General features: G+C 47.7%; 2 protein-coding genes and 1 pseudogene across 4 annotated transcripts in view; 1 reads left to right on the forward strand and 2 right to left on the reverse strand.

The window, feature by feature from the left end:
- Positions 1–8,268: 8,268 nt before the first annotated feature.
- ARID5A (AT-rich interaction domain 5A) lies at positions 8,269–33,847 on the reverse strand. Its single transcript, XM_083753246.1, has 7 exons — positions 33,700–33,847; positions 23,581–23,735; positions 15,723–15,912; positions 15,007–15,059; positions 13,177–13,274; positions 11,721–11,883; positions 8,269–10,171 (listed from the first exon to the last, which is right to left on the reverse strand). Exons 1-7 carry the CDS (start codon positions 33,701–33,703, stop codon positions 8,645–8,647), a joined length of 2,190 nt encoding a protein of 729 aa, XP_083609372.1. The 5' UTR covers positions 33,704–33,847; the 3' UTR covers positions 8,269–8,644.
- A 9,861-nt stretch (positions 33,848–43,708) lies between these two features.
- LOC310850477 (peptidyl-prolyl cis-trans isomerase B pseudogene) lies at positions 43,709–44,670 on the reverse strand (annotated as a pseudogene). Its single transcript has one exon. The product of its transcript is annotated as a peptidyl-prolyl cis-trans isomerase B pseudogene (transcript).
- A 22,677-nt stretch (positions 44,671–67,347) lies between these two features.
- NEURL3 (neuralized E3 ubiquitin protein ligase 3) overlaps positions 67,348–71,413 on the forward strand; it is an 8,192-nt gene continuing 4,126 nt past the window's right edge. The window contains exon 1 of one of the 2 annotated variants that reach the window (XM_083753417.1): positions 67,348–67,795. In XM_083753417.1, the coding sequence (XP_083609543.1) occupies positions 67,768–67,795 (28 nt within the window). In that variant the 5' untranslated portion in view covers positions 67,348–67,767. The remainder of the gene's footprint in view (positions 67,796–71,413) is intronic. The other variant, XM_083753416.1, reaches the window with a different exon arrangement.

The following is a 71,413-nucleotide window of genomic DNA, read 5'->3' on the forward strand; positions in this document are numbered from 1 at the left end:
CATTCCCACCACCCTTCTGAGTAATACCCCTCCCCACCTTCTCACTATATAGAAGGGTCTGGAAACTTCTGTTTCAGTGTATCTGAAGAAGTGTGCATGCACACGAAAGCTCATACCAAGAACTGACTTAGTTGGTCTTTAAGGTGCTACTGGAAGGAATTTTTTTTGTTTTGACACTGCACTGAGTTGGTGTGGGCTGGCATATTAGTGTGTATGGGGCATTGCCCCCCCACAACCTCAGCCTGTCTTCAGCCAACTCATCTTCCTCCTCCTTAGTCTCAGCACTGCCCTGGTAGAAGTCAGCAAACAGGAGGACAACACTCAAAGTTGGCTCTGCCTGTCATAGGCTCTGGTGCCACCTACTGTTGGGCTCCCTGCCTTACACCCAATGGGAATTAGCCATGCCTACTTTTGAATTCTGGTGCTGGAGGAGACTCTTGAGTGTCCCATGGACTGCAAGAAGATCAAACCTCTCCATTCTTATGGAAATCAGCCCTGAGTGCTCACTGGAAGGACAGATCCTGAAGCTGAGGCTCCAAGACTTTGGCCACCTCATGAGAAGAGAAGACTCCCTGGAAAAGACCCTGATGTTGGGAAAGATGGAGGGCACAAGGAGAAGGGGACGACAGAGGACGAGATGGCTGGACAGTGTTCTCGAAGCTACAAACATGAATCTGACAAAACTGCGGGAGGCAGTGGAAGACAGGAGGGCCTGGCGTGCTCTGGTCCATGGGGTCACAAAGAGTCGGACACAACTCAACGACTAAACAACAACTACTTTTAAGTAGCCATTTGTGGAATGCTTTCCCCAGGGGAAAAGGCTGGTGGAACATCATTATCTGTTTTCAGGCACCCAGCCAAAATATTTGTATTGACTCAGGACTCTGGTAGCTAAGCTGGCCTCACCCTATAATGGGGAGGGGGCTCACCCTTTAATGGGGGGGGTCTCCTTTTACTGGATGTGCATCTTAGGCATCTTGTGTTGTGCACCGTTTTAAATTTTCTAGGTGTTAACTGCTATTATTTGTTATCTTTGTGACTCTTTTTTGTATAAAGAATCTAGCAAGTGTTAACAATAATAGACTAAGCAGGTGGCAGCATGTCTCCATCCTTTGGTTGTAGATCCACGAGTCGCCTCTTGACTTGTGTGCCTAACAATGAACATCATCCTTTGATCCATGAAGCAAAAGGTGGTGGGATGCATGAGGTTTCCAGGCAGCTTCATCCAAGCTGCTGCATTGCACACCTTCAGACCATGTTCCTGGCAGTTTGGGTCGCTTTTCAGGGCCGGTCCTACCATTAGGCAGAGTGAGACAACTGCCTCAGGTGGCATGTGCTGGGAGGCAGTGGTGCCCACAGGGCTTCCTCCTGAGCTCCCTGGCCATGCCCTTCTGTTGGAGGAGAGAGCTGTTACCTGCACCTTGCTCTCCACCTCCAGATCCACCCTGCCGATCTCCCTCAGGAGCAGCACTAGTAGCAAAGTGGGGTTCATGGGGGTGGTGCCATTTTGTTATTGGCCTTGGGGAGCAAGATGTGTTGGGCTGGCCTTGCCAGTTTGGCAGAATCTGGTGGTTCTTGAAAAGCTGGAGCCAGCCCTGCTGGGCCAAAGCTAAGGTTGCTCTAATCCAGCACAGGTGCTTCTGGGAAGCCCACAGTTATTCTATCCAACCACCATTGATAGTTTTGTCTTCGTGAATTTCCCCAGTCCTCTTCGAAGGCATCTGAGTTAGCAACTATGACAGGCTTCCTCAACCTTGGCCCTCCAGATGTTTCTGGCCTACAACTCCCATGATCCCTAGCTAGCAGGACCAGTGGTCAGGGATGATGGGAATTGTAGTCTCAAAACATCTGGAGGGCCGAGGTTGAGGAAGCCTGAACTATGAACTTTGGGCTTTCTTTGTACAGAATACCATTGCAACTTTACACTTGTTTTTCTAGATTGCAGTAATTTTCAAATACCCCCACTGGTCTGGGGCCAAGATGAAATTTCTCACTCAAATCTATTTTGAGCAAAATTGGGGAAAATCCAGGCAGAACAAAAATTACCCAAATTGTCATATCCAGCTTGCCTTCTCTCACTGGCACAGCTGCCTGCTACCCCAGCTTAGCGGGAAAGATTTTCCTCACAGCTGTCTGAGGATATGTAACTGGGAAATTGGAAAGGGGGGGTGAGAGACCACCCCCACCCTCCCGCCTTGCCTCTCCACACCACAAGGCAAAGCCAAAGCGTCTCTGCTGCACATCACCAAGCCATTCACTGACACACGGACCACAGAGGTATTTCCCTGCCTTTCACCCCTCAAACCAAATCCTCCAGCGTCAAGAGAAAATAACAGCAGCATATCTGCAAAGGCATTGCATCTGCAAGGGGAGCTCAATTCAGGATCCTGCAACTCCCTGCTGAGCCCCAGGCCTCCGACAAAGGAAAACAGGGAAAATGTCAGTACCAGATGTAGTAATTCACTGATAAATGTACTGGCTCTATAGGAAAACTTTAGAAATTCGTAAGAAATCACTTACTTGTTGTATCAATCTTGTCAGTTTAAGTGGCCTTTAGGAGCCAGGCAAGCGAGTTGCAAGGGATAAGGTGAGCGAGCCCACCATAATCCCCAAGATGTACAGTCAGGTCTGCAGAGCCTTCCAAGGAGTCATGACTGGTGATATCCTGCCCCAAGACAGATAACCATGTCAATCACAATGCCTACCCGCTCCATAGTGGGATAAAGCCCGACAAGACGAAGGGGTGTATTTGACTTGACTCAGAGACCAGGAAACTGTAAATGCTTTCCTTTCTACTGTGCTGGAGGAAGTGTGAAAGACTGTAAAGTGGTACCTTGGGTTAAGAACTTACAGTGGTACCTCAGGTTACATACGCTTCAGGTTACAGACTCCACTAACCCAGAAATATAATAATAATAATAATAATAATAATAATAATAATAATAATAATAATAATAATAATTTATTATTTGTACCCCGCCCATCTGGCTGGGTTTCCCCAGCCACTCTGGGCGGCTTCCAACAGAGATGAAAAACACACTAAAATGTCACATATTAAAAACTTCCCTGAACAGGGCTGCCTTCAGATGTCTTCTGAATGTCAGGTAGTTGTTTATCGCTTTGACATCTGATGGGAGGGCATTCCACAGGGCGGGCGCCACTACCGAGAAGGCCCTCTGCCTGGTTCCCTGTAACTTGGCCTCTCGCAGTGAGGGAACCGCCAGAAGGCCCTCGGAGCTGGACCTCAGTGTCCGGGCAGAACGATGGGGGAGGAGACGCTCCTTCAGATATACTGGACCGAGGCCATTTAGGGCTTTAAAGGTCAGCACCAACACTTTGAATTGTGCTCGGAAACGTACTGGGAGCCAATGTAGGTCTTTCAAGACCGGTGTTATATGGTCTCGGCGGCCGCTCCCAGTCACCAGTCTAGCTGCCGCATTCTGGATTAGTTGTAGTTTCCGGGTCACCTTCAAAGGTAGCCCCACGTAGAGCGCATTGCAGTAGTCCAAGCGGGAGATAACCAGAGCATGTACCACTCTGGCGAGACAGTCTGCAGGCAGATAGGGTCTCAGCCTACGTACCAGATGGAGCTGGTAAACAGCTGCCCTGGATACAGATTTGACCTGTGCCTCCATGGACAGCTGTGAGTCCAAAATGACTCCCAGGCTGCGCACCTGGTCCTTCAGGGGCACAGTTACCCCATTCAGGACCAGGGAATCCTCCACACCTGCCCGCCTCCTGTCCCCCCAAAACAGTACTTCTGTCTTGTCAGGATTCAACCTCAATCTGTTAGCCGCCATCCATCCTCCAACCGCTTCCAGACACTCACACAGGACCTTCACCGCCTTCACTGGTTCTGATGTAAAAGAGAGGCAGAGCTGGGTATCATCTGCATACTGATGAACACGCAGCCCAAACCTCCTGATGATCCCTCCCAGCGGCTGCATGTAGATGTTGAAAAGCATGGGGGAGAGGACAGAACCCTGAGGCACCCCACAAGTGAGAGCCCAGGGGTCTGAACACTCATCCCCCACCACCACTTTCTGAACACGGCCCAGGAGGAAGGAGCGGAACCACTGTATGACAGTGCCCCCAGCTCCCAGCCCCTCAAGACGGTCCAGAAGGATGTCATGGTCGATGGTATCAAACGCCGCTGAGAGATCCAGCAGAACTAGGAAACAGCTCTCACCTTTGTCCCTAGCCCACCGGAGGTCATCAACCAGTGCGACCAAGGCAGTTTCAGTCCCATGATGAGGCCTGAATCCCGACTGGAAGGGATCCAAATGGTCCGCTTCTTCCAGGCGTGCCTGGAGTTGTTCAGCAACCACTCGCTCAATCACCTTGCCCAAGAATGGAAGGTTTGAGACTGGGCGATAATTGGCCATCGTGGCCGCATCTAAAGATGGTTTTTTAAGAAGCGGTTTAATAACCGCCTCTTTCAGCGGGTCTGGGAAGGCTCCCTCACGGAGGGAAGCATTCACCACCCCACGAAGCCCATTGCCCAGTCCTTCCCGGCTAGCTTTTCTAAGCCAGGATGGGCAAGGATCCAGGAGACAGGTGGTTGGCTTCACTCGTCCAAGCAGCCTGTCCACATCCTCGGAGGTAACAGATTGGAATTGATCCCACACAACTTGACCAGACAGGACTCTAGCACTCTCCCGCCCCGGCCCTGCTCCCACGGTGGAGTCTACTTCTTCCCGAATCTGAGCGATTTTATCTGCAAAAAACTTTGCAAAATCATTGCAGGAGAACATGTGGCCCGTACTGGGCCCCGATGTTACAGGTGGTTCCGCTAAATTGTGAACCACCTGAAAGAGTCTCCTGCTGCTGTTTTCTGCAGATGCAATAGAGGCGGTGAAGAAAGTCTTCTTCGCCGTCACTATCGCCACTTGGTAGGCTCGACGTTGAGCTCTAACCTGTGTCCGGTCAGATTCAGAATGAGTTATCCGCCACCGGCGCTCTAGCCGTCTCAACGATTGTTTCATTGCCCTCAGATCCGTGGAAAACCACGGGGCTCTCCGGGCTCCATGCAATCGGAGAGGGCGCTTCGGAGCCAAACAGTCAATAGCCCTGGTTAACTCCACATTCCAGCGGGCCACCAGGGAATCGGCTGAAAGGCCATCAACATGGGATAAAGCATCCCCTACCACTCTCTGGAAACCATTTGGATCCATTAAGTGGCGGGGGCGGACCATCCGAATCGGTCCCACCTCCCTGCAGAGGGGATGGGTCGCAGAGAAGTCCAGTTGCACCAGGAAGTGGTCTGACCATGGCACTTCTTTCGTTTCACTTTTACTTAGTGTCAGATCACCAACATCCGTAGAGGTAAACACCAGGTCCAAGGCATGTCCGCGGCTATGGGTTGGGCCAGACTTATTCAGGGACAGCCCCATGGAGGCCATGCTTTCCACGAAGTCCCGAGCGGCCCCTTGTAAGGTCGTGTCGGCATGGATGTTAAAATCCCCTAGGACAACCAAGCTAGGTGTCTCCAGGAGAACATCCGCCACGACCTGAAGCAGCTCGGGCAGGGAATCCTTGGTGCAGCGGGGAGGTCGGTACACCAAAAGGAATCCTGTACTGCCCCTATTGCCCAACTTCCAGAACATGCACTCAGAAAACTGGGTCTTCCCAATAGGACGCCTGGTGCAAACTAATGACTTCCTAAAAATCACTGCAACCCCCCCTCCCCGCCCACATGACCTGGGTTGCTGTGCGTAAGAGAAACCTGGTGGACAAGCAGCGGCAAGGACAGGCCCATCTGCTTCATCCAACCAAGTCTCTGTTACACATGCCAGGTCAAGTCCTCCATCCATGATCAAGTCATGGATGGCAGTGGTCTTATGAATCATTGACCTGGCATTGCACAGCAATTATCTGGGGTTAAGTACTTTGCTTCAGGATGAGAATAGAAATCATGCTCCGGGGGCGCGGCAGCAGCGGGAGGCCCCATTAGCTAAAGTGGTGCTTCAGGTTAAGAACAGTTTCAGGTTAAGTACAGACCTCCGGAATGAATTAAGTACTTACCACTGTAATTTGTTCCGGAGGTCCGTTCTTAACCTGAAACTGTTCTTAACCTGAAGCACCACTTTAGCTAATGAGGCCTCCTGCTGCCTCTGTGCCACCGCTGCACGATTTCTGTTCTCATCCTGAAGCAAAGTTCTTAACCCGAGGTACTATTTTTGGGCTAGCGGAGTCTGTAACCTGAAGCGTCTTTAACCTGAAGCGTCTGTAACCCGAGGTACCACTGTATTTGAGTGACAGGGGCATGCCTAGATCTCAGGTCCCACCTGAGACCACACCTTTTCTGTGACACTTCTATGATGTCTTGATGATGCATCCTGAGATGTATTATGGGAAACTTTCGGAAACTTAAAATACTGATGTAACCATTGACTGGGGCTTCTGGCTGCTTCATCTTTGTGGGAGTGGGAAGTCTTGTTGCCACAATAAAGATCAGGCCTACTGGCTGCTGTTTTGCTTCCATCTTCTGGCTGAAGTTTCTTGCTTGTGACCCTATGGGAGAAAAGGTGGGTGCTTGTGGGTGCTCCAAGGACCCTCTATTGCTGGACACCCTTCTGCTGTGAGAAAGGAATTACTTTCACTTGCTTACAGAAGAGTAGTTGCACCAGACTACTGTACAATTTTAAATAATACTCTCTATATCAGGGTAATCCAACTTTCATAATTTTTAAATTGTTTTTTAAAAATTATTTCAACTTTCATAAGGTAATGACAGCACAGTCTATCTGATCTTTGCGGACCTTAGTGGTCCACAACTATTTTAAATTTGCGCTAGTGTAGGCTCTTGGGGAAAGAGAGTGGGAGAAATTAGAAGCTGAGGCATGCTTTCACTAACAGGGCCTCCCACTGCCGCTGACGTGCGATTTCCGTTATTATCCTGGGACAAAGTTCTTAACCTGGAGCAACCACTTTCTGGTTAGTCGAGTTTGTAACCCGAAGCGTCTGTAACCCGAGGTACCACTGTAACCTGAAGCCACTGGTTCTGGAGCAGGAAAAAACCAGCTTGCTCCATCTTCCATGTGACAGCCCTTTGGATATTTGAAAGAGGCTCTCATAGTTCCTCTGTCTCCTCTTATCCAGGCTAAACACACCCATCTGACAGGGCCCATTGCAAAGTAAGTACACACAGGCTTACAACTTCAGGGTGTTTGCAAGTATTTTTAAATTCTGCCAATTTCTCTTAGCAGAGGACTGAATGGGCTTCCATTTTTATTCTCAAAACACTCCCTTCTCCAGAAGTTGCTGCACCTCCAGGAGTTGAATTCTCTGGACATCCACCCCTTTCAAGAAGCCTTGTCAGTCACAAATGAGCCAGCCAATCACAGCTAGCACAACACAAAAGCTCTCTTAGCTGCCCTGGCTGGAGGACACCTGCTGCAACTCTGTAAGAATTACCACTCGGGGCTTTCAATCAACCACCACTGTGGACCATTAATTCTTGTGCACTGGGCACAAGTGGAACCTTCAGCTACTGTCAATGGGGAGAATGATCTGAAATGGGAGGCTGGCTGTTCTTTTTCTAGGAGTCATCCTGAAAACACTTCCCTAATTCAAAATCCAGAGAGACATGGCCACAGAGGACAAAGACTTGTTTGCATTGACACACCCAGAATGTAAACCTTTTTGGATGACAGGTGAAAGGTGCCTCCAGTTTGTTTATTTCCACATTGGGCTGTGAGGAGAAAAATGTGTTTAGGGAATAGGGTACCTGTCTCACATCAAACCCCACCACCACCTGATTTCCCATTCCTGGCAATGGAAATGGAAGTGTGGGGTAAGCCCCACTGAGTGGATGTAGGACAGTCTTTCGATTTGGCAGATGCTGCAGAACTAGCCTGAGCAAGGAGACTAGAGGTGCTTAGGGGGTGAAAAGGAGTCTTGAAAGAGGAGACGTTTTACAGGTTGCAGCGCTGAGAGCTGCAGCCAACCCTGGCATTCCCCAGAAAGGGGGGGGGGGGCATAGATGCACACCTGAGCCTCTCTTCCATCCTCCACAACTCCCAGGCCCATGGTGCAGGGCACTTGCAAAGCAGCACTAAACATAAACACTCAACTGGGCATGGATCCCATTGACTGGCTGGGATTCTTTTCTTCCCATGCGGCAGAGAGGATTCCGTTCATGCACAGAGTGCCATTTGCTGGCCAGTAAGCTCCCCTCCCCTCTGAGCAGGCTCAGGGCACCTGTCTGCACAAAGGAAGCCACCCTCAGCCCCTCCCCCACAGCCAAGCTCAAACAGAGACCTTGAGGACTAGGCACTTGTGTTTATAATGTAGGAAAGAATCGGAACAGAATTGCGCCCAGCATTACCACAGATATAAATCTCTCTTTATAGGAGCTTTGTTCCCTAATGGTTGTTGTTGTTCTTTTGCGCACATCATTTGCATATCATACCAGATACAAATACATTTCAAAGTTCAAGAGTTTTGTGGGGAAGTGTTTGGTTTTTGTTTAAAAATGAAAATTACACGGTCCTGACAGTTGCATCCCTGCTGCTTTCCCAAGGAGGAGCCTTCAAAGATTGGGCAGTCCCAAATGCTGGCAACGCAGCACAGCTGCAGATTCCAACTTGTGGTGTGCCTGGTCCAAAAACCTTGCCGCCCCCTGGGGGCTCCCGGCTGGGGGCTACAGCTTGGTGTTCCGGTGGAAGGCTGAGACGTGGGGGGAGGCGTAGGCTGGCTGGCTGTGCCACGTTGAAACCGGGTAGAGGCGGTGGCGGAGAAGACTGTCGTAAGAGGTGGGGTAGTGGGCCAGCGGCTGGCACAGGTCAGAGGGCTGAACGGAAGCAGTTAATAAGGGGGTGGGGAAGGCCGGGATAATGAACGGACTGATGGACAGGGAAGGAATCAGTGAGGCCGACTGCCCTTTCAAGTGCTCCCCCGGGGTGCTAAAGTTCACAGGGAGCCTCAACATCGTCCCTTTGTACATATCCTGAACCTGAGGCACGGGAGCAACTGGAAAACCTGAACTCTGCACAGCAGCCTTGGGCTTTGCCACCGCCTGCTGGCTGCTTGGGGAAGTGCCACACTCCAGCCCATTGCTGGACTGCGCCTCCTTGACGAAAGGGGTGACGGCCTTCAGCCTCTTGCCCTGCAGGAACAGCTCCTCTTCCATGGCTCGTTTCTTCTGAGCCAAACTGCCGGCCTGCGCTTGAGAAACTGAATGGCCTCCGTTCTTGAGGACTTGTGGGCTGACCTTGGCCAGGGTGGCCACTGGGGGCACCCACGAGGGCTTGGCGTGGGGAAAGGGGGAGGAGCCTCTCTTGCCCCCGGGGCTGCCCACGCGGAAGGGGGAGGTTTGCTGCTGACCATCCCCTCTCCAGGAGGGCAGAGGCTGACTCGGCTTCCGGCGGAGATCTTCTGGCTGGTCCTCGGAGCCTTCCTGCTTTTTCTGAGGCAGGTGACTCAACAGCACATCGCTGCCAGGCTGCTGATAGGCAGAAGCTGCTGCCACCTCCAGGAAATTCTTAAAGCCACCATAATACTCCACTGGTCCTCGAAGAGGATGGCAACTTATGGGTTTCATGACCTCACCTCGGGATGTGTGGAAGTAGCCCCTGACGAGAGGTAGACCAGGCGATGGGTGGCCCCCGCAGCAAGCGTCGTCTGCTTTCTGAGGCAGGTGGCCCTCCGTGAGGCTCGGGGACGCTTTCAACCCCCCTTCACTGGCTTTTGAGGGCTGAGAGGAACCAGCTGAGCCAATGGACCCGTCCACCTCCCGCGCTGGAGTTTGCCCCTCTTTCAGGGGGAGGCTGGTGGCCAGCGGATTCTTGGGACCAGCCTCTGTGTCCGAGCCAGGGATCTCTCGGATCCTGGCCTTCTTGTACTCTGGGCAGTGGCTGAGGTGCTTCTGGTGACCATACAGGGACTCATCCTTGCTCACCTGAGCCAGGAGCTTCTTCTTGGCCAAGGGAGACATGATGCCGTGGTTCCCTTTGATGTAGAAGCTGGAGAAGAGCCTCTTGTAGGCCTCGGAGCAGCCGTGGGCATGGCAGTTGCCACGGCAGGCGTCAGGGGCCTGGCTCTCAGAGGCCTCGCGGCCGTTTGGAAGAGAGGGGCACCCCTCGGGCTGCTCTTGCAGTTGGCTCTGCTCGGGGTCGCTGGCAGGCTTGGCGGCAGAGGCAGCATCAGGGGTCGGCTTCACTGGCAAGATCTGCAATCAAAAGAGACATTTACGGTACAGGTGGAGACTGGGACCTGTCAGGAAGGGGGGAGGCAACTTGGGGTACAGGAAACGTTTCCCTTCACTGGTTGGCGAATGCAGCGCATAATGGTGCAGCCCCAGCTGCAGCTGTTTCCCTTCCAAGGAATCCTTGTCTGTTCCTTCTGCGCTTGCCAGTTCAGAACTGCACTTCGTGCCCTTAATAACATGGGCTGTGGTGCATGGAAAGTTAAACCGGCTGCCTTGGGCTGCAACTTGCCTCAGCCCCAGCCAGCATGCCAACCCCCACCCTGCTGATGTTTTCACGCCACAAGATACAGCAGAGGGTGCAGAGAATGTTCCTTACTACTACTCTCTTTACAGCTCAGAAAATCAGGTCTGTGCATTCTCTGCACTTGAAACAAGAAAATGAACTAAATCAGCCCAAACTCCTATTGCAGCCTGAATTAAAGGATGCAAATAAAAATGCTTTTGCACATTGTTTTCTACATGGTGTCTCAAAACCCTGCCTTTTGGCAGATGGAAATCTTCAGACTTCCGAGATTTCAGCAGGCACTGCCTGCTCACTTCAGGGAAAGAAAGGCTTGAAACTAAAATTATTATTTTTTTTAATCAGGAACCAGAGTTCTGATCCAATGCCAAACACTGCAGAATACACAGCAACCCAGCTAAACCAGATATGGGGAAACCTCAGCCCTCTAGATGGTGCTGAACCACAACTCCCATCATTCCTGACCACCATCACTCCTTGCAGGGGTTTATGGGAGCTGTAGTTCAGCAACATCGAGAGGCCCACAAGGTTCCAGCCAACTGTGCTACACGCTTCTAAGATTTACCAGTTTCCAAGCCAAAGGCCATTGCTGCCAGCCCTGCCATTCCTGCTCCTCCACCCCCACATCTGCAAATCTTCCTGCTCAGCCTCCTAGACCAGTGACAGCACCTCTGACCCACAAGGCCATTTCCTCCAAACCACCCCAGAAGTCCTATGAGGTGTCAGCTGTCAACGTTTCCCTTTTTTTTAAGGGAAATTCCCTTATTCCGAATAGGATTCCTCACAAGAAAAGGGAAAAGTTGACAGCTATGGTCAGGTGCTAGGCAAGTACACAAGCCAATTTATCCTGACCTTTGACACCTGAGGAGAATTAACAGGCAAAGCAAATCAGATGAAGGTGGTTGTTCCTGACTGACCGCTAGAGGGCAGTCAAGCTCCAAAAATGTTCCGAGCCAAAGGGATTGGTGGCACAGTGGACGCTCAGGTTGCGAATGTGATCCGTGCGGAAGGCACGTTTGCAACCTGCAGCGCACGCGCGGGTCATGATTTGGCACTTCTGCGCGTGCACTAACGCCGAAACCCGGAAGTAACCTGTTCCGGGACTTCCAGGTTTGGCAGAGTGTGCAACCCGAAAAGGCGCAGCCTGAGTGTCTGTAACCCGAGGGAGGACTGTGTTTATTAGCCCAGAAACAGAGGAGGGGGCGGGAGGCATAAGGTCCCCCAAAATTACACTGCCCCAATGTTTTGGCAGCTCTGGGAGAGCTTTACCTGGTCCCTCAGCTTCTCCTTCCTGGCCCTCTTCTTCTCCACAGACCCACTCCCTTTGGCCCCCTTTGGCTCTCTGGACACCTTGTACTGCTTCCGGGGCTTGGCAGGGGGCAGGGGTTTGTCGTCTTCGCCTTTCAGGTGCCGGACGTACGGGAGGACCAGCCTGAGAAGCGGGTGCAAGCCAAGGAAAAGAACATCAGGACATGGCGGGGCGGTGAGAGGCCACACCCGCTACTGAGGTTCCTCAGCCCCACAGCCAACCCACACATGCAAAATTTCCCACAGGTTCTGCCAAACGCAGCAGATTTTTGACGCCTAAGAATCTCAGCTGTCGTGTTAAAACTTTAAAGAAAGCGTCTAGTCCTCATGGTTGTGAAAGTGCGTTTGAAATACACAGGCAGCTTCTCCAGCCCAAAGTTGCCAGTGAAAGCTCAGTTTTAGAAGAATTACCTGCCTTTCTCCATTAAGCTATTCCTTGCCAAAATTATATATATGGAGCAAAACATACTAAAGCATTGATAAGTCCAAGTTACAAGATTTGACTACAGATACTTTACTGCAGAGCCATAAATGGCTTTAAATTTAGCAGTTCGTTACAGCAGTGGAGCATGCTCACAGCCTGTCCAGGGAGGAAGTATGCACCCTCACCAGGGGGCTGCAAGTGGAGAGCGAAGGAGCCCCCTGCGCCTGGCCAGCCCCTGCCAACAAAGTGACACGAGTCGCCGGAGCAACACCGGTGCAGGGCTGGCCCAGGGAGGGCAGCGTGAGCCGCACCCCCCCCCCCATGTGCCCAGGGCAGTTGCCCCAGAAGCCCCCCCCAGGCTATGCCCCAGGTGAGTCACATTTAAATAAAAGCCATCACATCACCATGAGGTACCTTTTGGAGATACCGAAGGAAGTGCAAAATAGTTCTGTTTATTAAACCAGAGGTTTTTGATTCTTAGAAAGGAACAAAAAGTGACCTTTTCCTTCCCTATTACTGAAACACACCAGAAGCAAAATAGTCCCAAAAATTAAAAGAGCATGAAACTAAAGTTGTGGTTGATAGATCTCTTACTTATAAATGCATTTTACCGAAGGCTTTGCTTATTTATTTGCAGTTCAGTTCAAGTGCAAAATCCAAGAGAGACCTTCTGGGTGCAACATTTAGATCCACTGTCTTGCCCGGGGAGCTGAAGTGGGGTCCTCCAGATGTTATGGCTGGACTACAACACCCAGCCGTGCTGGATGAGGCCGGCAGGAGTTGGAGTCCCTCCACATCTGGAGAGAACCTGACCCTGGCCTTGTTTGTGCCTCCTGGGCAGGTCTCTTTCTTGCAGGAGCAGGTAGGTCATGCAGCTCCTGGCCCCTCCAGACATCATTGGACTGCAAGACCCAGCCAGCGCAGTCCAGCAACATCCGGAGGGTGCCAGGATGGCCAAGGCTAGTGAAAAGAGGAGCAGCAGCAGTCCAATACCTCTCATAATGCCTCCGTGTGCAAGTAGCGGCGCTGGTGCTCCCTGGGCTGCCCCCCAACATGTCATACACGTTTTTCCAAAGACGCCTCCCAGTGACCTACAATGGGAAGCAAACGAGTGAAGCCCCGAGATGCCGGGGGGGGGGGGAGAGAGCAAGTCGGTATTACGAACACACAAACACTCACAATTCACAAGAAAAGATAAACCATCCCTTGGCAGTAGAATGCCAGTTGCTGGGGAACACAATTTTGAGAGTGCTCCTGCCTCCAGTCCTGCTTGTGGGCTCAGCCACTGTGACCACAGGCTACAGGATGCTGGGCTCAACGAGCATTTGGTCTGATCCGGCAGGCAGCTTCTTCTTAGCCTCTCCCAGCTTCAGGATTCAAAATGTAGTTTGCAATAATGAAGTTGCCCTAAATTATAGCAGCAACAACTGGAGCGGCATTTCACTAGCGCCCACCTGCACTATGCACTTAAAGCAGTACCACACCACTTTAAACAGTCATGGCTTCCCAGGAAGTGCAGTTTGCTAAGGGTGCTGTTGGGAGACCACAATTCCCCTCACAGAGATGCCGTTCCCAGAACGGTTGAACAATCAATCCCTCTTCCCAGGGAACCCTTAGCAAGCGACGTTTCCCACAATTCTTTGGGGGGATTCCATGACTATTTAAAGTGGTGTGATAGTGCGTTAAATGTGTGCTGCAGCTGTTACCTTGCTTGAGGTGAGGGTTTGTTTCGCAATGTTTTTATTTGTGTTTGCTGAAAATGGCACTCCTCTGATCCCCGCTGCCTCACACCCAACTCCTATGCTGGGCTTAAGAGTCCGCTTTTGCCCACCAGAGCTAGCTGGCCTCTCCCCCCCCCCCCCCGCCTTGCTCTTCACACAGCTGTGAGCATCAATAACATCATTGATTCACTGATATGTTTTCGTAAACTACTTTTTCTCCACCTTGCCAATGTATTTTGGTAACAAGAGATGCCTGTCATGAGCTGCTTTGAGCACCCTTTGCTGTGGAAAGGTAGCTTATAAATGAATTAAATCAATCAGGCAAATCCATCAGTCAATCAATGGGCCATTTTAGATCACTGGAGATTTGGGACAAACTTAAAAGGTATCAAAACAGGCTGTCAGTGGCCAGTTATGTCCCCATCTCACCAAAAACTGGAATAATACTTTCATGGCAACAGTGTTAGTTGTAGTATGTCCTTTCTTACTGCTTATAGAAACTGGTGGCTGTTATATTTGTATGGTATATTGTATGGCGATAATACAGTGGTACCTCGGATTGCAAACTTAATCTGTTTTGGAAGTCCGTTCTTAAACCAAATCCATTCTTAAACCGAGGCGCACTTTCCCTAATGAGGCCTCCCGCTGCCGGTGCCCTTCCACCGTTCGGATTCCATTTGTAGATTGAGGTAAAGTTCGCAAACCGAAACACTACTTCCGGTTTTGCAGAGATCATATACCGAATAGTTCATAAACAGGACTGTTCTTAAACTGAGGTACCACTGTAAACCAATATGAAAATAGTGTTGTTTATGTTCTGTTGCTTGCTGCTATGGGTACGTTTAGTGGAACACAAATAAAGAATCCAAGGCAGCCTTAGCTAATCTGCCACCCTCCTGAGGTTTTGGACTAGGACTTGCATCAATAATAATTATAAATTTATTTATACCATGGCTTTTTCCTTGTCAAACTCAAGGCAGCTTACAGATAAAAACAACTGCTAAAATCATTTTAAAAACCAATCATTAAAATACAGCAAAACATTGATAGAATTAAAACGATAGATAGAAAGATGATAGACAGATTTATAATTTCTTCTTACCAGTTCGTAGGCTCCCAGCTTTTCCACAACTTTGTAGATCTTAAACAGGTTAACTAGAGGAAGAAGAAACACATCCAGGAATCAGCATAGCAAGAGATAACAAGAGACTGCAGTTCCTTAGAAGTGCAGAAAACCTCCTTCCTGAAGATCAAAGGTTTCATTTAAGCAAGCCTCTAGTCCTCATGGAGGCAAAGTTGTGCTTGAAAGGGCCTGATCACTTATTACATGGCCTTTTTAAAAAATGAGGCAAGGGGCAGGGGAGGGGGGGGTTAAGCTTTCCCTCCAGAGCCATGACCTCAGGTTAAAAAACGAAAAAACACCACACACAGAGCAATTAGCACAGGAAACAATATGAGGAGGTTTTGGGGGGTTTTAATGATCATTGACACATGGGGAAGTGGGGGTGACCAAGATCAAGGCGGGAGTGGAAAGGCTTAAACCTCCACCACGCCTGATTCTTTAATTTTATTTTTTAGAACCAGTACATGATGTTACCATTTGCCACTCCTCCATCTTCGGAGGGACTAGGTCCAAATTCTAGTGGCTGAGGGCTCCTTGGACCTTCCTGGGGCACCAGAAGAATCGGAATAAATAATACATACCTTTTCTTAAGGTAAGATAAAATTATGGAAATATCTACAGAAATGTGGAGAACTGAATTTGACACTGGAAAATGGGGACCTGAGGGAAACCAAAATGGAGGGCAAGGGACGTACTCTGCTTGAAGCCGAGGTGAGGCACCCTCTCGATGGGCGTGTGGCGGTCCTTCATGAACTTGTATAGGCTGACAAGGAAGGCCTGCTCCTCTTCCTTCTCGCTGCTGGGCATCTGCTCATCTCCAGAGTCCTCTGCTGGGCTCTTCTCACCCGCTTCCAAAGCCCCATCTGGCTTGCTTTCAGGAGACCCCTGAGGTGTGAGGATGACACACAAATCTAAGCAATGGAGAAATCAAGGAGGAACAGGAGGAGCACAAGACCAGCCAAGACCCAGAGAGCTGAAGTGAAAATACATCCCAGCAGATGTCCAAGATTGTGATTCTTTTTTTTGTATTTTTATCCTTGATTACACTTATGATCCACCTTTTCTCCAAGGACCTCAAGGTGGTCACATGCTGTGCCGAAGAAATATTTCACGTTCCGCTCCCCCTCCCAAAAACCATTTGCCATCCATTCATGAGAAAATGAATTGATCTTGGAAATTACTAATGGGGGAACAGTATTGATGGCCTTTTTATGACTTGGGTGCAAGGCTTTTGGCATGTTTAGTTTACGTCTGAGGCAGCAGGAAGGTCCTTTCTTCATTCTACAAATCACCTCATAAGTGGTCTGTGTTCTGAAGCCTTCCCGGGTGCCCATGCAGGGAAGCATCAGGAGGGAACCCCTCCCACGTGGCTTGTTCAGTCAGGAAGTGTGAGCAGCTGGGGAGGCTGCAGATATCTAGAGAAATGTTCACTAGAAAGATAACACACACCTACACCAACCCTTGGTCACCTCACAACGGCCACATTCGCACCATACATTGAATGCACTATGATCAGGACCATCCTGCCCACAAGGCAGAGGGAAGCAGCCCTCCTCAGGTGGCAGAATCCTTCGGGGAGGTGTCCCCACAGGCACCCCACCCACCACCACAATAATTTAAGCCCAGAAAGTGAAGCTGTGGGGTGGGGGGGTGTCAGCACCTTCCCATTTCACCTCAGGCAGCAAAACAGGGTGGGCCACCCCTGACTATGATACCGCTGCAAACAATTATAGCTTCACCCACAGAATTCTGGGTGTTTTGTTAAGTTTGTTAAGGTTGCTGAGAATTGTTAGGAGACCCTGATTCCCCTCACAGAGCGAAAATTCCCAGAGTTCCCTGGGAAGAGCGACAAATTGTTAAGGCAGCCTGGGAATGGTATCTCGATGAGGAGAACATGTTCAGAGGGGCACCACAGTGCTATAGCTGCATGGTGTGAATGTCGTCTATGACAGAGAAAGAGCAAGACCCCCCGTGCCCAGCAGAATTCTACAGAGCCCTGAGAATAAAAGAGGAAAACGGAAGTTTATTTTCACAGGGGAAATACAGGTTTCTGCACAGCACTGACTGGCAGCAGCTCTGCAGGGTTTCAGGGGCCGACCTGGAGAGAGAAGTGTTCAGCTCTTAGAAATCCTCAAAGATCATCATGCAAAAATAATACTATATGCTGCTCTTTAGTTGTACGGAATTTCATCTGCTGAGTGACTCTGTCTTGGCCCGGCCTGCCTCTAAGTTAAGGTTACCAGATTTTTTCCAATGAATTCGGGGACACTTTTCAACTTCCTACTAAATAGATGGATTTTGTCAGGGGGCTGATTTGTAAATCCGGGGGCTGTCCCCGGAATCCGGGGACGTCTGGTAACCTTTCTCTAAGTCAGCCTTTGCCAAGCTGATGCCCTCTAAGCATTTTGGAGTACAGCTCCCATCAGCCCCAGCCAGCAAAGGCAGATGAGAGCTGTAGTCTAAAACATCTGGAAGGCCCCAGATTGGTAAAGACTGCTCTAACTGTTGGACAGCACAACCCTTGGCCCCCAGATGAGGGCTCAAAATGCAACCCCAAGGTTGCCTGGATTTCCATTCCCAGCTTATTGTGATTTTGCTGTGTATACTTTAAACCAGTTTCTAATTTAAAAAAGCAGGCGGGGGGGGAGTGTCTTCTTATGGGGCCAAAATCATTTGCTCTTGAAGAAACAGAAAACAGATGGGACTCTGTTTTGGTTTTGAACAGCTGCATAAGCCAGAGCTCTGGAACTCGTGACCTGCAACCCCGGACTCACTTAGCAGGGAAGGGAATAACAAGGAGAGAGAGCAGAAAGGACAGCAGCAGAAGCTGGAGGAAGTCCACAAGCAGCGCTCCCTTCTCGCGCCACCTCCAGCGCACGCAGACTATCTTGCCTCCTGAGGGAGGGAGGGAGGGAGGGGGCAACTTGCTTTACACGCAAAAGGCCCCCAGCCTCTCCAGGTAGGGCTGCTGGGAAAAGACCCTTGCCTTGCATGAAATCCAGAGAGCGGCTGCCAGTCAGGTCCACACTGAGCTAAATGGAACAGCCGCCCCCTTCAGTAGGAGGCAGCTCCTGATGTTCCAAGATCACAGACTTCAGAGCTGGGCAAAAAGAACAAAAATTAGTGGCTGTGCAGATTGTGGGAAGCACCTCCGTGACCCAAAACATGGTGCCACAAACAAGTAAAGCTGCAAGGTGGCTTGGGGGGGGGGGGAAGAGGAAGCCTGCTAAATCCCCATTCTCAGCTGAAACAAGGTCTTTACTTGACACCTGCCCTATCCTTCAGGGCATAAACCCTCTCAAGGTAGCTTACAAAAAGAGGGGAAACAATAAAACATAGGAAGATTTAGAATGCACTTAAAACCACTCCGACTAAATAAACACCTGTATATAAAAAGGACCCAGCTGTGCTCCCTTACTAGCTTGCATAAAGAGCCAATTAAATGCAGAGTGAAATGGAAACGGCTTTCCAGGTCTGCTTGAGGGCAGCTTACTAAAGAGGTCAGATGTACTGTCAAGCTCGGCCACAGTGCTGATGTTATTCCGATACTGTTTTTATTGTTGGGTTTCTAGGACACCTCCAGGGTTTTTAAACAAAGAGGGGGGGTGAGAAATAGCCACAGAATTTTTCTTTAAACAAACCTTCTGCTTGCAAGGCAGAGCTACGGCGTGTGCCATGGAAATGCCAGAATGCTTACACAGATTGGATCAGTCTCCTTTCCCCCGCCCCACTTTCCGCACACAAAGCGCGGCTGTTCAATCCCATCAAGAGCTGTTTTTGTGGTCGGAGGCAATTTATTAGCTCCGAAGAGTCGCCAGCTTGTTCAGCTTAGAGAGAGAGAGAGAGAGAGAGAGAGAGAGAGAGAGAGAGAGATGTTGAGGGTATTATATGCCTGGGATCAGGCAGGCTGCCAACTTGGTCAGAGTGCTGGGATGTGTGAGAACACAAGGGACTGTTTCCAGGAAAACAGAACAGCACAAATTCTCACTCTCACACACCCTCCCGCCCTCGGCTCAAAAAACGTTTCTTGCGTTTTGTTTTCTTGGTTTTTTGTTCTAAATTTTCCGGAGTTATAAAACTTGTTGCTATTTTTGGTCAAGGCAGCTGCTCGGCACTCAACACGTCTGCTCCTTTCTATTCTTTTCCCCGCTCACGATAGACATGTTATTTTAGCTGTGGGGCTATTTATGGGGCTGCTTCTTTTTTCAAATGAATCTAATTTTGAACTGGACAGAGAGCCAAGCCGACGGTGTTTGCAAAATGCTCTCTCCCCCCCCCCCCCAAGTGGTGGCTGCAGGGCTACCTAGGTCCTGCCTGAAGGAAATTTAGAGTCTACAAGTCTGCAGAGATTGTGAAATTTAGGAAGGGTTGCCGGCATTCAAGCTGAAGACAGAACACTGTATCTTTGCACGGGCCACTCCCCCCCCCGCCGCCTAATATTGCAGGTAACATGATACAAGCATACTTCTCCCTACAGTGTGCACATTCATTCCACCATCATATCCAGTCAAACAGGTGTTGCGGGCATTCATACAGTTTCCAAAACCTGTTGGACTGGCGATTGTGGCAGGACAAAAGAAACGTGTTTGTGTTTGTGTGTGGCAAATATCCCTGAACTATGCTTACTTTACACTCTTGTAAAATTATTGTCCGTCTCCAGCCTTACTTTACCTGGCATTGTACACCATGCTAATCAATTGCACTCCAGGTCATGCAGAGGACAAAACACTCTCTCTCTCTCTCTCTCTCTCTCTCTCTCTCTCTCACACACACACACACACACACACACACAACACCTAACCTCCCTCACAGGATTGTTGTGAGGATAAAGCAGGAGAGTCACATGCATGAATGGAAGGCAATATGCAAATGTGATGAGAGAGATGGACCCATATTCTGCAATGTCTTTCTAGGAGTGCTGAGCTATAAAAGGTCAGCCCTCATCTGCCCCATTCAAAGTGGTCCAAATTCTGCACAATATATTTCGTGCAAAAAATTATTTTCAGAGATTGAAGGGGAAGTGGTGGGGTAACCCTAACCCTTTTCTTCCCCTTCAATCTCTGAAAATAATTTTTCCCCAACATACACGACACTTGCATTTTCAGTTTCTCTCTTTTGACACTAAACCCTCTGGTTTTGAAATTTTGACGTTCTCCTCCATTTCTTGTTTAAACCCCCAAACTTACTAGGGGTTGCACACTCCAAGTTGCTTTGAACTATTATATTTTGGGTTGACAAGCCAAGATATTAGCATGCAGTTGCTGCCTCCCACCCTTTGCATGAGCTATAATTTTAACCTGGAAGTCGCTAATGAACTATAGTTTCCTATTTCATCCAAACTAGGAAACTAAAGGCTACCCGCCCTTGGTTTAAGATTCTGGCTTGTTCCAAAGCTGGCAACCCATCGTTTCCTTGTTTCTATGAAACAGTAAACTATGGTCAATAAAATATTTCCTGCTTTAAACACAGCTTGCATGAAGGGCAAAATGTGCGTTCATTTCTTGACTTGTGAAACCAAAGTAATGGTAACCCAAACCAACTCAGTGAGTCAGCAACCTATAGTACGATTGCAGGTTTTTAAGCCAAGATATGATCCTCTAAACCAGCTCTCTATCAACTCAATTCAACTTCCAAGTCACTCCATAAACAGGTCAAAAAAATCAAAAGAGAGTTCAGTAGCCAGACCCACGACAAGCAATCAGAGAAGCACTCCCAAAATGAAGCTGCCAGTTTGCTGGCAGGGTGGAATAACTAACTGAGAGTTGGCTTCAACATATGCTTTGCTCTCCCTCCCCTTTCAAGCCTAAACTATAGTTCACCGATACATCTGCACCAATGCTAACTGTGATGCTAATCAGGATTCCTATCTTACCTGAAGTTTACAAAACCTGGTCAAGATAGCAGCTCCGGTGGGAATCAACTACAGTTTGCAGATCTATTGCAAAACTGTGGTCAATGCAAACATGGGAAGAAATGGGGGGGGCATGGAAAAGGGAAGGTGCCTGCATCCCCAAGGCTGGCTCCCCATTTTCGCATTTTGATTTGAAGGAAGCCAGCATTTCTGGGCCAATCGTAACTTTTTGCCAATTCAGGAGGTCAGTGTTCTGCATGGGTCACAGCCTGACTCCAGGTAGATGGCACTAGTGGTGCTGCCATCATTTTTATATCTACACACACACACACACACACACACCCCAGCAGCCTTTCTGAGTTTCTGTCAAAGACGTGACATGAGAATTGTAGGGGCAGAAATAGAAAAGGCATCACTGGCAAGTCGGCACCAGGCACTCCAAGAATCCAGATTCCAATCATGCTTGGAAGGATTGTCTTGAGGTGCAGATTTTTCATTAGAGCTCCTGGGTCCTAATACCCATCATTTTTATATGATTCTACAGAACCTTTCATTTTGCACCCCTTGTAACAAAACTTTTCCATTTTTAAGTGATAAGCAATCCACTTGTTTTACTGCGTCTATACGAGGAGTCAACCCTGAAGCACCCCAAGAAGGAAAGATTTTGTTCTCTATCTTATTCAAAGCTGAAACAAAATATAGACAAGATTCTAAGAAATATCTCAGATTTAAGCTGGCATATGCAAGTTGGGAATTTTGGAAAGTCCTTTTCTTTGTTCTTTGCTCCAATTCCACCTTTATTGCCACTAAATTGCAGCTACTACAGGTACACCCCATTCCATTTAAAGCCTAGGGTGGCGCAGTGGTCTAAACCACTGAGCCTCTTGGGCTTGCCAATCAGAAGGTCAGCAGTTCAAATCCCTGCAACAGAGTGAGCTCCTGTTCCTCTGTCCCAGCTCCTGCCAATCTAGCAGTTCGAAAGCATGCCAGTGCAAGTAGATAAATAGGTACTGCTGTGGCAGGAAGGTAAACGGTGTTTCCGTGTGCTCTGGTTTCTGTCACGGTGTTCTGTTGCACCAGAAGCGGTTTAGTCATGCTGGGCATATGATCTGGAAAGCTGTCTGGTGGACAAACGCTGGCTCCCTCGGCCTGAAAGGGAGATGAGCGCCACAACCCATAGTCACCTTTGACTGGACTTAACCATCCAGGGGTCCTTTACCTTTTATTCCATTTACAGAATAAGCCTTGGGGTGATAGAATAGTTTGCTCTGATGTTTGAACTGGAGCCTGCCCACAAACAGTTGCTTGTTTAGCACCTGAAAGCATAGTTTGAACCTGATTTTCAAACCAGATTCAGCTAACTGGGGTTCGCTGCTATGTCTGAATTTACAGACCACTGACAAACCACTTTCTGGGCCACTGCTCCAGTTCAAGATGTGAGTGCAGAACACATGGAAAAAAAGAAACAGACAAGCAGGTCTATCCCATTGTATGCTTGTACTTCTAGAAGATCGAAGTATGGGTAGCTCAAACCATGGTTCCACAATATGTCAAAATCCAGCCTCTATATTGTGCCTCCTCACTCAATTCTTTCAAAGCCCACAGAGCCTTTGCTTACTATTTTAGTCCTTGTCCCAAAACAAAATGAAGCCTAAACACCTGAAACTTAGAGCAAGTGTGACAGAGTTAAGCTGCATCTAGTATTATGAAGATAAGCCTAAACAAATCTTCTATGCCTTCCTGCAGTTTGTTGAAATATCCAACACTGCACAAACTGTGGTTAATCCAACTTATGATTTGTTGAAACAAGCCAACTTCAAATGGTAGGTTATGAAACTAGCTTGTTTCAACAAACCATAGATTAGAGTTTATGGTTTGGCTGGAGCCTGCCAAACCATAAACTCCAATCTATGGTTTGTTGAAACACTAAACAATGATTAATCTAGAATGGAAGCAGAGGCTTTCTACCTCCCACTTACAGCCAAGCCGGAGGTGTGTGAGCATAAGGTTTGCTGAGGCTCGTCCTTGCATGAGTGCTGCCTAAGAGTGTTCAGTCTAGACCAGGAAGAGGCAGGTTCAAAGCCCCAACCAACCACTAAGCTCATTGGGTGACGCTGGGCCAATCACTAATCTTTCTCCCAGGATTCAGGCAAGGATAAAATAGGACTCTGCCCAGAGATTCTTAAAGGAAGAATGGGATAAATATGTTGTTCACTAGCTACACCAGAACTTGTCATGTCTCTGTCATGTCTGCTGTTGAAAATTTAGATTGCAGGCTGCTGTATGTTTAGTGTATCATGGCCACTCATGGCACCCATTGATTAAACAAACACATCCAAATGTAGAGTTATGCCAATGCCAGCAAGTTGCCTTCCGGGTGTTTTGGACTACCACTCCCATCAGCCCCAGTGGCTCTAGAGCAGTGGTTCTCAACCTGTGGGTCCCCAGATATTGTTGGACTACAACTCCCATCATCCCTGAGCTCTGGCCTTGCTAGCTAGGGATGATGGGAGTTGTAGTTCAACAACATCTGGGGACCCACAGGTTGAGAAAGGCTGCTCTAGAGGGCTACAGGTTGGCAAAAGGTTGGTCGAGATTTGCAAAGGCCAAAATCTAAAGGTTTTGAAAGAATATCATCACAGATGTGTTAGGATTCAATTCTTGGCTTTAGTGATGCAATTATTATTACAGTTTTCACTCACCACTTCTTCCAGCTTCTCTGGTGTGTTTTGATGCTCTTCAGCGCCAGGGCTTCCCACTGCAGTCTCTTCTGCCAGGGACAGCACCAGAGCATTCTGGGATTCGCTCTCAGCCATGGGAATGGTCTTCTTTTTCCGCTTGCCTTTAAGGCTGGGTGCTGCAACAAGGGAGAAGAGTTGAGAAGCCATTAAGAACCAAGAACCAAGTCCCATTCCCCTCAAATCAAGAGACCTTGAGTGACAGGGACCCCTACCCTAAATCCCAGCAATATCCAAACCCACCTCATAGAATCATAGAATCATAGAGTTGGAAGAGACCACAAGGGCCATCGAGTCCAACCCCCTGCCAAGCAGGAAACACCATCAGAGCACTCCTGACATATGGTTGTCAAGCCTCTGCTTAAAGACCTCCAAAGAAGGAGACTCCACCACACTCCTTGGCAGCAAATTCCACTGTCGAACAGCTCTTACTGTCAGGAAGTTCTTCCTAATGTTTAGGTGGAATCTTCTTTCTTGTAGTTTGGATCCATTGCTCCGTGTCCGCTTCTCTGGAGCAGCAGAAAACAACCTTTCTCCCTCCTCTATGTGACATCCTTTTATATATTTGAACATGGCTATCATATCACCCCTTAACCTCCTCTTCTCCAGGCTAAACATGCCCAGCTCCCTTAGCCGTTCCTCATAAGGCATCGTTTCCAGGCCTTTGACCATTTTGGTAGCCCTCCTCTGGACATGTTCCAGTTTGTCAGTGTCCTTCTTGAACTGTGGTGCCCAGAACTGGACACAGTACTCCAGGTGAGGTCTGACCAGAGCAGAATACAGTGGCACTATTACTTCCCTTGATCTAGATGCTATACTCCTATTGATGCAGCCCAGAATTGCATTGGCTTTTTTAGCTGCCGCGTCACACTGTTGGCTCATGCCAAGTTTGTGGTCAACCAAGACTCCTAGATCCTTTTCACATGTACTGCTCTCAAGCCAGGTGTCACCCATCTTGTATTTGTGCCTCTCATTTTTTTTGCCCAAGTGCAATACTTTACATTTCTCCTTGTTAAAATTCATCTTGTTTGTTTTGGCCCAGTTCTCTAATCTGTCAAGGTCGTTTTGAAGTGTGATCCTGTCCTCTGGGGTGTTAGCCACCCCTCCCAGTTTGGTGTCATCTGCAAATTTGATCAGGATGCCCTTGAGTCCATCATCCAAGTCATTGATAAAGATGTTAAATAAGACCGGGCCCAAGACAGAACCCTGTGGCACCCCACTAGTCACTCTTCTAGTGGCACCTCAGGAAGACCAAGGAGGAAACACTCCCTGAAGACATTTGAGGCAGAGGAGAGGCTGCCAGCAGATGGGGCGGGGGTCTTTTAGCCATAGGCCCACTGCCCACTGCCACCTGTTCCTCTGGGGTAGGGGCACAGTTCAGAGGTGCTTCGTACGAAGGCAAAATCAGATTTGATTCTGGAATTTCCAGTTAAGCAAAAGGGATGAGTCAGCAGACATGAAACTGAACAACACACACAACGTGACAAAGTGTTTGGTAGTGTTTTGAAAGCAGACGCGAAACAGCACTGCCCAAAACGCTGAGGAGCAACCTCCAGTCAGCATTTGGCCACCTGCTGCCTTTTCTCCTTCACCACCATAAGGCCACATTCACTCCATACATTTAAGTGCTATGCTACCAATTTACACCACCATGGATTCCTCAGAAGGGTCCTGGAAAGTGCCATTTGCTGAGGGCTGAGAGTTGCTAGGAGGCCCCTATTTTCCTCACAGAGGTACAATTCCCAGAGTCTCCAGGAAAGAGGGATGAAGCCACTTTGAGAACTATTGCTCTGTGAGAGGAAACCCTCATCACCCTTAACAAACTACAGCTCTCATAATCCCTTGGGGAAAACCATGACTATTTAAACTGGTATTGTACGCTTAAAATGTGTGGTACAAATGTGGTCTAAATCTCAACCTCTGCCCGCAGGCCCCACGTGGCCCATGGATTAGCTGTCTCCATCTCCTGCTGCTCTGCCTCAACAGCACCCAGAATCTATGTCTCCTCCATGGTCTGCCTCCGACAAGAAATTATGGGCAGGAGACAGCGATGCTTGGCTCTAAGGTGGGGCCCCAGCTGAGACTCCACTGGAGCGGTTTTCTTAGAAGAGATGTCTCCTTTGACGCATGCAACTCAATGGTTTCCTGCTTGGAGGTGCAATTGCACACAAGAGCAAGTGCGAATACGGCAGACGGGCAAGACTACAGAGTTTCCACTTTCGCTTTCAAGGTGGTTTCCTGAATGGTGTGAGCCTTGCCCCCACCAGCCACATCCTTCCCTCCTAGACGCTCATCAACCAACTGCCACAAGCAAGCCCTCCAAAGTCTACTCTCAGTGCAAAAACCACCTCCTTTTTGCATGTGGAGACGCAGGGAGCCTCTTGCGCAGTCAGAATGCACCCACCATTTCCACCTGACAGTGCAGCTGAGCGAGGGTGAAGCCAAGATGGGCTGCAGGCAGCAAAACAACTCGGCTGATACTTGGGAAAGTGGAAAAGCCTCACTCTTGAAGCTTTCATCCAAGTCAGGGAATATCGCCTTTTTGCCTGCATAACCATTTTATGTTAATCTGTGCCTCTCCTGCCAAAAGGATTAAAATGGAGCAAGAGTAAAATGAGTGTCCACAACTATTTGAACCTTTTATGACTCAATTTACACCAAAGCGTTAACAGGAGAAAAAACTTGCAAAAATTTACATAACTAAAGAACTATCAAAAACTACATAATTAAAAGTGATGATTCAAAAATACTAGTTAAGAATTTTTAGGAAGGCACCTTTTACAGAGTATGACAAACAATCCCTCAAGCTCCACATTGTCTACAACGACTGGCAGTTGCTCTCCAGGTTTCAGACAGTGGAACTCACTCCCTGCCCCGCCTGGGAGATGCTGAAGACTGAACCGGAGACCTTCTGCATGCAAAGCAGATGATGCTCTACACACTGAGTTACGGTCCTCCCCTATCCATTCACCAAAGGATTATCACCACAAAGTCAACAGAATGCTCTCAAGAATTCACCCAAGTCTTCAATTTCACCATTCAACATGAAATTCAGAAACAGAGAGAAATTTTACCTCAAAATTCAAGTGTTTTCAGACCTATCAGTATCTTGTCTGGTTTCTGGCAAGCATCAACTGTCAACTGCTAAATCCCACTGAACGTTATCAGTCAAATATTACCTCCTGCCAACACTCAAAACCACCGTTTCTTGTCTGCTATGAAATACTGCCAAATGCCAAGCAAGAAACAGTGAAATCAAAATATTGCCACATGTAAAAAAAACTACTGAATACTCAGTGAATATTAAACATACAGGGAGTAGCTGGAGAACATTCGGTACATAAAATTCACAGAGGACAGAATCTGGTTCAGATCTCACCAGATCCACACTCTCTCTGTGGCCTGAGGTGACCCACAGTCCGTGATCCTGAGCTTTCCATCTGCAATACAGTGGCAATTCTGACAGACTTATTGGAAGATTTACTGCGGTAATATTTCTGAGGGAGTCTGGACACTCAAAACATGTCCATCATCCTCTCTCACTAGTCAAAACAAAGCAGCACTTGACAATATTTTGGGAAGTCTTCTGCATCCTTGGGCCAGCCTTAACTTTACTTGAATCCTGTCCAAGAAAACCAAACTGGTGTTTCTTTCAGAGAGCATCCCAGGGAGAATGGAGGTTATTGTGGCTTCCCAGGAACAAGCTACTTCCAGCTGATAGTGGCACACGTCATCATTTGGAAGAGCTGCATCAGGGCTTTTTGTGGAAGGTTGTGACGTAGGAAGGAGAGCAGGGAAGAAGATGACAAAGTGCGGAAGATAAACCAAGAGATGCTCTTATTTATTGGGAGGGCTTAGAAAATACTACTTGCATGCAGTCATCAGGAACGGTAACTCACAGAGATGATGGTGATGATGATGATACTTATATGCCACCCATCTGAGTTGCCCCAGCCACTCCGGGTGGCTCCCAATAAAATAATAAAAACACAGTAAGATAGCCATTAGAAACTTCCCTGCCTTCACATCTCTTTTTAAAGTCATAGAGTTCTTTTCCTGCTTGACATCTGATGGGAGGGCGTTGCACACAGTGGGCACATTTACAATCCTCCCAGGTGGAGAAAAGGCCCATTTCTAAAAAGAGGCAAAGCAGGCGGGGTGGGGTGGGGTGGGAAGAGGCTGGGGGGGCCAAATGTTTTATCCACCTCACTCCCCCCCCCCCATATTTCTGGCTACTTTTGTCCCTTTCCCAAACATTTCACCCTTCCCTGCAAGCCAACTGCACACTATTCACCACCCCGTGTCAATGGGAAGGGGGCCAAGGGGGAGACTAGCAATGGGGCAAATGTGCCAAATTCAAATACGCAACAATCTCTCCCCACACCAAATTGTGAGATTTGGCTTTTGTGACCTGTTTTGCTGTTTTATTTTTCTGCATTATTTGCTCTCTATTTATTTGGAAAATGTAACCTCTTTTTTTATTCATCCCTATTCCATGTTTTATTTTTATGTATCTTGTCTCCACACTTGCTGTAAGCCCTTTCTCCTTTGCCTCTGCTGACCTGTGGTCATCTATGTAAGAACCTTCTCCGTTTTGGAAAACTTTAATCCGCTTCAGTGACTGGGCTCCCAGCACATGACACTGCAATAGCTGTCTAAAAAAATCAACAAAAAGTACTTTGGGCACACAAAGACTCCAAACCCAGGAGCAGAGGAAGAGGCGGCAGGCTGCTCGCTCTGGCTCTGGAGGAAAACAGAAGGAAAACAGAGTTTTCAGCCCTTTCCAGTCCTCTGCCGCCTCATCCATTTCCAGCTCCTGTTTGCTAAAAGAGTTTGTATGTTTCCCTCCCTCTCAGACCCCCTGCAGGAGTCAGTGAGCTCACCCCAAACACTCACATACTGTACAATGAGGCGGGGGGGGGGCAGAGAAAGAAGAAGAGAATTATAAAAAGGAGGGGGAAGCCTTCCAGTTGAATGTTCTCTGGAAATGAGATCATAGCCCACGGCAGCCAAAACAAGTCCAGCTTCTGAGAGGATTACTGGACATGATGACAACTTTGGGAAACAAAAAAAGAAAAAAAGGAAAGGGTGGGGAGGGAGAAACCAGCTTAGCCCCCCCCCCTTCAAGCTTTCACAAGGAATTAAAGGAGGCATGGGGAGGTGGCACTGGTACCCCCCCCCCAACTCAGTGCCAAGGTGAACATCTTTTATGAAAAATGTGGGTGGGTTTGGGGAAGGGACAGGGGGAGTAAAATACCCATGAAAACCAAACAAGTTAAATTGGAAGCAGAATTGAAGGCTTAGCAGGATGGAGGAAACAACACAGGATGGTCCCATTTCTCTCCTCTGCACCCCCCTCCAGACAAATGCCCTTCATTCACTTCAGAAAAAAATAGTCTGGTTTGGAGGGGGGTTGGAGGGTTGCTATCTAACGATGCTTGGTTGGTATTGGGAACGAAAGCCAAAACAGCTGGTTTTCTTCCACCCGCTACCTCCAAAATGATTTATCTAGAAAAGTCACCTGAACCCCCTCTTGCCACCATTTGAGGGTTTTTGGGGGGCAAGAGGTGACTTGGCTGCTTCTGCCACCACCATTGCCACCTGTTCATGAGACTGGCCACTCCAAGCTCTTGCAAACCCAAGAGAGCAACATCCGTGCAAGTGGGAATAGCAAAGCCTTTGCCTGCAGAAAGCCACCCCTCATGTGAACTGGAAGAGAAGTAGAGGGAACTGGTCTTTCTGCCCAACTCCCCCCACCTAAAATGGTTTTCAATCTGAAGCCACAGCTCTGCATTTCAGTTTCCTTTGACAGTCCTAAAAACACCTGTTTTTTTAATTCCCTCCTGGCCCCCCACCATACAAAACAGCTGCTTGCGGGACTCTGTGTGGCTTAAATAAAAACAATTGTTTTCCATCCACAGTTGTGGAATTGACGCATGGGTGGGAGAGGGGCGCACACCAGCTCCACAGTCTGTAACCTCAGCAGAGAGAGAGACAAAGAGAGCGAGAGGAATGTGCTGACCTCAACCCAATTATTTGTCCTTCCATCTGGGGCAGATTTAAGGCTTTTGGAGTGATGTGCTGCCCCATCCTAGCGCAGGCCCCAAGTGGGGTAGTAGCCTCAAACCATTTCAGAGATGAGGAAACAGAATAAGGAAGTAAAATAATGCCATGGGGGGGTCAGGATGGTGTCCTCCCTTCCAGAAAGACTGAAGGGGAATTAATTACTTCGTCAAACAATGGCAGGTTAATTTATGGAACTCTCTGCCACAAGTCACAAGACTTGTATAAAAAGTGGAATACACTTTGGGTTGTAACCAATGCTAGTCCTCCTCAGAGTAGACTCACTGAAGTTGACAGACATATCTAACTTGGGTTTGTTCTTTTCAATAGGCATACGCTGAGTAGGACTTAGTTGGATACAACCCATGGTGACCAATTCAATGGCTCATAATGACAAAGACTAATGGAACCTCCATCTTCAGGGCTACTCTACCTTTGGCTGCCAGATGCCAGGGACCAACATTGAGGCCCTGCTGATGGGCCTCCCAGAGGCATCAGGTTGGCTGAGTAAGAAACAGAATGATGGGTTCAATGGACCTTTGGCCTGATCCAGCCATGGCAAATCTTATAAAGGCAGTTGCCCAAGGAGAGATCTCAGAACAGCCATTTCAGAGCTGCTATTTGAAGCCTCCTTCCAGAGAAAGCAACTTAAAAACAACAACCCAGCAATAAAAACCTCAAACACAATGACAAAACATCAGGGAATGAAATGGGGAAATAAGATTGTCAGTGCCAGTAAGTAAAAAAAAAAAAAAATACAGTTAAAGAGAAGAACCACAGATCAGTTTCAAAACTTCAGGGTGAATCATAGAAATCAGACACAGCTTAAAGGCTATGAGCTCATTGTGTTTGTTGTTCTCAGAGTTGGAGGGGCAGGAAGGAGGGGTGGTCTCTGCCTAAGCCATTCTGTAGAGCAGGGGTGGGAATCTGTAGCCCTCCACAGAATCGTAGAGTTGGAAGGGACTCTGAGGATCATCTAGTCCAACCCCTGGCAATACAGGAATTCATGACCGATGGCTATCCAACCTCCGCTTAAAACCTCCAATGGTGGAGAGCCTACCATCTTCCACTGTGAGAAGGTTCTTCCTGATGTTTAGTCGGAATCTCCTTTCTTGTAATTTGAAGCCACTGGTTTGAATCCTACCCTCCAGAGCAGGAGAAAACAAGCTTGCTCCATCTTCCATGTGACAACCCTTGAGATATTTTGTTCGACTCCAGTTCACCACTGAGCAGGCTAACTGGGGCTGATGAGCATTGGGAGCCCAGAAATGTGTGGAAGGCCATGGGTTCCTCAGCCCTGCTCCAAAATATAGACCCCTGTCCCACCCTGGAAACATATGTAGCTGACTTGGACTGAATTGGACAACTGGTCCATCTAGCCCAGTATTGTCCACACTGACCAGCAGCTGCTCTCCAGGGTGTCAGGCACAGCAAGGGTCTTTTCCCCCAGCCCTACCTGGAGATGCTTTTGGGGACTGAACCTGGGACTTCCGCATCTCTACCACGAACAACGCCCCTTTCACAATCTTATCTGGCCTCCCACCTATAGTTTTTAAGAAAGCAGCATTAATCACTGTTTCGCTGGTAAGCAAGTGAAGCAACAAGACTGTCAGCCAGCATTTCATCTCAGCGGCATTGTGACATGTGGCCTGAGAAGGCAGAAGACCAGCAGGCCACTCCATCTCCAGAGGGAATTTCCCGTGAAGCTCATTGATCTCTCAGCATCACCAACAAATGACCTCATTCTATGTGTGGGCTGTTCCTTATATAGCATGTGTAAGATCAGAGAACATCAGGAGAGCCAGTTGTGGATCTCCTGCATAACATGTAGGTTGGCCCCAAGCGTCCACACCTGTGTGGCCCATAATATGCCCAGCGCCAGGAGAGAGACGTGATTCCACAGGAGCACAGAAAAACCAAAGGAAGTGGAAGTGGGTCCAGAAACCAGCAGCACACTCCCTTTTTAAAAAAGAAATAAAAGTGCCCCCCCCCCAGCTCTCAAGGTGCAGCAATATCCTTGAAAGCATGCGGACAACTGCTTCCGACTTCTCAGAGGAATATTTTCAGTGGTAGGAGCTGGGACTTCAGAGCATTTGTCCCTCCCGGAAAGAACAGATTATGTCAATGAGAAACAAAAAGCAAAAAACGCTAGAATAAAATTATGCAAAAGTAAGAGAGAAGATCCACCAATGCACTCCGCTTGTGGGATTTTATACAGGCTGCAGAATTCAGTTCTTCTCAGTGCAGGATTTGGAATGGATGGATGTGACACTTGAAAATGGGGATGGGGAACTGCTGGCCTTCCAGATGTTTTGCCAGAGCCCACACTTCCAGTTGCCTCTGACCACTGGAGGAGCCGGCTGGGAGTGATGGGAGTGAAAAGTTCAACAGCATCTGGCCTAAAGGAAGTGGAGCGTGTGTCCATGTGAAGGAGGGTGATTTCTTAAAGGACCCCCCCCCCCACTCCACGACTGCACCACCATTCTGAACTGGAAGAGCGGAGGCGCCACTGGCATTTCAAATTCCCTGGCTCCTGCTTAGCCAATGATGCCAGGATGCGGTTTTATTTTGCAGCGATTTGTGTCCCTCTTTCTCACAGGGTCAACAATTTCTTCCACCCCTAGGAGACTGCTGCCGGCTCAGTCCTTCCACAAGCAGAAGCGCTATTCATTCAGTGAAAAAAAATGTTCTTGGGAAAATGAGAAAGGCCAACAACCTAGAAAAACATTTCTGGGCTGATGCGGAAGCAGCAGCCGAAAGCCGTTAGCATCTTCAAAGAATGTAGATCAAGCCACTTTCAGGAAATGACACAGAGTACAATACACCCAGGGCTGCGGGCACACGCTTCATTCAATATAGCACATATTCTTTTAACTCTTTAGGGGCTGAGATTGGCAGTGTGGTGGGAGGGGGAGGCCTCTTCTGGGAATGCGGGGGGGGGGGGCTTTTGCTCACAGCTGACACAATAAATTAGCTGAGAAGAGCAAGAGATTAAAAACCACAACAGGAAAAGGAATGACCAAATATGAGAAGGCAGTGCTGAAATTGACTAAATTGGAAGGGGGGGGGGAGAGAAGAGAACTGAAATCAAAATTACCAGAAAGTCCAAGAAGGGCTTTTAAAAATCCGCGGGGGCGGGGGCGGTAGGTGGAAATCTCCTTATAAGTACTGGGAAAACACACAAGAAAACTTCAGACAAAGTTTATGCTGGGTTTCTTTTTTTAAGGATCCAGTCACGTGGACGGAGTTGGCATGCCCCATGTTCCGAATACCAAGCGGGGGGAGCGGGGGGGAGCTTGTTTTGTTTTAACAGCAAACTAAGAACGATTTCCAACAAGCAAACTGGCTGGCTTGGCAGACCGCGCTCCCCCCCCCCCCCGCCTCCCGCCTCCCGCCCTCTGTTCTTTCCTCCACCTCCTCAGAAATGCAAACTCAGGGACTTTTGCAACTTAATCGCCGCCAATTATTCTCTGCTGAGCCGCGCAAAACGGGAAAGAGGATTTGCCTAGAGCCCGGTCCGATGCTTCCCCAGGCAGAAAAACAACAACAGTCGCGCATCGCTTGGACCCCCCCCCCCCGCCCCAAAGCGGACACAACTGAAAACAAGGCATCCCGAAGAAGACAAGCCCCTTCCTCGCTTTCCCCCCCAGGGAAGGCGACGGGGTAAAAGTCGCGTCTTCGCGGATAAACGGGATTCGGGAGAATTCTCCCAAGCGGGTCCAAGAAAGGAAGCGGCTTCGTTTTATTGCAACCTACACTCGCTAGAAACAACTCTCCGGAAGCAACTAACTGTTATAATTGCGCTCCGAGGAGGGAGAACGCGTGTCCTCCCCACGATAAACACCCCAAGTTTTCCCACCTCCACCCCGATCGGAAGTCTCCCCTCCGGCAGAGGTTCCTAAACGCAAACAAGACTTGAAATCAGCGCAGGGGGTCCAAGCCGCCCCTCCCCTCCGTCCCCCCATCCCTCGCTCCTCCGCGCCTCCGAGCAAGTTGCTAGTCCTCAGCGCGCCCGCTCACCCATCGCCCGGAGCGCCGATCCTGCCCGGCTCCGCACCCGCCGCAGCTCCCATGTGATGCTCCGTCCGCACCACAACTGAGCCAGCAGCGCTTTCTCTCCGCGGAGCGCGGCTCGCCGGGCGCCTCATCCTGCGCGCTGATAGGGCGGCGCCGAGCACCCGCCTCAGGCGATTAGGGAGAAGGGCCGTCACTCAGGCCGAAGGGACCCGCCTGCTCGCTCCGAGTGGATTCTGGGAAGTGTGGTTCGGAGAGAAGGAAACTTCTGCACCATTAATGAAAAAAGGTGTTCTTCAATCCTTCCCAGTGGGACAGCCATCCTTGCTTGCTGTGGTGAAAGCAACAATCTTCCACAGGATCCAGGTGTTTCAGCGGACATCTTGGGACTGCTGGGAGCTGTCCAAATCATCTGGAGGGCATCTGGATGGAGGTGGCTGCCTAGGGGTGCTGTCCTGTACAGTGCTGAGGACCCAGGTCGAGAAAAGCCACAATGGAGATGGCAGAAGAGAGCCTTTGGGGAGGGCTAAGCCAGGGTGTGGCCCTCCAGAGGTCCTTGGCCCCCAGCTCCCATCAGCCACCCAATTAGCACAGCCGTCACATCAGGGATGAGGCTTGTCCAGCAACCTCTGACAAGGACCAGGGTTTGCCCCACACAACCTGTTTTAAAGGCAGGCCCCTCTGACATTGGCATCCTTGCCTCCAGAAGTCCAGGGCTGGCTCAGATCATGGCAGAGACTTGGGGCCTTTAAATGAGCGGTCAGTGATCATATAAGGATTCTTATTAATATTATTATTGCAGATTTGGTTCCCTGCCCATCCTTCACTATATGGTCTCAATCTGGGTTACAGCAATGTAAAAAAACAATATTAGAATCCATTCAAACAACTGGCAAAAGGATAATAAATGCAACTGCAAGCGCATTCTGAACACCTTCAGAAATAGTATCTTGCTCATCCTTACAACAGCCCTATAAGGTAGGCAGTAAGTATTATGACTTCCCTATTTTATTCTGTCAGTCTGTCAGTTTATAACCCTGCCCTTTGTCAAACAGCTCCAGGACTGGTTACATGCAAATAGGAAACGCATACAAAATAGGTTAGGTGAAAACTTACAAAAACACGAATAAACAGCAACTGATCACAACACAGAACCACTGCATTCTAGCTCTGGGCAGTCAGGTGCATGAGTGTCGGTAAAGAGTGTCGGCACCAGATACACCTCAGAGGGGAGGGCATTGCTATCCTGTGCCCCCTCCCCATGGACTTCATTTAGACTGCAATAAGGACCTCATCCCTTGTTGATTTTAACACACAAGCAAGTCAACACAGTTGAAAGCATCCCTTGGGAGACCAAAATACTCTGGGCTTTACATTGATGAACTTTTAAAATCACTGGCAGAACCAGCTTGCTTGAGAAAGAAGGGAGATCAATTTACATTTTTGTGTAAGAATGCAGCCAGATCAATCAGATATATGTGCTGAGCTTAGTCTTTTATCACCACGATGCCCTCCATATGTTTTGCTCTACAACTCCAACAGCCATGGCAGCTGGGGCTGATGGGAGCCATGGTCCATCTGGAGAGCACCAGGTTGGCAATGGTTGTGGCAGCTGGTTAGGGGGTATGGCTGGCAAGGAAAGATTTAGTGGCTGGCTAAGATCACCAGTTCCTGCTTGCCACTCCTTGCCATGACATAAACTCAGAGATAACTTTCGCATCTCTTTCAAAGCAAAATAAATTTTCAGCTGAACTAGTTCATAGATTTGTTGTACAGAGAGATTATTTGCATGTCAGGAAGTACACACAAACAACAATCACATGTTTTCTTCAGCCTCAAAAAGGCACATATTGTGAGGTTTTAGTAACATGGAAATATGTAAATCAATTTACAGGTAGTGAATAGCAAGCAGCAAACAGCTGATCACCTGAACATTCTTTAACCAGTTGACAGCACCATTTGCTACCTTTCCACTGCCATACAGAAGGGTGGCAACAAGCATGGAGGGAAAACAACAACAACAACAACAACAACAATTTATGCCGTGCCCATCTGGGTGGGTTTCCCATCTGGCTGGGACAGTATGGTGTAGTGATTGGAATAAGACTTACGGGCAACCTTGGGTCAGTCAGTCTCCCAGCCTAGCCTATTTCACAGGGTTGTGGTGAGGATAAAATGGGATGGGAAGAACCATGTGACCACCTCGAACTCCTTGAAGGAAGGGTAGAATATACATATATTTAAACAAATTGCAGGCGGGGGGAGAAAGAGAAAGACCTTGGTGCTAAAACATCCACTTTGCATGCGAAAGGTCCAGGTTCAATCCCAGGCAGCTCCAAATAGAGCTGGAAAGACATAATTTCAAACACTGCAGAGCTGCTACCAATAATTGTGCAGGCAATTCTTACTGAGCTAAATAGTCCCATAATTTTGGCTTTGTCTTGTTCCCATTAAGGCCCACCTTTCCCCTTGTATTACAAATGGAAGAAACACAAAATAACTGTTAACCTCCCTTGGTCTGGGGCTCCATGCAAGATCTCATCTTGTGGAATTGCATTGATCAGGAAAATGGTGATGAAGCAGCCCAGAACTACACAGGGGGAAACTTGTCAATGATCTCAGGGCAGCTGGGACCATATTCACCATGAAAACAGTTGGTAACACACCACGCCGTGAAGGACTGAGATCTTGCAGAGCCCGCAAGGTCCCCTTGCTGAAGACAGCACATGTACAGGCCCGTCTGCAGTTTGCCAATGTGCATCTGAATGACCCAGAGGAGAACCGGGTGAAAGTGTTGTGGTCAGATGAGACCAAAATCGAGCTCTTTGGCATCAACTCAACTCGTGGTGTTTGGAGGAGGAGGAGGAATGCTGCCTACGACCCCAAGAACACCATCTCCACCGTCAAACATGGAGGGGGACATATTATGCTTTGGGGGTGTCCCCTTGTAATTCAGTCACTGCTGCCATGCTGGTGTCTTCCCTTGACAGAACTGTAGTCCACTGTAACTTACAGACTCACTGATAAGACTGAGTTCATGAAAGACAATCTTGCTCAGCTACGAGTGATCGCCAAAGAAGAGTCCTCTTCTCTAGCCAGCATTCCTGAAGGCGCAGAGAGAAGAGAATCAGTGCCCACCCTTTAAGCCCCACCAGAGCTGAGAACAAGCAGAGGGTGCACCAACGCAGCTAACAATAAACAACTAAATTGTAGTGGAAAGGTTAACACTCTCTGCAGAGACATCCCATGCTGATCTTCTGGTATTTTGTCATTGCAATGCCACAAATACACAATAACATTGGGCTGAAAGGAACCTGATTTTTTATATATATGCAAGGGATAAAGTTGTGTCTTGCTCCCTTTTGCAGGAAGCAAGTTGCCCAGGACCATCTATGTGCAAAATGTGTGCCTCAGGCCTGAGCAACATCTATATTGGGTGACTTTCTTCCTTTCCAAGAATCACCTTTCTGAATGACCTTTTGACAAGAAAAGTGCCCAAGGCTTGTAAAGAAATAGGAAGTCCACTTCTTAGAAACACTCTGCTGCCTTATCAGCAGGGATGGCTCTGTCCAGCCATACCAGTTTCTGCATCGCTTTTGACCAGCAGCTTTTTCTGCCCTTTGGCTTTCCTGCCTCAGGAATCTCTGCCTTGAATGCAAACAGAACTACGTCTCCCAGAATGCAATGCCACATCACAGGGAGGGTTGAGGCTTTGAAAAACACATGAGCGTAAATTTCTCGGATTAAAAAAAACAAAAAAGCAACAACCCAAAGAGGCGGGAGAGGAATCAAAGCCTCGAGCGTCATGTCTAGGAATAGAAACGGGAGTGCTGCCAAGTTATTACAGAAGATGAGTAATCCACTTAAGTCATTCCTCTAAACACCATTCCTTGTAAGAGAATTAAAATATCAGCTTACATCACCAAATGCAGCTCAGAGGCTGGACGAAATCTGTGCAGGCATTACGCTTGGATTGCAAGCATGAGTAAGATCTGGAGGGCAAATGAACAGGCTGTTCAGGACTCAGATTCCAGAGAAGGAGGAGGAGGAAAGTGAGGCGGGCAAGATTTTAGTCCTTTCCAAGCAAGAAGCGGTCATAAAAACGCTGTCAGGAGATCTCAGTCAGAAATTAGAAGTAGAATTATAAGGAGACCAGGAAGGAGAAAAGACCACTGTATATTTTCAGCACTGTCCCATCAACATCTCTAGAGCAGAGCATCTCAAACGTCTGACACCAAGGCACCTTTAAATAACCCCCACAAAAGCCTGGCTGCAAACAGGCGGCTCATTTAATTGATAAAGCCTGAAACTGTTTACTTTTAGAAGTGAAACTATAAGGTCACTTGGGAGATTAGAGCATGTTATATCACAACGTTTTTCTTAAAACTTTAAAGAAACTGTGTATATTCCCTGATCTAAATTGCCCTCCAGATATTGCTCTTATCACCCTCCAGGGTGTAGCGGAAGAGACAGCTACAGTATGGGAACCTGGCTTTTCAACAGCAGGTTCAATAGAATGTAGGAGAGGGCAAGACTGGTCAGGGAGATTGTGTGAGACGGGGAAATAGCTCCTCCCCTTTCCCCAGTGCTCTAAAGTAAATAAAAAGCCAGGAGATTTCTGTGTCTTTTCACCGTTAGGGTCCACAATCTATTTATTTGGTTAGTTTATTTAACATAATTGATACGCCTCTTAATCATGGGGGTGGGGTGGGGTGGAACACGTTACACAATCTATGCAAAGTGATGCAATTTTTTATCATCATTGTCGTCGTCGTTGTTGCTGTTAAATTTATCTCTCTACTGCTCTTCCTCCCAAGCAGCAGCCCACAATCGAGTGCAGCACCATTAAACTACAGTGAGGCTAGAAGATGAAACCAGTAAAAACAAACTCCCGACAGCAGAGCCAAACTTAAACATGCTGATGCACACGACATCTGCTAGGACCCCGAGGCATTTACCTTCCAAAAGCCCAGCTGAACATGTATATCTTCAGGCTGATGCCTGAAGACCACAAGCAGATTTCCACAGAGAGAGAATTCTATAATTGGGGGGCTGCTACCAGGAAGGCCCTGCCCCATGGAATCACACGCATGCACTGGGCCAACCCCACTGGTAAGAAGAGAAGCAGGTCTTCCTCATCAGGATGCTGCTGCTCGGCTCCTTCCTGGGGCTGCTGCTGCTCTGGTTGTTGCTCTTGCCCCGCACCGAAGAGCCCAGCCCGGGGGACAGGATCTGGGTGAGTTGCTGCTTCCCGGCCAAGGGAAGGCAAAGGAGGAGGCAGGGTCTCTGCGCCCGGATGGATGGTGGACCTCCTCCCTGCCCCCAGCGGTGGCCCTTCTCCCTTTGCTGCCTGCCGCCCAGCCGCTTCGGGGCCGCCGGGCCAAAGCCCTCTTTCCCTCTGACTGCGCGCCTTCCTCTTCAGCCTGGGCCAGCGGGCCGGGAGGGGGCGTCTTCTGTGGCGGCTGCTGTCCCTGCCCAGGCTGAGGCCTGAGGAAGGGGGAAGGAGCAGCGAGGGGGCCAGCAGGGAGTTGTGGCCAACGAGGTGGCGATGCTTGGGCCCTCCTACCGCAGCAGGGACTGTGGCCACGCGGGCTCCCGACTCCAGCTCTTTCTTCTAACTGTCTCCCCGCCCTGTGGCAGTTCATTTTTTTTTTTCAAAATATAGTCTGGCCCCCCACAAGGTCTGAGAGGCAGTGAACTGGCCCCCTGCTGAAAAAGTCTGAGGACCCCTGCATAACACCTTGCCCTAGAAATGCCCAGAGATCCCTGAATAATTGGTCTGACCCTGAGACATGACCATTCTGCTTATGAATGGGAGGAAGTCATCTTGGAGCAAAAACTTATGTGAGAGACTCCCCTGCGGGTGGGCAGTTGTACTGAGTCCATGCAGCCCTGAGGAAATGATCCAGTCAGGATAATTTGGAATCGTTGCATGGAAAGAGGCAGTGCCAATGAGGCAGACCTTGCTGAGAGGCAGTAGACAACAATTTCTGTTATTTAGTTAATAATGAGTATACTGTAGTTCTGAACACAAACGAGCTGTTTTCTCATGGACACAGGGCTGGCACCAGACCTCAAGGGTCCACCACCAAATGATCATGACGGTCCACTATCTCTTCATCTGACACTGCACCACCACCACTTGCCACCAGCCCCCAAGTGGCATTTTAGCAGTGAATGCTAAATTGGCTTCCATTTGTGAAAGCTGCCCGCCATTTTAATTTACCCAAAATGCAACACTTCAGCATTGACCTATAGCATTGACCCATGCTACTGGTCTGTTGGGCTTTATGAATTTTACAGATCTTACAGACCAGGACATTGCAATTTGGTGGGTAAATTAAGGTGATGGGTGACCAGTGTGGTCCAATGTCACTTCAAAGGAAAGACCGCCACTAGAACAGCCATCTATAGACCCTTCTTAGCTGACCAATTACCAACTTGGTATCAAGCCAAAATGGCACCCTAAGGAGCTCTGATGCACACTTTTAGGATTTCTGTTCTACTGTGTCATCTATAAACCAACATCCATCCATAAGTCATCAAAATAGTTGCCGTTTTGTTTTCAACTCCTGTGCCTTTGACACAGAGGTGTTAAGCTGCCCCATCCCTATTGACCCTGGGACAGGCAAAAGTTCACCTACAGGATTTCTGTAGGCTTCTGTTACCAGCTCAGGCACTGGCTTATGTTATTGGCAACTTTCGACTGCTGACTGTTACTCTGAAACTTCCCTTCCCTGGAGGCTCTAAGACCGAGCCTGAGCATCTTCTGTTGAGTATTCTGCACTTAGGGTGGGGGGGGGGATCCAAATTCCTTTTCTGAATATCGGTTAGACTTCATCTCAGTTGTTCAGGTGTTTCTGTCTGTTATAGTGAAATGGGACAGGTTGCTATTTCAGCCACAAAACCATCTGTTAGACACCCACCAAGCTGGTCTCTGCATCTCTCCCCAATCCCCGCCCTGCCACATCCCTCCAGGTGTGCTCCTGGCCAACTGTTCAAATTCTTTCTTCCCCTCCCTGCTAATTAACATGGGCACGTGCAATTGGCCAGATGTACTGGGGACAGCCCCAATTTTCTGTTCTCTCCTTTGGCCAACCACCAGTTCCTCTTTTGCCTTTGAGGGAGATTTGCAGGGACTATGCCTTTGTCTTACTGTGAGAGTGTGCGCAAATTTCAGCTCCATCTCTGGGGCCTCTCACCAAGCAAGGAAACGGAGTCATCATCTTGATTCCTATGTGGGCCAATTTATCACTGCCACCTGCCCAGAAAGTAAGGGTTGTCACCAATGACCTTCTCAAAGTAGACCCATTGAAACTAATGGACCCAAATAAGTTGTGCCTATTGATTTCAATGGGTCTACTCCAAATAGGACTAGCACTGGCTGCAGTCCCATTGCATGTTTCATAATGTGCTTGCACATGGGGCTACCTTTGAAGGTGTCTTAGAAACTGCAACTATTCCAGAACGCAGCTGCCAGACCAGTGACTGGAAGTGGCCTCCAGGACCAAATAACAACGGTCCTAAAGGATCCATACCCTCCAACATTTCTCCAATGAAAATAGGGGTCCCTTTACCCTTTACCTTTATTCCATCTTACTGGGTTGCCCCAGTCACTCTGGGCAGCTTCCAACATATATGAAAACATAATAAAACTATACAGGGCTGCTTTCAGGCGTCTTCTAAAGACTGCGTAGTTACTTATCTGCTTGGCTCAGGGGTCGCATGACTCCATACCTTCCAACATTTCTCCAGTGAAAATAGGGATGTCCTAAGGAAAAGTCTTCCAGGATCAAATCAGAAACTGGGACAGCTTCTGTAAATCTGGGGCTGTCCCTGGAAAATGGGGACACTTGGAGGGTCTGAAGTGGCTCCCAGGACATTTCTGAGCACAATTCAAAGTGTGGGTGCTGAGATTTAAAGCCCCACAGACATAGAAAATGCTTGTGTTATTTTTCTCCATAACCACTCAGGTTAAAAGGCAGGGTTACCAACTGACCAAGGAATTTTGCTCTGGGCTGCTCCCGTTCTTCGACAGCAGATGATCTAACAAAAAATTCAGCAGCTGAGGCTTCTCCAGGCATGGAGATAGGCTTCCTTGCACACTAATATCTGCATATCAGGCTCCTGTTGAAAGCACTGAAGGAGAAGGGGCCAGTTGGAGACCCTATGAAAATGGTGTTCCTTTAAAGAGGCTGTGATCAGTGCAAATTATAGCTGCCCAAACTGTAATGAGATATCCTGAAGGGCTGGGCCAGTTTAACAGTTAAGGTCTAAAAATTTCAGTAGAAGCAACCTGTGGTTTGGTTGCATTCTTTCTAACCAGGGTCAAAGGAGTTGGGATATGACTCATTTTAAATTTTTTTACTTGTTCGTTTTCAGAACGGCTTGGGCTTTCCGGAGTTGTATTAATTGCGGTTTTGAGGTGTCTGACCAAATGAGTGAGTCTACAGGGACTTTCCAATATCAGAATGAAAGGCCCAGCTTTGCAAGCAGCAGCAGAGCTCACTCGCAAGAATATCAGGGCTGCTCCATGAGAGCAGGAGTCAAAGAGCCATTTGCACAAGGGCACCTGAACATGTAAGGTTGCCATGTTTTTCACCAGTCTGGCTCCTGTGCCTTTAACAGCAACCTGGTGTGGCCAAAATTAAGCTCCCTCCTCCACCACCTTCATCACTTTAACGCCAAACTGGGAAAAGCTTTGGTTTGTTGAATTTCTGCATGGAAGGCACAGAAGCCGGGCTAGACCCATTTTGATCAAATTGGGGGGAAATAGTGGGGAGGCTGGGGTTTAACAGCCTCAAACATCTCACAGATGAAAATCAGGAAGTTATTGTGTGTTTCTAGCATGCACACGCTTGTGCGCGTGCACAAACACACACAGTGCCCTTGTCAGCACCAGCACCAGAACAATTCTTCCATATTGTTGCACTTCCTTTTTGTGTTGTTGGGTTCTGTTTTGCAACAGTCTGCCCTTCCTTGATTTAAAAGCCAAGAGAGGGTTTGTTCTTTCGACTCAATATATCCTATCCTATTCTGTCCAAAAATATTACCCACACAGTAGGGCAGAGAGTCTCTGCCCGTTAGTGCAGACAACAATGATCAAATTAGAGCGAGAGTTTGACTCAGTACAAGAGATTTTTGTAGTGTCACCTAATAGTGAGCAATCTTTCAAGTTCTCCAGAAGTCTTCATCAGGCTGCATGTTAAGCCAAAGATAGCGGGGGGAGAAAAAGTTGTCTTGAAGACACAACATCTTCAGACTGAAACAGTTGCAAGAGCATCTAGTCCAGCATCCTGTTCTCCCACTGATGAATAAGATGCCTACGGGAAGCCTCAGAGCAGGACCTGAGCACCACAGCGCCCTCCCCTGGGGACAGTGGAGGCAGAACACAGCCATCGCGGCTGGTAGCCACGGACAGTGGCGTAGCGTGGGGGGTGCAGGGGGGGCGGCCACACCGGGTACAACATCTGGGGGTTAGGGTTAGGGGGCGCAAATCCACGGGTTAGAGGGTGCAAATTACTTGCCTTGCCCCGGGTGCTGACAACCCACGCTACGCCACTGGCCACGGACAGCCTTCTCCTCCAAAGGATGGCTTCCAGGAGCCATAATGCAGAGCAGACTGATTTTTTCAGATAACAGCAAGGCTTGTTTCAGGTTGCACCTCTCTCATCTAAGTCCATGCTGGTTTTGACCTATGAAGCTTCGTGGACCAGCTTTGCCCATATATGAAGCTACACGGACTCTGAGATCAGCATCTTGTTGGTGGCAAGGAAGAGAGAGAGAGAGAGAGAGGGAGAAAATTCCTCGGATGACAAGATCAAGATTTGGGACAAGTACTATTTGGTAAAAGAACCCCAGCAGAGATTTAAAATAACAAAATATGCAGCAAAGCAAAGCGTGGAAATATAAGATGTTAGACCTTTAATATATGCCCTTCTAAGTTAATTTCAAAGATTTTTGTTTTGTTTTTTACAAAAACACAATGGTTGCATTTATTGGTCCTTGTGCTTTCTCACAAAACGGAATGGAACACCCATTGCCCCCCACCCTCGAAGCCACTTGGATGACCAGTGGCTGGTGGAATGAGTTGTGACAAGAATGGAGCCCCGCCCCATCCTGAAGAGTGTGGCTGGGGGAAGAGTGGGCAGAAAGGGAGCAGCAGTGGGGGCAGTCCATCTGCTGTGGGGGGGGGGACAGACGATACAAGGCCTCTGTGTGTAGCCCCCTCGCAGCCCTTTGCTAGCCAGAGTCTGGCCCTCCGGCAGCCGCCCAGTTCTTCTTTGGCAATGGCAAATGGCTTCGCCACCTTGATGGTGTTGCAGTCAGCAATGGTGACGTCCTTCAGGGGTTTGTCTCGACTGTCTTTGTATTCTCCACTTTTCTCACTACATCCATCCCTTCCAGGACTTTGCCAAAGACAACACGCTTGCCATCCAGCCATGACATCTTGACATTGGTGATGAAGAACTGAGAGCCACTGGTGTCCTTACCGGCGTTGGCCATGCTCACCCAGCCAGGCCCATAGTGCTTCAGCTCAAAGTTCTCATCAGGGAAATGGTCCCCGTCAATGCTTTTACCTCCTGTTCCATCTCCCCAGGTGAAGTCTTCCCCCTGGATCATGAAGTCCTGGATCACACAGTGAAACTTGCTGCCTTTGTAGCCAAAGCCTTTCTCTCCTGTGGACAAGGCAACAAAATTCTCAACCATCCTCAGAACTGTCTTTCCAAAAAAGCCGATGACAACTCACCCCACATCTTCATCCCCAATCTGCAGATCAGAATACACCTTGGCCATGACCTTGGGGCCCTTCTTGCGCTCCTCCACATAAGCAGCCGGGAAAAGCAGCAGCAGCAGCAGCAGCAGCAGAGAGCCGCCCAGGCCCAGCAAGGCTGTGACTGCCAGCAGCTTCCTCTTCCTACCCCCGCAGCCCCAGCAGCGCCAACCCGGCCACAGTGCCCGCCAGGCAGCCAGCATCTGCCCCCTTCCCTTCTCTCTTTAAGTTCATTCCAAATTTCCCCTCTTCCACTAACATAGAAAAATATCATATATTTGGTTAAGCTAAAAATTGGTTTACTTACAAACTCTCCAAATGTCAGGTGCATGTGTTCATACATCAGTCAGAAAACACAGGCAGTAAAGCTTGGCTTAGTTACAGTCATGAAAGTTCCTAAATTATTGGTATAGGGCACAAGAAAGGCTTGTTAAAGCCATGGAATCTGAGCTTGGAGCTCAGGCCTCTCTACACACTGAGCTTCTCAGGGGAACAATAGGCTCGGTTACTTTCCTCTCAAGGAGCAGGTGATGTGGCAGGTCAGGTTATGGCATTAATCTGTCCATGCATTAATTAGACGTAAGCATTTTGGTTATATGAGGCTGGTTATGAGGCCCTTCTCTTTGTGTCGCATTTGGGAGATATTCAGAGGTTGGCAATGAGAGAAACAGCCTTTTCTGCAGTTGTCTCCCATTTAAAGAAGATTCCTGTGGAATGCTTTCCCCACAAAGGCCTGCCGTTGACATCTTTCCAGCACCAGGCAAAGAAGTTTTAGTTCTCATGGACATTTGGACAGCACTGATTGTCAAGCATTTGGTGATTACTAGTGTTCATCCTGTGTGGAATTCTACTATTTTAAATTATTTCTCTTCAAATGAACACTTCTAGTAGTCTGCATTGATATTTTATTACAGTTTTACCTTGGTTTTCAAACGCCTTGGTTCCCAAATGCCGAAAACCTGGAAGTTTTCAGTTTTCAAACATTTTTTGGAAGCTGAACATCCGAAGCGGCTGTCGGCTATTGTTTCCAGGGCACCTGCACCCATCAGAAGCTGCACCTTGGTTTTCGGGAGTCAAACGGACTTCCGGAACCGATTAAGTTTGGTGCTTTGGTTTTTGCTATTTATCCCCCCCTTTTTTTTAGGCTTCTTTGGTTAATTTGTTTTTGTGACTGTGTGGAACCCAGTTCAGCTACTGATTGTGTGACTGCAGAAGTGGTTAAAAGCCGCCCCATTGACTATCATCAGTGCAGGTAAGGAATTTTATTTTTTTTATCATCTACAATACTGACATATTTTATAGTACAGTACATTGATTATTGCTTTCATTTTATGGATCAGTGGTCTTGTTAAATAGTAACATTCATGTTAAATTGCTGTTTTAGGAGTTGCTTTTAAAAGTCTGGAACGGATTAATGCGTTTTGCATTTCTTTCTATGGGAAAGTGCGCCTTGGTTTTGGAATGCTTTGGTTTTGGAACAGACTTCCGGAGCGGATTAAGTCTGAGAACCAAGGCACCACTGTGCTGTAAATCACTTTAGGATACCTCTGGATGCATGACATTATATGTAAATATAATAAACTCTCTGTGGTGCAAGGAGTTAGCGCATCTGGCTGTTAACCAGAAAGCTGATGGTTTGAACCCACTCGGGGACACCTGTGGGCGGGATTCCTGCACTGCTGGGGGTTGGATTGGGTGACCCTTGGCGTCCCTTCCAACTCTATGATTCTACAGTTCTGATTCTAACTAAACCATTGGGGAAAAGAAACAAAAATTGCAGGAATTTTTTTAAAATCCAGCCATAATTGGATTTCTCAGGTCCCTTGAGAGACAGAGAGAAGAAGTGAAGAGAAACATGGCAGCAGCGACAGCAGCCGTTAAGAGGAGCAAAGTTTTTTAAGAAGTATTTTAAGAAGCCAAGAGGGATAAATGAATCTGTCAGTTTCTGTTTCTCTTCTCATTTTTTCCAATCTCACCTTCTGTTCTCCACATTTCTGCATCAGTTTGCATTTTCTTTTTTTAAAAAAAGATGCATCATGAAAATTCATCAGCATTAAATGCAAATTTCTCCTAAAGTACCTATTTATGTATGCATTTCCCCATCTTGCAAGAAATTTCCTGTAATATTATGCATTAGTGTATGTTGTTTTTACTAACGTATGCATTATGTACACACATTTTCCCAATGTAGACATTTTTGTACATTTGCAATTTTGCGCTACAAAATGTGAATAAGTGCGAATTTTAAAGGCCAACTGCTCTTCAGTTTGTACATGGTTTTGGGAAGTGCAAATTAGGTGAGGCTTGCCATTGTTGAATTCTTCATTCCTTAGGCAACAGCAGTGAGTTCTCCTTCTCCTCCTCCTCCCTCTCTTCCACCCAGAGGTCCTTCTTCAGAGCCAGGCATTTGGGCCACAAGAGTGTCTGTGCTGCTCCGCCACCTCCGCTCTGCCCCAGCAGCCCCCTGGCCCTTTCTTCAAAAAGGGGAAAAGAGAGGACCCAAATAATTACCGCCCAGTAATTAATCAATACCAGGGAAGATTCTGGAGCAGATCATTAAGCAAACAGTCTGTGAGCACCTAGAAAGGAATGCTGTGATCACCAATAGTCAGCATGGATTTCTGAAAAATAAGTCATGTCAGACTAACCTGATCTCGTTTTTTGACAGAATTACAAGCCTGGTAGATGAAGGCAACGCAGTGGATGTAGCCTACCTTGATTTCAGCAAGGCATTTGACAAGGTGCCCCATGATATTCTTGTAAAGAAGCTGGTAAAATGCGGTCTTGACTATGCTACCACTCAGTGGATTTGTAACTGGCTGACTGACCGAACCCAAAGGGTGCTCATCAATGGTTCCTCTTCATCCTGGAGAAGAGTGACTAGTGGGGTGCCACAGGGTTCTGTCTTGGGCCCGGTCTTATTCAACATCTTTATCAACGACTTGGATGATGGACTCAAGGGCATCCTGATCAAATTTGCAGATGACACCAAACTGGGAGGGGTGGCTAACACCCCAGAGGACAGGATCACACTTCAAAACGAACTTGACAGATTAGAGAACTGGGCCAAAACAAACAAGATGAATTTTAACAGGGAGAAATGTAAAGTATTGCACTTGGGCAAAAAAAAATGAGAGGCACAAATACAAGATGGGTGACACGTGGCTTGAGAGCAGTACATGTGAAAAGGATCTAGGAGTCTTGGTTGACCACAAACTTGACATGAGCCAACAGTTTGACGCGGCAGCTAAAAAAGCCAATGCAATTCTGGGCTGCATCAAAAGGAGTATAGCATCTAGATCAAGGGAAGTAATAGTGCCACTGTATTCTGCTCTGGTAGGAAGAGCTTCCTGACAGTAAGAGCTGTTCAACAGTGGATTTTGCTGCCAAGGAATGTGGTGGAGTCTCCTTCTTTGGAGGTCTTTAAGCAGAGGCTTGACAACCATATGTCAGGAGTACTCTGATGGTGTTTCCTGCTTGGCAGGGGATTGGACTCGATGGCCCTTGTGGTCTCTTCCAACTCTATGATTCTATGATTCTCAGAGCGGAGGGGAGCAGGGAGGAAATCCCTCCAAGGGGCCTAGAGGAAGAGCAATACTTGAAGCAACTCAGGCTGGAAGGACTTGCCACAACATCTGTGTCCCTGCCAGGGGCCTGGTGCTTCGATGGCCACTTAAAGGTAAAGGTAAAGGGACCCCTGACCATTAGGTCCAGTCGTGACCGACTCTGGGGTTGCAGTGCTCATCTCGCTTTATTGGCTGAGGGAGCCGGCGTACAGCTTCCGAGTCATGTGGCCAGCATGACTAAGCCGCTTCTGGCGAAACCAGAGCAGCGCACAGAAACGCCGTTTACCTTCCCACCAGAGCGGTACCTATTTATCTACTTGCACTTTGACGTGCTTTCGAACTGCTAGGTTGGCAGGAACAGGGACTGACCAATGGGAGCTCACCCCGTCACGGGGATTCAAACCGCTGACCTTCTGATCGGCATGTCCTAGGCTCTGTGGTTTAACCCACAGCGCCACCCACATCCCTTTTGATGGCCACTTACGCATTGCCAAAAGGGAGGGCCAAAAAAGGACACTCAGTTAGAAGTAAATTACTATTATTTAACTAGAAACCCAATTCACCTTGGGGTGGCTCTGGCCAGTTGACTGCCATGCCCGCCTGCTCAGTCGGGTGTCCGGGTGCTGCTAGGTGTGGAAGGGCAATGCCAAGCCCTCCCTCACCTCCCTGTTCTTCCATCTGATGGAAGAGGAGTTGGAACGGGCAGCCCTTCAACCAAAGGACAGGCCTCTGTTAAGCAGGGTACACAGCCACCCTCACGAGGAGACCGGTGGGAATCCCAGGCAAGCCACTCAGCTTCCTAAGCAAAGAACAGGACAGAAGTGTGAGAGGCTGTTATATGTTGTATATATTATATGTTAACCAACCAAAGCATGAGGCCAGTTTTCATTTCTGTATTCTGAAACCCGTTCCATTTAGCTGATCTGGTGGGAACCATGCTATTATATCGAGAGAACACAATTCTCTTTATACTAAGAATCCCCTTTATAATCTAACCACGTTTAAAACGGTTTTTAAAAATCCCCACTTTGTGACTCAAACAAAGCCAGCAAAAACATCAAATGGACTTGTTAAAAAAACAGTTTTATGAAAGGCAGCATAAACAGGTAAGAAATGACTGATCAAAGCTGCCAGATTCTGAGCTGCAGCAAAGGAAGCAAAATGGGGTGCGAAAGAACTTGGGTTAATGTTAGGTCACACGACTCCATCTGACATTCTTCCAAGTGCTACAGGCTGCTGATTCCTATCATGCAAAGACAGAGTTTAATGTCCATGGGAGAATTTCACATCTCACGAATCCCAGTCTTTATTCTGCCCAGGGGATATGCCAGATTTAAGGCTGCCAATACACCAGGAAAAAATACCCCACTGGTTCTGTTTCTGTGCTTTTAATAACAGATTAACCTCCAGAATCATCAGGTGATATGTTTAGCCTGGAAAAGAGGAGACTGAGAGGAGATATGCTAGCCTTCTTCAGTTCTCTCAAGGCCTGTCACATGGAAGATGGAGCAAGCTTGTTTTCTCCTGCTCTGGAGGGTAGGACTCGAATCAATGGCTTAAAGTGACAAGAAAGGAGATTCTGGCTAAACATCAGGAAGAACTTTCTGACGGTAAGAGCTGTTTGACCGTGGTCTCCCTTGGGAGGTTGTGGACTCTCCTTCCTTGGAGGTTTTGAAGCAGAGGCTGGGTGGCCATCTGCCATGGATGCTTTAGCTGAGATTCCTGCACTGCAGAGGGTTGGACTAGATGACCCTTGGGGTACCTTCCAACACTAAAGTTCTATGATTATATGATTCTAAAAGCCTGGTTGCTGGTTCAGGCCAATGGTCCTTGTAGCTCGGTGTTATGTACTGAAGTTCTCACCCTGGGCCAGCAGGGGGATACTGTAGATAGCTATGCAAATGAAGGATTGAAAGTGACGTTCAGTGATTGGATAGTTTGTATGCAAATGAAGGATCGAAAAGTGACGTTCAGTGATTGGATAGTTTTAGAAAATGGCAACAGTTACATTGTTCTGGAGCTCTATATAAGCAGGCTGACTGAGCTCCTCAGTCAGTTCTGTTCCAGCTTACAAATAAAGAGCTGCTTTGGAAGAATCGCTGTGACGTCTGCTATGTCTACCCACAACTTAACACTCAGCATCCTCTTCTCACAGTGACCACCCAGATGCCTTTGAGAAGCCCACAAGTCACACCTAAGTGTAACAGCAGCACTCTCCCCACTTGGGACCCCCACAACTGGGATTCAGAGGCACCCTGTGGGCAGCCAGGACAAGGAGGGGGCAGTCCATTCTTGCTGAATTTTGGGGGGAGACTGATCCTGAAGCTGGCGGGTACCATCCAGCGGGCAGATGTGTAAATATTAATCAACTGGATTATTTTTCCTGGTATGGAAATTAAGTTATTGGGCGAGAGCCCAGCTGCAGCTGCTTAATGTTGTCATTTCTGGTGGCAGTTAAAGGCCAGGATGTGTCCCAAATAAGAAAAGGTGGCAACCCATGGCAGAGAATGTGCAGTGCTCAAGACCTCGCAACCCAAAGAAGGTCAGATTTATCTTCACAAGTGGAGGCACACATGGGGATGTTCTCCAGCACAAGCCTCACTGAAATCAACAAGAACTACACAGGAGCCTTCCCTGATTTTAATTTGCTTCCCTAAATTGCTATTAAAAATGAATACATCTAAGAACAGATTGCCAACTGGCCAGGAAAAAAGGTCTGAGTCGCTTCTGTGCCTTGAGCTGCAGAAATCAGTAAGTGAAGCTTTCTCCAGAATGAAGATAAGTATTACTGCCTGTTAAGTGAATGCAGCTTAAATTCCTGTTAAAGTAACAGAAGCAGGGGGCTTGTAAAAAAGAAGAGGAGAAAGTTGGTAACCCTGTCTGGATTTGCACCAAGAGTTGCGGCTTTTTTTATTGACTCCAGTCATCTTCTACTTCTGACACCCAGAAATTTAAGAGGTGAATCTTTCCGTTTTCTCATGATCTCCTAGCAAATTAAAGCTTACCAAACTACGGTATGAAAGGGATCATAGAATTGTCGTGTTGGAAGGGATCACGAGGGTCATCTAGCCCAGCCCCGAGTGGTGGGGCAATCCAGTCAGATGGGCGGCATATAAATACATCATCATCATCATCATCATCATCATCATCATTATTATTATTATTAATATTATTGGAATCTTTTGTCCAATGTGGGGCTCAAACCTACAGCCTTGAGATTGAGAGTCTCATACTGTACTCTACCAGCTGAGCAGAAGCCGTAAAAAAGGCTGGCAACCCAATATGAGCGGGTTTTAAAATAAGCAAGGGCAAATTTGCACCACCTCCACCCCCAGGCCCCTCCCAGTCTTGCCTTGGGCCTTTCGGGCCCGTAACTGAAAGGAGAGCATCCATTTGACTCATCAGGAGTTTCAGAGGGGAACTTGCCCCCTTTGATACCAAAAACATGCTTTCTTCACACACCGTGGGGTTTGACTCAAATCAGAGTGCCTAGTCAGAGTGAAAGAGAAATTTCATTTGCAAATAACCACAGATTTCAACCCTGCTCAAAATTAGAGGAAGGAAGACCAAATATTTACGGAGGGTTTCTGTGTGGCTGTCAAGTGGCTGTCGAGGTTGCCAACTTTTCCAGGCAGGGCTTGTGTGTGTGTTTAACAGCTGCCCATTAGGATGAAAATAAGTATCTCCCTGCTCCCCCCTCTGCACTGCAGCATAAAGATGTAACGATGGACAGGAATTTATTCCAAGCAGCTGTTAATGGCAGAGGAGCACGGCCTGAAGAAAATGTTGGTAACAGTAGAAGGCCTGATTTCTCGGTGCAGACACACGCCCTGCACCTCTCTATGGATTTTTGAGTTGTCCAGTTTTCAAACAGCCCCTGTTTTTGCATCTTTAGCAGGGCCTTGATTTGTAGACAATAGCAATAGAGTATTTATCTCAGTGGGTCCCAAAATAGGCGATATTTCCCCCTGAGGAGTTATGGGATTACTTGGGGGGCACTGAGGCAAGGGGGCAACAGAGGGGGGGTGCTGTAATTTGCTATGCTTTGAAAAGCTGGCATCAGTATATCAGGTTCATCAATTTTGTTGAGTTTGAATAAATGCAATTAATTGTTGCTGTTCTGAATTTTACAGTGGTACTGTACCTCAGGTTACAGACGCTTCAGGTTACAGACTCCGCTAACCCAGAAATAGCACCTCGGGTTAAGAACTTTGCTTCAGGATGAGAACAGAAATCGCGCAGTGGTGGCACCGGGAGGCCCCATTAGCTAAAGTGGTACGTCAGGTTAAGAACAGTTTCAGGTTAAGAACGGACCTCCAGAACAAATTAAGTTCTTAACCTGAGGTACCACTGTATTGTGTTATTATCTTCCTTAGTGGGTCATGCAAACTGCTATTCTGAATGCTTTTTATAGGGTAGGGGACATCGGGGATGAGTTTATAGAACCAAGGGGGCGATGGACCAAAAAGGTTTGGGAACCACTGATTTATCAGAATGCTGTGAGAAGCTTGCCTGGCTAGTTTTGACATATCAAGCTGCAGTTAAAGGCACAAGAGCTGAGTGGTGAAGGTTTCTGGTCAGCTGGCAACCTGGCCTACTCCTCCAACACCGATGCCTCACCGTTGCAATGCTGCTATTTGCTTTGGTTTGAAAAGTGCCTTAGTCTTCTACTTCAAAAACGACGAATAAAAAATAAATAAAAAATTTAAAAGTACATTAACGGCTTGCTGTTTTATCTACATATCTCACTGATTCATGAATCACTTTTCTGTTAAATAACATTCTGAAAGCACACCATCACCCACACATTTTGCAGATGGAAAGACTGAGGCTGAGAGAAAGCAGTTTGCCTAAAGTTGTTCAGCAAATTCAGAGCAGAAGTGAAATTTGAACCCAGGACTCCCTGGTTCCCACGGCTGAGTCTGCCAGATTTTGAAGTCAGTCCTAAAGCTGCACCTTTAGCAGCCAGTGGGCCAGCCGTAACAAGCGGTGATCAAACATGGGGAAATTATTCACCAGCTGATCTCTGTGAAATTTGGCTTTCATGACGTATTTTCTGCTTCCAGACCCTACATTATCGGCTCTCATTTTATTTGGAAAATACAACCTCTGTACTGCTCCTATGTTTTGCAACTGTGATTATGTTTTTGTTTGTTTGTATTTTTGATTTGACATTAATTTTAAAAGCAAACTTCAAATGAAATTAATAGGGAAATGTGTAAACATCTTGCAAGTGAATCAGGATGAATGCTCATGATTATATAACCACACCACAAAGAAATCACAACAATAAAGGCTGGATTACGGCATTTATAGGCTGTTACTATTTTGGGGTGCGATTTGAGTACATCCCAGCAAATTCAGGTTGTGTAATTAACTCTTGAGCAGCAAACCCACTTCCCCAAAAGACCAGAGTTTTTGCAATAAGGAAAAGGAGATGAAAATGCATTTTGCATTCACGCATTCACAATGTGCGGCAGATTTCACACTCAAAGAAACAGCCACCAATGATCACTATAAGACAAGCAGAAGTGCTCATAAATTTGAATCCATCTCACGCTGGGGAGTTTCCTGCTAGATTGTGCTCCAGGTTAATTAGCATGTTGGGGGGGGGTTGTGTGTCCCGTTTGGATTTTCAGACCCTGAAACATTCCAGAGCTGACTCTTCTCCTATAAGCGGTTATGTTTCATTTTGAGCTCAGACAACTATAGCTCTTTCCCTCAGAGGAAGTGGTCACACGAACTGTGTTTTAAACCTGAAACTATTAATGACAACCGAAAAGCACATTTCGGTCTCTCACTGTACTGGCCAAGACCACAAACATGAAACTTAAACTAATAATAATCTCATAATAATATGCAATGCTAGAGAGAGAGAGCAGAACAGCCCTGCTGTTGAGTTTTTCTTGAACTATTTTCAACCCTTGTTTCTATAAAGATAGCAAAGGGGAAGTTCCAGGGCCCAGAATAAGCAGGATATTAAGCATCAACACCACCAAGCTCCAAAATCTTGGGCCTGGCTACATTGCTCGCTTCCTCCAATGCAGATTACGTTTCCCCATAATGCGCTCCTGGAAAGCTGGGCTGAATTCCTCTGGCTTTGCTTGTGGACTCTGCCTCCCTCTGGTGGCAAAGAGCTCAATAACTTGGCTGACAGAAATTAAACTGACACACACAGGAGGCTGCGGGCAAAAAATAGCAGCTGAAGGTGAAGAAGATCAACGTAGCATTTTTTACATATCGGTGTGTGTATTGGTGCTTCTGGTGAAAGTCTGAAAGCGTCTTTGCTGTTCTGGAATATTACACCTATATTTTAATATCCTAGAGTAAGCAACAAAATAAAGACACAGTTCTGCATGCCAGGGGAAAGTCCACTGTTATCAGTGGCTATTGCTTAGTGCAAGTGTCGTTAGAAATACCATATTTTTCGCCCTATAGGATGCACTTTCCCCCCTCCAAAAGTGAAGGGGAAATCTGTGTGTGTCCTATGGAGAGCGAGAGGGGTCTTCACAAAAAGAAACGCCCCCTCCATCATAGGTATAGCCAGGATTTGTGTTGGGGGACAAGCTTTATGGTAGGGGGAGCAAAACTGAGCTATCTGCAATGCAGTTGGTCAGTTAGTTAAGTATTTGAATTATTTACTTGATTTAGGGAGGGCAGCTGCCCTTCCCTGCCCCTCCCCAGCTATGCCCATGCCCTCCACGTCAGCCTGGGTATCGGGAATAATCAAAGAACAATGTTTTGCCAACACCAGAAAAAAACTATTTATGTATGCAACCATGGCTGCTTGAATGATATATGACCAAAACTGGAAAGAGGAATTGGCTCCAAAAAGAGAGAACTGGCAACTAAAACTGATGGAATATGCAGAGCTGGCAAAACTCACTGGAAGATTAAGAGATCAAGACAGGAGACTTTTTTTTTAACAGAATGGGGGGAATTTATTGAATACAGTCATACCTCAGGTTAAATATGCTTCAGGTTGAGCATTTTCAGGCTACACTCCGTGGCCTGGAAGTAACAGAACACATTACTTCTGGGTTTCACCACTCGCGCATGCACAGATGCTCAAAATGACATCACACACATGCGTGGAAGCGGCAAAACGCCACCCGCGCATGCGCAGTTGTGTGTTACGTTCTACTCAGGATGCGAACAAGGCTCCAGAACGGATCCCGTTAGCATCCAGAGGTACCACTGTATATGAAAACAAATTGTAAACCATTTAAAATGCCAGCAGGATTGTCATAAACATGAGCTTGGGCCTGGCACGCTCCGTATTGCTTTCAACCACAGCTATTCCTAAGTTCAGGGAGCCCAGCCATTCTGCCATACATTTTGGGGGGGTCTCCCCTCTTCTTTTACTGGGAACCCATGTATATGAATGTTCCTTCAGCTCTATATATTGGATTTCTCCTCTGCTCTTTGCTCTAGATTTCCCACTTCCAATTTCAATAGATCTATTTCTGCCAGATTGGCTAGAACCAGCATCAGAGTTTCATTCAAGGTGTTGGCCACATTGTTAAGTTGTGAATCAACTTTCTCAAACTTGGCTTATGAAGTGTCCCCCTGCGGCCAGTCAGTTTTATGCCTTTTGTAATGTGGCCTTTACCTCACCCAATATCCATCTTAGGTTCTCCACCTGACAGCTCAGTCACACTCCCATTGGTTGCTTTGTCTCCTGATAGTCTAGGGCAGGCATGGGTAGTCCCAAAACAGCTGGAGGGCCAAGTTTGGCTGTTATGTACTGAGTCGAATAGGATCCAAACTGCAGCAGTCTGATTGGTCCTAGAACAATAGGATCCAAAAGGCAGCAGTCTGATTGGTCCTAGAACAATAGGATTCAGAATGCAGCAGTCGGATTGGTCCTAGAACAATGCAGCAGTATGATTGGTTGGCAGGAACCACCCAATCATGCTCCAGATTTAAGTGAATCCACAACCTGATTGGCTTACAGTAGAATTCCGGAATTAGCCAATCATGTGCAGCCCATTGTGTAAATAATGTATATAAAGCAGATACCTTGAGGGGACTTTCATTCATTCCTCCTCACCACTATGAGCTGAATAAAGAGCATGAAATCACTTTGCGACTCTGAGTATATTTCACTGGCGACGAGGATGGGATCCCGCTGAGCTGACTGCCACACACAGCACCGCAGCACCGCCACCTGCCGCACCGCTGCCTCGCACCGTGTATCCAGGCTTCAGCTCCGGGACACAAGGAACTCAGAATGGCAACCGACAGCAGCTTCTCGCCGTTCAACCCAGCAACGGGAGACTGGGAAGCGTACGCCTCCCGTTTCACTTTCCTCCTAGAAGCCAAAGGGGTCACCGATGAAGAAGACGCCAAGAAGAGGGCGATATTCTTCAGCGTCTGCGGAGAGGAGACGTTTGAAATCGCCCGGGCTCTCCTTGCGCCTGAAGACGTCGCTACTGTTCCATACAAAACAATAATGGAACAGCTGAAGGGGCACTTTTCGCCGCAACCCTCAGTGGTGGCTCGTCGAAATGCCTTCTATGCAAAGCGGCAAGCCCCTGGGGAAACCATAACTGGGTTTGTGACCTCTCTCCGCCAAGCCGCCCGGTTCTGCAACTTCTCAGAGCTGGAGAACATGCTTCGTGACCGCCTCGTCGGTGGCCTGAGGGATGAGAAACTGCAACAACGACTCTACGCTAAGAAGGACCTAACGTTCCAGGTCGCTCTGGAGGAGGCCCTGGCAACGGAAGCTGCCAAGAGGTCGACGCAAGAGGCACGGCCGAGCCTGCCATCCCAACCGAGGGTCCACCACGAAGACCTCACTGACGACTCAGGATCTGACAGGGAGGAGGTGCACCGAGTACAGCAGCGCACTCAAGCAGCCCACATACCACAGCTGCCTCGACGAGAAGGAGGGAACTGCGCAAGCTGCGGGGAAACTCACGAGAGGAGGACCTGCCGTTTCCGCAATGCAGAGTGCAGGCAGTGCAGAAAATTGGGACACATCGCCCGGGTGTGTCGGGCTCGGCCCACCCGACGCCAGGCATCAGATGACCAATCCAAGAGCCCCAGGTCCCGGGGCCCAACGCACCAAGGCAACTCGACGGAGCTCACGGACTTCCAGGTATACCAGTTGCCCTACCCCAACATAGAGAAAATTTATGTAGAGGTACGGATAGAGGGGGCCCCATGCCGCATGGAGCTTGACACGGGTTCAAATCTATCCATAATCTCGGCAAGGACCTTAAGGAAACTGTGTCCTACTGGGGGTCCCAAACTCAGGCCGGCCCCATTCACCCTCCGGGACTTCCAGAAACGTAAGGTCCCCACAATGGGGGTGGGGACCTTCAGGGTGCAATACCGAGGGTGGACGCGGCAACTGGACTTGCTTGTGGTCAAGGGCCCCTACATTAGCTTACTGGGATTGGCATGGTTTGGACCACTGGGACTAGCCATCACCGGAGTGAACCACACTACCTTACAAGTGGATGTGGACGCTATATGCAAGGAATTTCCAGGGGTTTTCGATGGGAAATTGGGACAGTATACGGGCCCCCCCATTGCTCTACAGCTTGACCCCGCAGTACGACCAGTCAGGCTCAAGGCCCGCCGGGTCCCGTTCGCCCTGAAACCACGTATAGACGAGGAATTGGACCGGCTAGTGGAGCAAGGAGTGCTGGAGCCGGTGCCTAATGCCCCCTGGGAAACCCCAATCGTCACACCCGTCAAGCCTAATGGTTCGGTCCGCATCTGCGCAGACTACAAATGTACTATAAACAAGGCCCTCACGGCCCATGCATACCCAGTGCCAGTGGTCAGCCATGTCCTTGCTACCCTGGCTGGGTCGAAAATTTTTGGCAAGCTGGACTTGGCCCAAGCATATCAACAGCTGCCAGTAGATGAGGCCACAGCAGAGGCACAGACGATTGTGACGCACAGAGGAGCGTTCAGGGTAAAGCGGCTGCAATTCGGTGTCAGCGTGGCACCAGGCATATTCCAGAATCTAATGGACTCGCTCCTTAAAGGGATTCCTGGCGTCACCCCCTTCTTCGATGATGTGTTGATTGCCGGGCCCACACCAGAGGAGTTTGAGGACCGCCTCCGCACCGTTCTGCACCGTTTCCAGACAGCGGGTCTCAAGGTGAAGCGGGAAAAATGTCTACTAGGAGTGCCTCAGGTGGACTTTCTGGGATTTATGGTGGACGCAGAAGGGGTCCACCCGACTGGGGACAAGGTACGGGCCATTTGTGATGCCCCAGCGCCCAAGAGCAAGACTGAACTTCAGGCCTTCTTGGGACTATTGAACTTTTACCATTCCTTCCTTCCCCACAAGGCGGCGGTAGCGGAGCCCCTACACAGACTCCTGGACAAGCGGGCCCCTTGGGTGTGGGGCCAGCGCCAGGAGGCCGCATTCCAGGCAGTCAAGGACTTGCTTGTCTCAAACTCGGTCTTGGCACACTTTGACGAGAGGCTGCTGGTGGTGCTAGCATGCGACGCCTCGCCCTATGGCATTGGCGCTGTCCTGAGACACCAACTCCCGGATGGAAGAGAGGTACCGGTGGCATACTTTCCCCAGACACTCAACGCAACCGAGCGGAACTACTCGCAAATAGACAAGGAGGGTCTGGCAATTGTGAAGGGAGTAAAAAAATTCCATGATTTCTTGTACGGGCGGCCCTTCACCGTGGTGACTGACCACAAACCGTTGCTTGGCTTGTTTGCCCCCGAAAAGCAGACCCCCCAAGTGCTGTCTCCTCGTGTCCTCAGGTGGTCAATTTTCCTTGCCAGCTACCAGTATGCGCTGATTCACCGCCCGGGGAAGGCAATGGGCCATGCGGACGCCCTCAGCAGGCTACCACTACCGGAAACAGGCCCCGACCCAGCACCTGCACAAGAGGTTATGAGCCTGGAGCTGCTTCCCGACCGCCCCATTCAGGCACAAGAAGTGGCACACCACTCCAAGAAAGATAGGGTCATCTCCCGGGTCCTGGACTGGGTGTGGAGGGGATGGCCCAGCAGCAGGCCTGGGCCAGAATTCGCTGGCTACACAACCCGCAAACATGAACTGTCGGCCCACAAGGGGTGCCTTTTATGGGGAAGCAGGGTCGTTGTTCCCCAGCCCCTCCGCAAAAGGGTCCTCACAGCCCTACATGAGACACACCCAGGGGTAGTAAGAATGAAGGCCCTTGCCAGGAGTTATGTGTGGTGGCCGGGGATCGACGGAGAGATAGAGGCCTGGGTCAAACACTGCCAGGCCTGCCAAGAATCCCGCCCAGATCCCCCAAGGGCCCCAGTCCAGTCCTGGGAGTCCGCCCGAGCACCATGGTCACGCCTGCATGTGGACTTCGCTGGCCCCTTTCAGGGGAAAACATTCTTCATAGTGGTGGACTCCTACACCAAATGGCTGGAAGTCGCACTGGTACCGTCCACTTCTACGTCCGCAGCCATCCGGGTACTACGCAGGCTGTTTGCAACCCACGGGCTCCCTGACACTCTCGTCTCAGACAACGGGACTGCATTTACGTCAGGAGAATTCCAAACCTTCACAGCGCAGAACGCCATCCGCCACATCCGTTCGGCACCATTCCACCCTGCCACCAATGGCCAAGCAGAACGCATGGTGCGGACCACCAAGGACACCCTTCGCCGCATGACGCAAGGGGATTGGGAGTACCGCCTTGCCACATTCCTCCTAGCACAGCACAGCACCCCCAGCTCAACGACTGGCCGGAGCCCCGCTGAACTACTAATGGGTCGGCGCCTTGCAATCAGATTGGACCGCCTTCACCCCGATAGAGCTCAGGATGAGGTAGTGGTGGGGGAAGGCAGGAACCCCCGGACCTTCGAGGCCCAGGACCCAGTGTACGCAAAGAATTTTGGGGCAGGCCCAGCATGGGTACCCGCCACAGTCACCAGGGTCACTGGCCCTGTGTCGTACGAGGTGCTAACGGATGGAGGGCAATGCTGGCGCCGCCACTGCGACCAGATACAGCGACGATTCCCGGGAGAAACCCAGGAGGAGGAAAGGGCAGAGGAGTCCCAAGGGAACAGTGGGGCAGTGAGGCCCATAGAGCAGCAGGGGCCAGCAGGAGAGGCAGAATCAGTAAATACAGAGAGGACCCGTGAGGCCGAAAGGACACCGGAACCAGAACCACGACTGAGCGAGCCGGTTGCGCCAGACCAAACAGCCCCATCACAGCCAGCATCCTTGGAACACGAGCCAGAACCTGAACACCGGACCAGGGAACACCACAGGCCGCAACGGACACGTAGGCCGCCAGCGTACCTTGAGGACTATGAATGCGACCTCCCGGGCAGGACTGGAACTTAGAGGGGAGGGGTGTTATGTACTGAGTCGAATAGGATCCAAACTGCAGCAGTCTGATTGGTCCTAGAACAATAGGATCCAAAAGGCAGCAGTCTGATTGGTCCTAGAACAATAGGATTCAGAATGCAGCAGTCGGATTGGTCCTAGAACAATGCAGCAGTATGATTGGTTGGCAGGAACCACCCAATCATGCTCCAGATTTAAGTGAATCCACAACCTGATTGGCTTACAGTAGAATTCCGGAATTAGCCAATCATGTGCAGCCCATTGTGTAAATAATGTATATAAAGCAGATACCTTGAGGGGACTTTCATTCATTCCTCCTCACCACTATGAGCTGAATAAAGAGCATGAAATCACTTTGCGACTCTGAGTATATTTCATTGGCCATGCCTGGTCTAGGGCTTTCAGCTGCACTTCCCTGTGTCTGGGCTGTATCCCCAACTCAAAAATATAATTTTACAGTAAATCCTTTTAAATCTTGCTCCCTATTTACACGCAGAGACAACACTGGATGAAGAATAAAGTAGGGCTGCCATACACCCAGATTTTCCACGACATGTCCTGGAATTCACCTTTGAAAATGACATCCTGAATTTTTGAAGCAGCAACCAAGGTTAAATTGTGCCGAAAATGCCTCTAAAAGCTCCAAAACTAAAAAATTATTGTAGCTTTTACTATAAAAAAACTTAATAACTTTGGTTCCCCCCATAAAAGCTCAACAACTCTGTCCTGATTTTCACTTTTGGAGATAGAATCCCTAGAATAGAGAGGGATGATTGCATTGTCCAAGGCTGCATCTGGCGCCACTCACCACTGACGTGTGGCCCCCCAAAAGTTGCTCAGAAAGGAATGTGGCCCTTAGGCTGGAAAGGGCTCCCCACTGCTGTTCTAAATCAAGCTCTTTGGCATTTTGACATCCTGGATTTGTAGCATGAGGAAAAGGGCACATCAGCTGCTGTAGCCGCAATCAGTCAAAAGCAGGGGGAGATGTAGCTGCTTTTATTTGTGCAAGACTTGGAAAACCAGAATCCATCTTCCTGGATTCTCTCAAGAGAAAGGCAGTTTATTTGGGGATGCTGCTGGGGGAGAGAACAGTCACGTTAAGACCTAAATGATGTGCCACCAACTGCATTCCTGCAGTTTTGGGGTGAAATCCAAAAGGCATCAGTTGCCTTGTATGGGGGGGGGGGTGAACCATAATCACACTAATCTAATAATGTGCTGCTCTTCAAAGGTATTTCTAATGTCTGGTGCATCATAGAGGCCCCTCTGAATCCAATGTTGATGACCGCCCCCCAAGGGCTCTGGGTTGACACCTGATGAAGAATCGCTGGAACTGTCAGAGGAGGAGGTGGACGCAACAGCAATTTTAGTTGCAATCTGCGAAAATGGGGGGGGGGGTCAGTGGGGCTGCCTTTCTCAAAAGCCATTTATTTCTGCTAAGTGCAGGTTCAGTTTCCAGTTTCCAATGAGAACTCTGGTCACTGAGAGCAAATGACTATTATCAGTTTCATTTTCTAACTAAAGAATGCTGACTGATTCACTCAGGAGAAACCAGCTGTATTCCTGGAAATGCAGTTAGAGGTGGAGGGATCCAATCCAACAGATATGGCATGAGCAGCACAAGTCAGGTCAGTTTCCAAAACAAAACTTCAAAATGGCATCACTGCATGGGGGGTGAAATATATTAATAACCAGAATCACTGGCAATATATGGGCCAAATCTTGTGCTGTACCTGCTGCAATCATGCCTGTTTTCCAGGGAGGTTTTCAAGCTCTAAATCTAACAGCAGTTGGGAGAAAGAAAATCTATTTAGGCTGTAATCCTAATCCCACTAGCAAAACCCATGGAAGAAGACTTATTTGAGAGCAGAGGCATTCCAAGGGGTTGGTGAAACCAGCCCCTTTCCTTCTCGCATGTGGTATTTTTTTTCAGTGGAGGGGACACCAACAGAGTTCCTTGCCATGGGCGCAAAGGGACCTATGTGTGTATGAGCTATAAAAAAAACACATGTGTGCACCTGCTTTTATCAAGCTGGTTTTGGACAACAACTCCTGACAACGCCAGCTATATATCCAATGGTCAGGGATGATGCGAGTCATAGACCAAACCACCCAGAAGGCAACAGCTTGGGGGAAAGCTGATTTAGCCCTGGTAACAACAACAACAACAACAACAACAACTTTATTATTTATACCCTGCCCATCTGGCTGGGTTTTCCCAGCCACTCTGGGCAGCTCCCAGGAGAATAGTTAAAACACGATCAAACATCAAAAACTTCCCTAAACAGGGCTGCCTTCAGATATCTTCTAAAAGTCAGATAGTTGTTGGTATTCTAACTGTGCTAACTTATCATAGGAGATACAAGGTTTATTTACACAGATGTACAGGCTGAGAATAAGATGGAAGGCTCACAGTATCCAACAGATCCATCTCCCCATCAGATTTATTGGAGGGTCTCCAAAGACTCAGGTTAGGATTCTGCACAGAAAGCAGGTCAGGACTCTCTCTTTCAAAACCAGTTTCAGGTCTGCCAGTCTTTTTATTTTCTTCCATGCACAGACACATGGATGCTATCAGCCACGAGAGGGAAGAAAGACTCCCTCCAAGAGACGCTCTGGCCCTTGGCTCCTCAGGCAACAAATCCCCTGTATTTGGCCAACTCTTTAGTTATGTAAAGGTTCTTCCTCCCAACAAATGAGCCAGGCTAATCTTGTTCAACCAATTTGACTTCATCAGCGGTTTTGTTTTACAACCATAACCACAGGGTTGAGGGAGCTCCCCTCCCCTCCAAGAAAACCCCCACACTTATGTAGTCCAACACCCGATCACATTACATTTCTATGTAATCCACTTTGTGAGGTTCACCTAAAAACCAGAACATAAATATCTTAATAAATAGCCTACACTCAACAAGTCATACAGAGACAGTGTTCAATTCCTAAAATGTGAACAGCTTGGATTACTGTAACACGCCCTACATGGAGCTGCCTTTCAAAAGAGCTCAGAAACTTCAACTGGCTCAAAGCTGCTGCCAGACTGCCGATTGGGGCTGGTTATAGAGAGCAGATGACTCCCTGGCTACAACCGTTCTGCTGGCTACCAGCTGGTTTCCAGGCACACTTCAAACTGTGCTGGTTATGACCTATAAAGCCCTGCACTGCTTATGTCTAGGCTACCTGACCAACCAGATCCCCTCATACAATCCTGCCTGGGTTCTGAGATCTGCACGGGAGGTCCTTCTCTCAGTCTCACCCACCTCACAGGCATGCTTGGTGGGGATGCAGGAGAGGGCCTTCTCAGTGGCTGCTCCCAGACCCTGGAAATCCCTCCTGGGAAAGGCTAAATTGGCTCCCTCTTTGTTATCCATCCACCTGCAGGTCCTTCTCATTCCAACAGGCTATTGGGAACTGATTGCTTTTAATGAAAGGGCTGGTGCCGAGCTGCTTTCACTGTAATTATAGGTATGTTTTAAACAGTGTGTGTGTGTGTGTGTGTGTGTGTGTGTGTGTGTGTGTGTTATAAAATTTACACATGCATGCAAACAAACACACATACTACTAGTAACAGCACCACCACTACTACTACTACTAGGTGTGTGGGTGTTAGGGGAGGGGTAGTAGCCTTGGATGGGGAGACATCATGCTCTTTCTCAGGCAGTTTGTCCATCTTTGGTCCCCACCCTTCACTCAGCTCTCGCCTGTGGCTCCTAGAAGCTGTCAGCATGCGAGAGCAGCCACACCCCGGGAACAAGTGAGGGGAGCTGATGGGTCTCAAATCCTCAGTGAGTTAGAGGCTTCCCCTGCGTGTGAAGAGAGGCTCTGGCAGATTGAGCAGACAAGACCAATACAAGGCAAAGAGTGGGTCCAACGGTCAAGAAGGCGGTTTCTACATGTGCTGCAGAGGTAACTGAGGGGCAGATGGGGCTCATCCACCTGGGAAGGTGGCCCATCTAGGAGAAGGAAGAATCTGACCCCAAAACTCCACCGCCTTGCAGTATATCTTTGGGAGAATAAAAGTCTAAGGAATAAACTACACAAATCCAGAGTGGAGTCCCCAAGACGGTTGGATGATGTCTTGTATGCCTCCTTCCAACAACAACTGCACCAGACTGGTGCTAAATGTATTGCTCTGCTTTCCATTGTACCACAACAGCAAGGCTGAGAGGGGGGCTTGGCATCTGGGCAGCCCAGGACCACAACACACACTGCCCAGTATTGTGCATTGCGGAAAGTCACTTCAGTGCTGCTTCACCCCCAGAGGAGCACTCCATTGTCCCTTGAGAGAGAGAGATGCGAAGAACAACTACAGACCACTTGCATTCCTGGAAATAGCATCACCTGCACTGGGCAGGTAGACTAGAGATAGACTAGAGATAAGCATCTCATTGCCATATATTCTGCAATTTGCAGTGTGTAAGAGATGCTTTTAAATAAGTTGTTAGAGTGACTGTACTGCAGGTGGGCAGGTCAAGATCCAGTTTCGCTTTATAGAGCATGCATGTACCGTGTGCATGACTATCTTTTTGAACCCTCCCGTAACTATAATTACAGACTGCATGTCTCTGAGATGTTGCTATTTCACATAAAGAGAAGCAACCGACGCATTGGGACATTGCACAACAGATGTAAAGAAACAGAAACTGTTATAGTTGACTGGTGAGCACATGCAAATCTAATGTATAGCCACCAAGAGGCACCACTAGATTCTAAAAGGACTTGGGGCACAGTGTGCATTTGCTAACATATGTACCTTTAAATTACAAGTATTTATCTGTCGGCCAATTAATGTGATAGGTGGCTAGGGACTAAGCATTCTGTATGCACTTTGTAAGCAAAGTGTATGAAGAAGCTTTGGCCCTTCAGTGGTTGTTGGACCATGTTTCCCAGCATCCTCAGCCATTAGTCATGGAACCCAATAACATCTGGAGGATCAGAGGTTAGCCACCTCTAGCCTAAAGCAACATGTAGGAATAGGGATGGGGGGGGGCAGAGTCAATTCAATTCACATTTCAAGGTGAACCTACCAAATTCACAGTTTCCAAAACAGTCTTCCTTCACGCAGCACAGAGTTGAACTGTGGAACTCCCTCCCACAGGAGGCAGTAATGCCACCAAGTCAAATGGCTTAAAAAGAGGATTAGGCAAATTTATGGAGAGAGGGCTATTAATGGCTACTAGCCACCAATGGCTGCACTCTGCCTCCATTGTGGGAAGCAGTAGGCCTCTGAATTCCAGTTGCTGGACACCACAGGGGCTCCTGTGCTCAGGTTCTGCTTGCAGGTTCCCATGGGCATCTGGTTGGCCACTGCAAGAACAGAATGCTGGACTAATATAATACAATGCAATGCAATACAATACAATATAGTGGTACCTCAGTTTACGAACTTAATTTGTTCTGGAAGTCCATTCTTAAACCAAAGCATTCTTAAACCAAGGCGTGCTTTCCCATAGAAAGTAATGGAAAATCGATTAATCCGTTCCAGACAATTAAAAACAACCCCTAAAACGGCAATTTTATATGAATTTTACCATCTAATGAGACCATTGATCCAGAAAATGAAGGCAATAATCAATGTACTGTACTATAAAATAAAAAAGACAGCATTGTAGATGACACAAATTAAAATTATTATTTTTTATTACATGCACTGATGATAGTCATTGTTTGGATGGGGGGCTTTTATCCATTTCTGCAGTCACACAATCAATCAACCAGTAGCTGAACTGGGTCCATGGGGTCACAAAGAGTTGAACACGACTAAATGACTAAACAACAACAACAAGTGTTGCGTGAGTGCTCGGGACTCAACAGCCGACAGACTCAACAGGAAGCCTCTGATTAGCAGCGAGGGACTCAATTTACAAATGGAAGACACTTAACAGGAAGCTTCCAAGGCAAAGTTCACAAACCAAAACACCTACTTCCGGGTTTGCAGCATTTTTATTCCCAGTTGTTCATAAACTAAGCTGTTCTTCAACCAAGGTACTAATGTATGATATAATAATTTATTTATACCCCACCCATCTGGCTGGGTTACTCCAGCCACTCTGGGTGGCTTCCAACACAGATAAAAACATAATAAAGCATAAAACATTAATAGCAAGAATCTGATCCAATATAAAAAAGTCACAATAACTTTAAAATAAACAACTTAAAGGAATATTCAATAATCCATTAGAATCTAATAGTAAAGAGTAAAATGAAACATCATAATAATGAAACAGTTTACACTTATCAATTACAATAACGAATTACTAATCTATAAACAATAAAAATAAAAGCAAATCACAATGCATAAAATACCAAAAAATCTGCAAAACCATATAAAAGGATGAAATTGAGAAACTAGGACACACAAATTATAAAATTATTTATTTTGTATATCCCTAGAGGGGTCACTGTCCTGATCCAGAGGGTTCTTCTAATGTTCTTATGCCTTTAATACATGCGCCCAGCAAGAGCTGTGCAGGGAGAGCAGCCGGAAACACTTGCCCCAGACCTCAGAGTGCTAAGCTGGCCAGGAGGCCCCAGGGACTGGCCAGAATTGGCTGTCCTGCCCCAGGCCTCCCAGCTGACCAGGGACTCCTGACCAGGCAAGCTCGGCATGGGCCAACATGTCTCAAAACAAAGCTATCTTTTCAAAATCACGTATCTTCAATTTTTTCAATGCAGTTCTGCAACCAAGAAATGTGTACACAAATGCAAATACAATGGTAAAGAGAACATAAAAACACCTGTATTAAGAAGAGATAACATGCATAAGTGCATTTTATATGGGGAAATTGCTTTCAAAAATGTGTGTATTTGTGAAAATTGCATAGAAACGTGTTCTGCACAGAAGCATATTTAGAGAAATTTGCACTAAAATGCTGATGAATTGTCATAAAGACTTTTTAAAAAATATCTTTTGTAGAAATGTGGAGAACTGAATTTAATACTGGAAAAATGAGAAACTAAGAGAAACCTAAATTGTCATATTTGCCACAGCTTTATACGAATGTTAAGTAATATTAAGATATGACAATGAAAGCTAGCAAGTACACTGAAACAGTGCAAAGTAAATGGATTGGGTCAACAGGAAAGAGGAAAGGGTGGAGTCTTGCTAGCTTGGGCTGGAAGCCAGGACTCTGAAGTCAGGGATGTGGTCCTGGGGGTGTGGCCCTGGCTCAAGTTACGTCCGCACACACAATATGCTGGAAATCCCCCTAGCACAAAGCAAAATGCATCTTGTGATAATGTGAAGGGAAACCGCACACAAGCCCCACACTTCCATGATTAATGTTTAACTCCCGGGAGTGCCCCAGGCAACTCAGTAAGAACAGCTTGCGTCCCTGGCATGGCAACATAAACTCCAGCCTATCCTCCAGCGAGCAGCACCAAAGTCTTCAGCCTGAGGAACAGCGGCCTCCGCGGAGGCAGTGATGGGTGCCTGCCTTCGCCCCTTGGAGGGTAAGAACTGGCTGGGGGTTTTGAGGACGGGCCCTGGGTGAAAATGCAAAGGTGCTTCTGGTGGGTCAAGGTCCCCTGCGCTGCAGAGTCAGGTGATGGAGGACCCATCAGGTCTGGGACTGGTTTCACAGGGAGCATAACTGAAGAACTCTCCCGCAGCCCTTGCTGCTCATTATGCTCAAAGGCTGTGGCTGAGGTCAGGATCTGTGTCAGGGAAGAGCTCTGGAAAATGTTCTCCTTTCTAGGGTGCAGTTCTGAAGGAAAATGTTCAAAAGAACAAGTGTGCCTCTGAATGTACGCATCACTGTGTGCGTCTCAGCACTGAGAAACAACTGTCAGCCTCAGCACAAGGAATTAATGCATGGAATTCACTGCCACAAGATGAGGTGGCAGCCACTGAACTACAGTGCTTTTTAAAAAAATGATATTGGTTTATATATATTAGCAACTATGCCTTAATGTAACATTTTAATATATAACTGGGTTTTTGTAATATTTTGTTGTTGTTGTTGTTTCAGTTTTCTGTATACTGCTTAGAGATCATTTAAATATATTAAGTGGTAAAGGAATTAAATAATCAATCAATCATGTGTACTCCATTATATAAAGACATCTGAGCTGGCTGCTCCAAGCTCAGACTGCATGCCCTTTTCGCAAATTTTCACCACTTTGAAACTAACCTAAGTTTTGCTGCCTGTGATTTCTGGATGCTGTATGGAAAAGCACATGAAACTGACCTTTGAAGAGTTTGCAAATAAGCCTTTTTAAACTTACCAAATGTCTGGTCTTTTTCTATGTTAAGTCGAAGAGGGAACTTGGGAAGGAATATTTTAAAGGTCTAACAGCTTATATTTCCACGCTTTACTTTGCTGCAGGTTTTGTGTCTACTGGGGTTCTCTCACCCTGAAACCTGAATCTTGGCATCCAGTGAAATCTTTTATACATCATTTTTCCTCTCTCAATCAACATATATTAAATGTTTATGGGGATGGTGTGTGGGTGGTTTTGGAGGTTGTTGTATGATAAAAATTCTCCAAAAGTCATCAGTGAACAAAGCATGCCATTCATTGCTCCTCTGCCAAAATTTCTGCTTTGAATGGTCTCCAAGACCACATTTATTTTTTCACTGAAACTTGCGATAAGAACTTAATCATGAATGTTCTTTGAGTCTGGTGTAGCAGAGTGTTCTTCTAATGGAGAGCAGGGACTTTGAGCTGGCAATCCTCTTGTTTGGCCCTTACTTTAGGCTCAAGTGGGTTCTTGGTGGCCCCAGCAAGACCCCCCCACTGGGCACCAGCACTACAGCCTTTTCCTAGGCATTTTATGGCACGTGATTGGCTGTTTCTTATTCACCACCAATTTATGGTTCATTTTGGTTAACTAATTATAGTGTTGACTTTGCTAATTTTTATGGGGCACAGTGATTTAAGGAAAAGATGAGTAAATTTGGGGCTTTAAAAACCACCTGGTAGTGTGCTAATTAGGAGATTTTATGCATGAGCTGTTGTTTAAGATTGTTGGTAAAGGGATATTTTGTTCATGAAGAGGATACTGATATCTACTTTGGCCTTTTATATGTGCTTGTTGTCAATTTCTGAGGTTGCAAGAGACACCATAGCTGACCAGCCTCTAAGAAGCTTTAACCTCTGGCCAAAGTCGCTAAGCGTCCACCTCAGCCCAATTCACTCACAACCCAGCCCAACTACTGGGTGTAATCTGCCTCTGACTCCCAAAGCTCCTCGGGTTATACTTCTGGCTGCTTGGACAGTTTAGTTGATTTTAGAAACCTGCTTCCATAGGCTGTTCTGGTAAGCCCTCCTTAGATAAGGAGCCACTGGATCCCTTCTGATCTTCACCAGCAAAACGTTAACCCACTAAGGATGAATTTGCTTAATACTCAGGTCTCATCTATCCATTTTCACCCCAGTTTTCTGTGGTCTCCCGACAGTTAACTCCCAACTGACATTTCCAACTGGCAGCCAAGCAGAGTCCATTGTTTCACAGACCAATAAAGATGAATTTTCTTAACCCAGTCTCCTATAGATATTAAAAAAGCAAGAGTCTCATCTCCCCACCTGTGAAACAGGCCTCAACCCAGCAATAGCATAAGGTCTCAAACTTTTACATTTTCACCCAGACAAAGTAACGCCCCAGAAATCTTTTCCAAATCACAAAGCGTAGACATACAGACAGCATTTCCTCAGAGAGCACAAGGTGGCTTGCCCTCGCCCCCTCCATTTTCCCCTCCTAACGCTCCTATGAGGTGGGTTGGCCCGAGAGATAGTGCCTGAGCCAAATTAATCCAGTTTGCTTCATGATTTAGTGGGAATTTGAACCCTGCTCAACTTTTAGTTTTCTTTTAAAGAAATATTTTTACCAGATCCACTCTGGCTCTCCAAGATGATAACAAGTGAATTTACCGCACATGTCAATAAAACATAACTGTGTTAATTTATTCACAGACCACTGGCCACATATAACAATCTACTCAATGTCAAACACCTAAGATCATTTGGAGAGAAAGAGTCAGAAAACAATTATAGATTGTCTAAGGAAAAGGCAATATGCAGAAATATTTTTCTTCAAGGTTCAGGATTTCTCCTTCTGTCCCTCTGTGCCCCCAGTGACCCTTCCCCTATCAGAACAATAAAGGATTGTGGCCATGATGTTCTGATAACAGTAACCGCCAACTGCTCAAATGACATCCGGGATCAGGGAATGAAAGAGAAGCTGCTTTCTTCATAAACTATAGCCCATTTTCACATACAGTGTAGCTCTCACACACAGAAACACACAGACACACAAAAGCAAGCCACCCTCATGAAGGTGGTTAGGCAGAGCAATGGTGGCAGGACCAATGAGACTTCACTCTAAACTGGTTGAATGGATTTTATGTGTGAGCAGGCAAGCACAGGCTCATCAGATGAGGCCAGGTGATCATGAAATGGACTTTATGCCTACATGATTTTAGGGGTATACAAAGTTCAGGGCCTTTTTTCAGCCGGAACGTGCCAGAACTCAGTTTCAGCACCTCTCAGGTGGGCGCCATTGCCATTATAACGGAACAAGGAAGGTGTTCATAGTGAGTTCCAGCACCTCTTTTTCTTAAAAAAACAGCACTGACAAAGTTGATATCTAAGCCTGGAGCTTATTTATCTATACAAAATATTTCTGTACCACGATAGGCGGCAGGAGTTCAGCTGGGAGCCAGTTGTGGGGGTGCCTGGTTGTGCCCCTCTCAGGATTTTGCACCCAGGGCCACCGCCCCCCAGTTACGCCACTGCACACAGTTTACCAATGCCTGTTAATTAAATGCATTAACATTAACCTGAGACATTTGGAGTCCAGTTGTCCTATAGTAGCATATAATTGATCAACTTTTTGTACTTGATATATTTTGGCATAGATGAATCCAGTTTAATAAACTGGAGTATTTATGTTCTACAGTATATATACCTGATGTAAAACTTCAGCGTCTATAGGGAAGTTATTTTTGCAAATGATATTTCTAGTTGCTTAAACAAAAAACCACAAACCTGCATATGGTTCAGTCATTAGAAGAACTGTTGCCTCTTGTAGCCTGAGGGGTTTCAGTTTCCTACGCAGGAGATGTTAGTA

Source organism: Podarcis gaigeae, assembly GCF_964106915.1.
Source record: "Podarcis gaigeae genome assembly, chromosome: 8".
Lineage (NCBI taxonomy): Eukaryota > Metazoa > Chordata > Lepidosauria > Squamata > Lacertidae > Podarcis > Podarcis gaigeae.

Bases quoted from the DNA above. Each gene is read 5' to 3' on its own strand.
- ARID5A (XM_083753246.1), bottom strand. The intron at 11,884-13,176 runs GTATTGGACTGC...CCCGCTTCTCAG, and splicing joins ACACGGAGGCATTATGAGAG to GCTGGTCCTCCCGTACGTCC. The intron at 10,172-11,720 runs GTAAAGCTCTCC...TTTTGATTGCAG, and splicing joins AGGAGAAGCTGAGGGACCAG to ATCTTGCCAGTGAAGCCGAC.